A 71,310-nucleotide genomic window follows, 5' to 3' on the forward strand; every position below is an offset into this window, starting at 1 on the left:
TGCATCGATTATCGAGGTCTCAACGATATCACCATCAAATATAGATACCCACTCCCGCTCGTCCCCGCCTCCCTTGAACAGTTACGCAAGGCCAAGGTTTTCACAAAGCTGGACCTGCGATCCGCTTACAACCTCATTCGTATTCGTGCGGGGGATGAGTGGAAGACCGCCTTCTCCACAACCTCAGGCCACTATGAATATACGGTGATGCCCTTCGGGCTAGCCAATAGTCCGTCGATCTTCCAGGCTTTCGTTAATGAGGTGTTCAGAGACATGCTAAACCGCTGGGTGATCATCTACATAGACGACATCCTCATTTTTTCCAACAACTACTCGGAACATGTCACTCACGTCCGGGCGGTGCTGCAGCGTCTCATTGCTCATCAGCTCTACGCAAAGGAGGAAAAGTGCGAGTTCCACTTGGAAAAGATCTCCTTCCTCGGCTATGTCATCAGCCCCGAGGGGGTTTCTATGGACGAACGGAAGGTGAACGCGGTACTGAACTGGCCTCGCCCTGCCACGCTCAAGGAACTCCAACGCTTCCTGGGGTTCTCGAACTTCTACCGGCGTTTCATTCGCCATTTCAGTACCGTAGCCGCCCCACTCACGGCCATGGTAAAAAAGGGAACCACACGTCTCACCTGGTCCGAACCGGCACTCCAGGCCTTCAACGACCTCCGTCAGAGGTTCACCTCAGCACCCATTCTCCATCATCCGGACCCCGAAAGGCCTTTCCTCGTGGAGGTGGACGCCTCTAGCACGGGTGTTGGAGCTGTGCTCTCCCAGCGTCAAGGAGAACCTCCGAAAATGTTCCCCTGCGCCTATTTTTCGCACAAGTTGAGTCCAGCCGAGAGAAATTATGATGTGGGCAATCGAGAGCTTCTGGCAATCAAGCTGGCCCTCGAGGAGTGGCGGCACTGGCTAGAGGGCGCTAAGCACCCCTTCACGGTGCTAACCGACCATAAGAACTTAGAATACCTCCGCTCGGCCAGGCTGCTCAACCACCGCCAGGCTCGGTGGGCTCTGTTCTTCTCACGTTTCAACTTTCAAGTTACTTATCGTCCCGGCTCCTTGAACACCAAAGCAGACGCGCTCTCCCGACAGCAAGAGCCCGACCAGCCAGTCAAATCGTCGGAGACCATCCTACCCCCACCGTTCTCGTCGCACCGGTAACCTGGGATATCATGAGTGAGATAACAGAGGCCCAGGCTCTGGACCCTACACCAGCCGATTGTCCAGGCCACCTCGTTTATGTTCCACGCACCCTTCGACCCCGGATCCTTACGGAGGTACATACTACCCCCAGCTCAGGTCACCCAGGGATCGAGGCCACACTACAGCTGCTGTCCAACAAGTTCTGGTGGCCCACTCAACGTGCAGACACCGTAGAGTTCATCAGGAGATGCACGACTTGCAATGTTTCCAAGGTTCCCCGCCGCCTGCCCGCTGGGCTGCTCCAGCCCTTGCCCGTACCGCGACGCCCCTGGTCACACATCGCTGTGGACTTTATCACGGATCTGCCTCTCTCCAACGGTTACACCGCCATCCTCTCTGTTATTGACCGGTTCTCCAAAGGCTGCCGACTCATTCCCCTCGCTAAACTCCCCACCGCCATGGAAACAGCAGAAATTCTCTGTAACTGGGTGTTTAGACTCTACGGCCTGCCAGAGGACATAGTATCGGACCGGGGACCTCAGTTCTCTTCTCGTCTCTGGGCCTGCTTCTTCCGCTTCCTAGGAGTTAACGTGAGCCTCACCTCGGGCTACCACCCTCAGGCCAATGGCCAGGTCGAGAGGTTGAACCAGGAGTTGACTCGCTTCCTCCGTTCGTACTGCCACGACCAACAGGAGGACTGGAGCCGCTACCTCTTCTGGGCCGAATATGCCCAGAGAACTCACTACTCAAACCTGCCACTCAACTCACCCCGTTCCAATGTATCCTGGGCTACCAGCCGCCACTCTTCCCCTGGTCCGGCGAACCCGCAGATCTACCAGCAGTCAACTCCTGGTTCCAGCACAGCGAGCAGACGTGGGATCTCGCCCATGTACATCTACAAAGAGCCGTCCGCCGTACCCAGACCCAGGCCAACCGCAGGCGTCGGCCTAACCCCCCTTACGAACCGGGCCAATGGGTATGGCTATCTACCCGAGACCTACGTCTCCGCCTTCCCTGCAAGAAACTAAGTCCCAGGTACGTGGGTCCCTTCAAAATAACTAAACAAATTACACCCGTATCATTCAGATTAGACCTACCTCCTGAGTATCGTATCTCACCCACTTTCCATGTCTCTCTGTTGAAGCCTGCTGACGTGCCGGGAGGAGCGGAGGACCTAGACGAGACCGCACCACAGGGACCTCCCCCATAATCATCGACGGCGCGGAGGCCCTACCAGGTCAACGCAATCTTGGACTCCCGACGCCGCAGAGGTCACCTCCAGTATCTGGTAGACTGGGAGGGCTTCGGCCCCGAAGAGAGGTCCTGGGTCGCGGCTGAGGATATCCTCGACCCCTCTCTCACACTCGACTTCCACTCGGCGCACCCGGACCGACCTGCTCCCCGTAGGAGGGGTAGACCCCCGCGTCGGGCACCTCCTCGCGCCAGGAGTCGCTCGCAGGGGGGGGGCTCTGTTACGACAGCGGTCTCTGTGGCTCCCTCTAACCGCCGTCAGCGGGAACCGTCTCCGGACTATTGACTCACTACATTTCCCATAACCCCGTACCTGGGACCCCCCGCTTCCGGTTCCGGTTCACCCGGGTTCACTTCCCCTCTGGCGGCCATTTTAGGACCGTCAGTTCGGCGGGTTCCCTCGCGAAGTATTGTTTAGTTTGTCTAGCAATTCCGAGCGTTTTCCCTTGTATTTCTGATTGCCTGTTACCGACTGGACTGTTTGTTATCGTGTTTGATTCTTGCTGCCTGCCCCGACCTACTGCCTGGATTTACGGTTATTCTTGGATTACCTTTGTTGTTCCCGTTTGCTGGCTTTTGAACTCTGCCTGGTGTACCACTCTCATTGTTCATTAAAGATGTCGCACATGGATCTAACGTCTCCGGATCTGTCACTAGACCCGTCACAATAGGCATGCACATATACATTCTATTAAATGAGTAGGAAATCATAGAATTTTAATGAGATCCTTTTAATGAGTATGAAGTTTTACTTCATCGATATTCAACAGTCCAAAGTTTCTTCAAAGTGGGAGAGGCTGAATGTCAAAAACACCTTGTAGGAGCCATTTTGCTTAGGTTCCATAACAAATATGTTTAAATAAGTAGTGCATGTCAGCTTTGAATGTTTTGTTTTGGATTGTTTGTATTTGTAAACTTACTTTATTCATATGTGCAGTTTAGACAAATATCCTGTATTTACTTTAATGAAATAGTATTTTAAAATTGTGTACTGGCTCTTTAAGAATCGCGTCTGTTAAGTCTGGCGGCAGTGCGTTTCTGAAACACAGCACAACACAGTTTTCTTTTCCACATCCGTGATTTTTGAGATTTAGATTTATATTTTGTTTGTGTGAGATTATTTGTTTTATTTATCGCTCAGTTAAGATTATAATGGAATAAAGTAATAAAGATTACTTTACTGGATACGGAGAGAGTAAAACTAAAACCGAAACAAAAAAACATTCTAAACAAAACCTTCAGTGACTGTCTGTAACACAATGTAAACAACTGTTTACCTCACCTTGTTTTTCTGCTATTAAGAGCTATCTAGAATGGATGAACCGCAGTAATTAAAATAAATGTTTTTTGAGCATTTTTTAATCGTTTGGCTAAATAATTTCACAAATTTTGAAGTAATTCATGTGACAGTTGAGTCATGAACCAGTTTGCATATATGTAATATTATAATTAAATAGTAAGTGCAGTGCTTATAAAAATGTAGGCAAACAAAACACTTTAAGAGATTACAATATATTTCAGTAAGACTGTGTTTTCCTGTTACCTAAAATAGAGCCGCTGACACTGTAGATTTTGAAGTGAATGCAACAGATTAGATGTTGTGTTTTCTACATTAAGTTGACGTACTTTAACATATTTTATATTTGCATTACACTGAAACTTTAATACTGTAACAGACAATGCTAAGGAACATTATTCTTCAATTCCGTTTTTTAAGATTTGATTCACACCGAAAACAAGACTTTCTGGTGTCTTACTTGTTCATTCCAGTGAGGGTTTACCGGATTGTGAGATGATTTAACGGTGCTGTCATTAAATGTGAGGGCAAGCCCAATTCAGGATTTTTCTTTTGCAGTGACACTCGCTTTTCTTGACAATACGTCAGAGATGAACAGCCAATGAACAGCGAGCGCACGGTAGAGCACGTACTTGAAAAGTGTTTTACTGCTGCGTCTCTCCCACATAATCAAAACAGAGCCACAGGTTACAACACCTGCTCATGTGCGAGTGCGACATTCATCCAGTAAGTGAATTTATCGTGTAATCTCAGCTTTACTAGTAGGTATAGAGCAAATGAAATAATTGTGATTTGGAATAGTACTTATTAATAGCTTTTGTTTGTTTAGTTAGTTTAGCATTTTTATTTTGTCATTTTGAAGTCAGACATTTTCAACCTGGTTGCTGCTGTTAACATTGTGTGATAGGCCTAACACCCTAGTTCTGTGGAAGGTGGATTTGCTGCATACTTATTGTATTGTATTGTATTGTATTGTATTGTATTGTATTGTATTATTTTTAATTTTATTATTATTTATTTTATTTTATTTTATTTTTTTCAGAAATTGGTTTCTAGTAAAGGGCATGCAATCCATGGGGGTGGGGTTGTAAAAGAACAATAGAAACCATCACAGAATTTGTAATGGTTTTACTGGTTATAATGGGAATTGTTCTGGTTTTAATGGTAACTATATTGGTGCCTGTTGGTCTCTACTGGTAATTGGTCACCCTCTGTTGGTGGCTTGTTAAAACCACAAAATGCTAACGGAACATGTCCCAAAACACACTACAGTAAACCATTTTTTTAATGGTTTTATTGGTTAAAAGCTGATGGTTTGTAAATGGTTACTTGCAGCCTAGTGGAAACCATTAGGATTTCTGTGATGGTTTGTATTGTTTTTTCAGCAGGGAGGGTAGTTTATGATTTGGTCTTAGTGACTTAGGAGTCCTCTTCACTACTCCTAACGTTTCACAGATTTAAGAGCTCATTTTAGCGCTAAAATGGTTTGTGAAATACTCTTAGAGCAAAGTCCTAAATTTAGGGGCCCAGTGCATTTAACAAACTCACAAACATCAGTGTGTATTTAACAAATGTATTTTTACTAGTAATTAACTTTAATCTCCTAAACATTATTTTTATGTGGATAAACAGCCAGACAAGGTGCAAAAGCATATTTAAATTTAGCAGTGAAAGTTGTAAATACACCGGTGATCGTCCGCATCAAATGGTTAAAATCGACGAGTTAACGGGTGGTGATTTTAGGTCAGTGGTTTGGCTGTTAGTCAGGGTGTGTTCACACTTGTAGTTCGGTTTGTTTGGTTCATTTGGTCCTGGTCTGCTTAGCGTTCACACTGGCATTTTTGACAGCGAACCTAAAGATACCAAACCTAAAAGCATAGTGATATGTTTACAGCCTGATTGGTCATGTGTATATCTCGTGACAGAACTCACCAAACACCCCAGACAAAAAGATTAATTTAGCCTAAAGTGGTGCTGCGCAGGCCATAGCTGAATACACCTAATGCCATCTGCTAAACTAAGCAAGCTCATTGTTGCATGTAGGGTAGACTGGGTACAGTTGGTACAGGGGTATATTTGAAATGCATTAAATAACTTGCATGTGCAACAACTGTGATCTGTGATATTTGCTTTTTTTTCACTTCACCATGTCCCACATTGAATAACTTCTCATCCTTGCATGACTGTTAAAGTTAACTCACATTTTCATAAACCTTAATCTGGGCTCTAAAACTCACATATTGCATGACTTTTCTGTCATGCAAGGCCACCATAAAATCTAGAGCAGTGGTTCTCAATTCCAGTCCTCGGGGCCCACTGCTCTGCACATTTTGTATGTCTGAAATTAAGTATCCTATCGATGTTTTCCATTACTATACAATGTTTTACTAATTAACTACTTTTAACTAAACAAATAATCAAATAAAATACTGAATGGAGATAAAAACTGTTGAATTCTCATTTGCAATTAATTGGTTAGGCAGCTTTACAGTATTACGGATGGGTGTCTCAACTGTACTTGGGTACTGTTGGAACAAAAAAGCTGATTGTGTTTATGAGCTAATTGTTGCAAATATGAACTACTTATGGATGTTAATAATTATTAATATTTTAGTAGTATTTTAATTTAATATTTTAAAGGAAATGTCATATGAAAAATCACTTCTTTTCAGTCCCTACTTGGTGTGCGAGTCATTACTTCCTGTTTTTGGTTCGTTTGGAAGTATTTGGTCCTTGTTGCGTTAATATTTCATTCGAAGTTTCGAACCACACCAGAATACATTTGGAAGTGGCCCGAGACCCATCTTTTTTGCAGTCTCGGTCCACTTGCTTGGTGCGCACCAGGGTTAAGATGGCAGCTTAAACACTTTCAGTGGCTTCACATAAACCACAAGCCTGCAACCACTAGCCTAAAAAGCTTAACTGCGAATGCTGACGCTTTCGGTTTGGCAGTAGGTGAGAAAGGAAACGAAAGGCTGTTTTTTTGTTTTTGTTTTTGTTTTTTTTTAATGGATGACAATGAATAAATGAATAAAAAGCCTTTTAGAGGAAATGGCTTATTATTTTATGAATCGACAGAATATCTGCTAATCTTCAACATGTTTCACACTAAACAATACGTTTGGATTAACCTGACTTTTTGCGACAGGTGGAATTCAGCTTTCTGAATTTCTTTCATTCTTTCTTTCATTCCTATGGTATCCGTAAACGGCCAATAAGTGTCGCACGGGACAACGCTTTCTTCAATAGTAAGTAATACAGACTCTCTCATCTTCCTATAGTAAGACAGTCTCTGGCTTCACTGCCTAATGTCAGTTTAGACAAGATGGCAGATGTGTCTACATGCTTGGAGTGGTCAAATAGGGAATCTATACATATCTATGCTTAGAATGCAATGAGCAATCCAGTCGTTATATATAGATCATTGGACGGCTCTGACCACAACAAACACAGTTCAGAAAAAGGCTGCACAAGTCAATGCAATATTCCGTTTCAGTTGGAAATAACGTCACATACTGAAGTAAAGTTGCTAGTAGCTTTTGGTTTTGAAATAAATGAGGACTAAAGACTTGGACCCACATGGTCTTCAAACCGGGGGGAGCGAATTACCAGCGCTCTCTCCACCCTCAATACAACGACTGAGGTAAGACCCGTGAGCAAGGCACCGAACCACTGCCAGTTGCAGAGTCTTGATAGTACATGCAGGAATGCCCGCCAAGAGAGAATTAAAGAATAAAGAAGTCTTTCTTTCAAGTTTGATGGATTTTTATTAGGTTCAGTTTTTTTTTTCCTGAATGTGTATGAGTGAATTTTCTCATTCCGGCTAAAGTGGATAATCTTTAGAAAACCCATCTGTGTGTTCTTAACTGGATATAACCCAATTGTGGTAGATTAGGGCTAATGTCCCAGATGTTGTGGTTTAAAACCACACCTGCCCACCAACCCCAATTTTTCTTTAAGTACAGTATGTTTGTGGTTGTTGTTTTTTTAATAACTCCCTCAGTTTTTTGTTCCTGTGACGGGAACTATAGAAAACAGAAAAAGTGAAGATTCGGATAATATCACCCTCTCAGCCTCCGTATGACTGCTTGTGTGTGAGAGAGAGATATATCACACTGCAAAAAAGGCTTATCTTGGCCAGGCCAAAATACTCTTTACTCAAGAGTAAAATACTCTTGTTTCAAGAATATTTTATTTACTCCACAGACAGATAATTTTACTGTTATTTTTCTATTCTAGTAAATGCATCTTACTTTAAGAATATTTTGATATTTTTCTAGAAACAAGACAAAAATATGAAGTAAGATAAGCCTTTTTTTTGCAGTGCACACATTACATTTATTATGATACACATTACATTATGAGCATGTCCTGTACTTAACGTATATGTCAGAGCTTTACGGTTATGGTGTCTGTTATGGAAATTGCTGTTGTTTATTATATCAGAGGGAAATATGAGAAAGACTAATAGAACAAGCTTCATTTAGAAAGAGATGGACCTTCAAGAACCATTTGTTTGTTTATTTCTCTGCCTGTGTGAAATTTTCTACTTGGACTTTTAGTTAGTAACTATGTGGTCTGTCTGTAATTGTAAATCAAGAAGTAGTTTACTGCTGATTCATTGTGGTTCATGACATCAGTCACCAGACGGTTAGCCAAAACACACGCAAACGCTTTATAACTGGCTCAGTTTGGGCTTCAGATCAGGATTTGATTGTGATATCTGACTGATGTGTTGTGTTACCTGCAGGGGTCAATGAGGGGGACGCAGGTTGTAATATTTAAGGCTGTGCTGTGGCCTGTTGTCTAAACATCGGATATGACTGATACACAGTATTTTACACATACCGGAATGGCAAAAGAGCCAGACATCCAACCTACTGAAAAAGAGCATATGCTACATCTAACTGCTCCTGTGTGTAAGTATTGTTCCAGTAAACCTGACACCAAAATTTAAATGCTACAGGTTCAGACCAAGTTCAGCAAGTGTTATTGGCAGCATACACTGTGTGCAGAATTATTAGGCATGTTGATATTCTGGTCATATTTTTTTTCCAAACACATTTTACCAATTCCAAACCACATCAGTCTTAATAACTACTGTTAATTTTGTGTTTAATCATTTATATGTGATATATAATTGTCTGTGAAGGCTGGAAGTGAAAAACTCCTTATATTCAGGTGTGCAGAATTATTAGGCATGTTTTCGTTTACAGCTAAAATGAGCCAAAAAAGAGATTTAACCCAGACTGAAAAGTCCAAATTATTAAATGCCCATGAGAAGAATGCAATACTAATGCATTACAAGAATTTGCAAAGTTAAGGCTTGACCATTGGACAGTGAAATGCTTGTTGAGTCTGCATGGTCAGAAAAAACAGGTGGAGAAGAAAAGATGCATGTTAACTGCAAAAGAATTAGGAATTAAGGTGAAGAATTAGGTGTGACACCATCAGGAACCGTTTAGTCTCCAGCGCCACCATTTTCCAGAACTGCAACCTACCTGGAGTCTTCAGAAGTACAATGTGTCAGGTTCTCAGAGACTTTGCTTGGTAAAAAATCCTAAAAAATGCCCCTGACTTAATAAGAATAACAAGCTGACGAAGATTGATGAAGACAGTTTTTTTATATGCTTTAGAGACAGATAAGTTGAGAGTGACTCTTGAAGGACAAGCATCACATCCTCTTGTACCTCTGATTCAAGAATTTATCTTCCAAAATCTGGCAGTAAGTTTTGGGAGTTCATTTTAGTCCATCTCTGCAAGTCAGACTTTTCAGGATAAGAGACTAAACATGAACTCCCAAAACTTACTGCCAGATTTTGGAAGATAAATTCTTGAATCAGAGGCACAAGAGGATGTGATGCTTGTCCTTCAAGAGTCACTCTCAACTTATCTGTCTCTAAAGCATATAAAAAAACTGTCTTCATGTATTTCACAACACGTCAGCTTGTTATTCTTATTAAGTAAGGGGCATTTTTTAGGATTTTTTACCAAGCAAAGTCTCTGAGAACCTGACACATTGTACTTCTGAAGACTCCAGGTAGGTTGCAGTTCTGGAAAATGGTGGCGCTGGAGACTAAACGGTTCCTGATGGTGTCACACCTAATTCTTCACCTTAATTCCTAATTCTTTTGCAGTTAACATGCATCTTTTCTTCTCCACCTGTTTTTTCTGACCATGCAGACTCAACAAGCATTTCTCTGTCCAATGGTCAAGCCTTAACTTTGCAAATTCTTGTAATGCATTAGTATTGCATTCTTCTCATGGGCATTTAATAATTTGGACTTTTCAGTCTGGGTTAAATATCTTTTTTGGCTCATTTTATCTGTAAAGGAAAACATGCCTAATAATCCTGCACACCTGAATATAAGGAGTTTTTCACTTCCAGCCTTCACGGACAATTATACATCACATATAAATGATTAAATACAAAATTAACAGTAGTTACTAAGACTGATGTGGTTTGGATTGGTAAAATGTGTTTGGAAAAAAAATATGACCAGAATATCAACATGCCTAATAATTCTGCACACAGTGTATGTGGTGTAATTACCACAGGAAATATTTGAAAAATCATTCATTTACATTGTTTACTTACATTTCCAGTGCATTACTCTTTTGCTTTAGATTTGTTAAAATTTATGTATGATTAATGTATGATTTTCTGTAAAGCTGCTGTGAAAAAAAACATGGATTGTGAAAAGTGATATACAAATATTTTTATATTTTTATATTCATAACTTTTAAGGAATAGCTCAGCCAAAAAGGAAAATTTTCTCACCTGCTTACTTGCAGGTCAAAGTTAAATTAAAAGTTAAATTAAAAGACTTTTCACTGGAGGAAACGTTATTATAGATTTTGGACTATTTTTAATTGTTAAAATGCCTTAATGATGGGTTGTTGTTGTTGTTGTTTTTTTACAAAAACACAGCTTTTCACTTTACAGCATGTTAATTGATGGACTAAATGTTCATTTTTGGATGAACTATTCTTTTAACATGCATTTAATTGGAAATGTTGTTATTATTACAGCAGCACTTTTCTGAAGCATTCTGAGATTAGATTCCTTGGTAAAATGTACAGTGTTTCTTAATCAGACTCATGCATTTCTTATTTGTTTTTAGAGATATTTTCCAGCTCATTGATAACTTAATGGTGATATTGGTTTGTCCTACTGTATTCCTAGTGTCTGAAGAAAAATGGAGATCTCTGCATGAAAGAGAAGTTTCACGAGACAATGGAAAACATGTGAGACGCAACAGCTACCAATTAGAACCACCTAAAAGTAAGAACTCATTCAGTTTTGACAAAGAGAAAGTTTTTTTTTGTCAGGTTCGCTATTATTATATATATTACATTACATGCACTACATGAACAAATCGGTGGGTGGGACTAAACAGCCAGCGATGTAGAAATAGGCATTAATCTTCTTCTGTGTAGGTAGTGTTTAGTCACTCTATCATAGAGTAGTATAATATTCTGCAAACTGTCAAACTGTTTTTGGCAGACTGGCTTCAATATCAGCAGAAAGTTTTGAGTTTTAAAACTTACAGGGTGTTTTTATAGTACAGTGACCTCGTACGTGTCAAAAGATCAAGGAAATCTTTGGTTTCTTTATAATGAAAAAGGGAAAAAGGGTTCTTCACACCAAGAAAAATGGTTGCAAAAGCCACCTTCATTTTTAAAAGTAGATAGAATAGAATAGTATTGTACAATATTATAACATAAAGATGCATAAATTCACTTCATCACAAATGTTACAAACCTAATTGAACAGTTGGTGTGAGAGAGTTAATACACAACTGCACAATAACAAATTACATTCAATGTAATGAAAAAATTCTCATGTGCAATTCTAACCCAAATCATTATAGTACTTCTTTGTAATTGAGGTGATACATGTTCATAAGGATCATGTGTTTCAATAATAATAATAAAAAAAGAACTGCTTTAAACCTATGTATCTAAAATTGTGTCTGCCTCCTAGTGACTGGAAGTGAACATGGACTTCTAGACACACCCTGAATGGATAGACTTCAGTTGGAGGACTTTCGATTTCCACTGATGCCTCACTTTACTTCATCAATATTCAACAGATAGCTCAAAATGTAACAGGTCAAATATCAAGAATACATGCATGTGTAAAGCACAACAGACCATAACCTGGAGGAAACAGTGTGATTTCTGTGCAGCTGAACTTATGTTATCTGTAAATGACCATTAAATCCCCCAATCACTGTCATCTTTACCTCCGTCGATAGAGGGCGCTGTTGTCATGGAATTCATCACAATCCATCAAGTGAAGCGTCATTCTGAACTTTTGGGTAAACGCTTTGCAAATGTATGTTTAAAAGGTTTCTCCCTACCCCTTAGCCCGTGGCTGACGAAGGGCACAAGGTACCGTTTAAATTCAATCTGTGTGTTAAACTTTGAATTTATTTAGCGATCTTAGAGCGTTTTAGCAGGTCGTTAGCATGTATTATTCAGAGAGTGGGATTCATGTTTTATGTTTTTCTCTCTAAATTGAGATCGTTAGTTGTACCAAAATGAATTAGTTGTTAACTCATTTCGTATTGCACTCTAAAAGGAGATTGTTGTCATTTATAAAATCATATCAAGTTATTCAGGTAGTACTTTGAAAGAAGTTTGTCAGTTGTCAAAACTTGTGGTAATTTTATCTGCATTAAACATTGTTACTGTCGGTGATAATGTCAGAAATAACTGATATTAATCAAGCTAACTACAGTACTGTAAGACAAGGTTATCATTTATGCCTGTATACTGAGAATGTGATTGTTTTCACACTATTAATTTTGTAGTCCAAATAGATTCCAAATTTGTATTCATTAGTCTAAAGGTTTGTAATTTGCATAATTTGCATGCTAATGTCTAATGACTGTTTGTTTGTTTTATTCAGCTCTTACAGCTCTTTTTTTTTTTTTGGAATTTAAATCTTTCATAAACATCAGTTCCTGAGAGTAAAGTGCATCTGTTTAGCTGGGAATGCTACATTATCAGGAAAACGTGCTTATCATGATGCCATGCTGAGATACACATCTACAGTGTGAAAAAACAATTTGTTGTGTCAATTTAAAATAATTTGTAACTGGCTGCCTTAAAATTTTAAGTTCAGTCAACTAAAAAAAAAAAGTTTCTTCAACTTGAAATGTTAAGTTATACTAAGTGACAACTTAGATATTTGAGTGGAATCAACTTAACATTTTAAGACAGCTGGGTTACTTACCCATCTGTTAAGTTTAGCTACTTAGTACAACTTAACATTTCAAGTTGACTAAACTTATTTTAGCTGACTGAACTTAAAATTTAAAGGCAGCAGGGTAACAAATTATTTTAAGCTGACTCAACAAACTGTGTTTTTTATTTTTTACAGTGTAAATAATACAATGTATATTTCTGTATATATGTACATTTGTAAACTTTTCATCATTTCATTTTTTAAATTGTTGTATATGTACAAACTTTTAAGAATATTAAAATCTGCTATTACTGTAATGTTTCCATAATGTTGAAGAGCCAAGGAGAAGAGTAACCGAACACATTATAAATGTATTAGTATAAATACAATTCCCAACCACACTGATAAAAATCTGCTGATTTGTTGAGTGTTGTCTTTTTAACAATATCCAATTTGCATGCAATGCTCATATTTAGTTTTTATGTTGTACAAGTGCTACTAAAAACATTAAAATACGACACAATATTTATAGAGATCAGTATAATACTCCATTATAAAGATTAAGCATTTCATTCAAAATACTCTAATGAAAGCTGGTCCTGGAAGGTTAAAAACGGTCATGTAGTATTGCCATCTAGTGAAAAATATGCCATATTGGTCTAATGGTCTAACTGCACCATCTAGTGAAAAGGAGTAGTATGACATTGACACGCTGCATATTTAAAGGGATAGCTCACCCAAAAATGAAAGTTCCGTCATCATTTACTCACCCTAATGTTGTTACAAACCTGAGTTTTTTTTCTTCTTCTGCAGAGTACAAAAAATATATTTTGAGAAATATTGTTTGGGCCTCAATGTTCTTTAAAATAGATCTTGTTTCACTGAAGAAAGGTTTAGAATAGCATGAGGGGGAGTAAATAATGATTGGGTGAACTATCACTTTAACAAAATGTTTTTTAAAAAGGTACTTTTTATTACAAAATAAATAAATACATTAAAAACACACTTTGTCAATTTTCAATTTTCCTCTTTTGTTTTGCAGTTTCACTTCTCTAGTTGTGCACTATTCTGGCTTATTCTATAATGCATTGTGACACTGTTCAAATTGTTGGTTCCTTTAGGTTAAATTACTGCTGTTTTCCCTCATTTTCAAAACTTGTCCGTCAGAAGCATATCAAATGTTTTTGTTTTCCACTTCTTCTGTATCTTTCATTGTCTGCTACTTACCAAACTGTTCCTCAGAGTTATTTTTTTTACAAAGCACTCCATCTAGTGGTTGAAATGATGTGTAACCACTGTTAAGAAACTGATGAAAGAATGAGTCAACTGACCTCTGAGTTGACTGAAAACACAGAAAGAGAAATGATTATCAGTTACCATGTAAACTAAAACGCTTCATCAACAGGGTCAAATAACAGAGTCAAACAAACTTCAAACCAAACATCATGACTAAACTAACTTCACACAGCAGTCATTCAGTTCATCGAAACAGCTTCTCATGCTGTCTTTTTTAAGAGGGAGAATCTTCATTCTTAACAGTAAATCTTAGTCATCGCATCAGTGTAATATATAGAACTTCCTACTTCCAACTCTAAGAACCGGACACCAAAACCTCTCGTTAGGTTTCTCAGACCAGAACTGGCTTCACTGGACACTGGTGAAACCAAAGATTACAACATACGATTTGATCTGGAAATGACTTCATGCCATAAATGTATGTCTTTTCTCGTTTCATTCAATGGCAACTTTTAAATGCCCGTTACTTGTGTTTCTCATGTTTTGTTAAAATGTGTGTCCCAAGGTTTTTTCCCACATCACTCTGTAATCTACAGGTAGTAACATGATCCCACCAAACAGGTCTAGCCTAAAAAAAACCTACTAGACATTGGAATCTTCATCATATCAGCTGTCTTTCCGTGAAGGAAAAGAGGAAACCACAGTAAGAAAATCAAGAATAACATATATCAAATCAGAGTATGGCACCTCAGGTTCCTTGAGGAAATTCCATTATACCTGTAAATATGATCTGATCAAGTCCCGGGGATAAAAATGGGAAACCCAGAACATCTCAACAGTGATGATGCCATTTAATTGCTCTGATACCAGAAGGAAGAAGGTGATCAACCAAAATTTTCCATCTACACGACTTTCAGAATGCCCTGGGGTTACATGAGCATCTTCAGTGCTACTGAAATGACATGCTTTGTTATTTTTTCATCTCCAGTCTTATAAACAAAATCCCCTGATATTATTTACTGTCACAAAAAGCATATGTGCAGTAATGCACAATCCATAAGAAATAACTTTAAATGAATTAAATATCATAACTAACAGATTTTAATTTGTTTCTCACACAAAGGAAAACTTACAATATGAGTCTTATACTGTTATGATGTTTTAGAGATTTTTGCTCATTTTGAAGTCCCAATTCACTTTCAATGCATGAAAAGGGCGAAAGGAAGGAAGACATAAAATGTGAGTAAATGCTGACAGGGTTTTTGCTTCTATTCAAGGACAGGAAATGTTTTCAGATGTTTTATCTGAGGAGAACTCTTGAAAAATGATACCAAATTCCTCTAAATCCCTCTCAAGTCGTTGCTTGTCAAAATGAAACTGTTGAACGTCTTGTGAAACACCCAAATGAATAAAACTGGGAAGGAAGAATCGTGCTCATGAGAAAAGGACAAAACTTGGAACCTTTTTTGCACAAAGTAAGAATATTGCGCTATCTATCTATCTATCTATCTATCTGTCTGTCTGTCTGTCTGTAATGTAATTTTTGATCCCCTATCCTGTCGCGTTACTAAAAGCTCTTCTTTCTCACCTCGGTTCAGAGTTCATTATCCTTAAATTCCGTTTTTTTTAGATTTGATTCACACCGAAAACAAGACTTTCTTGTGTCAGCTGACTTGTTCATTCCAGTGATGGTTTACCGGATTGGGAGATGATTTAACGGTGCTGTCATTAAATGTGAGGGGAAGCTCAATTCAGGATTTTTCTTTTGTAACGAGACTCGCTTTTCTTGACAATACGTCAGAGACCGAACAGCCAATGAACTGCGAGCGCACGGAAGAGCAAGCGCTTGAAAAGTGTTTTACAGCTGCTCGTGTCTCGCATAATCAAAACAAAGAGCAACAGTTTACAGCACCTGCTCATGTGCGACATTCATCAATAAGTAAGTAATTATATATTGTGTATAATGTAAGCTTCACTAGTAGGTATAGAGCAAATGAAATAGGCTAATCATGATTTGGGAAGTAGTTTAACTATTTGTTTATTTTGTCATTTTAAAGTTTAACATTTTAAGCCTGGCTGCTTCTGTTGATAATGTGTGATAACACCCATGGTTTGACATGTTGTAACATCCTGTGTTTGCAGCATACTTTGATGTGTTTTTGCAATATGATGCAAAAATATTATTATTTTTTTTTTTTTTTTTTTTGCTGCGCAAAAAAATGGTCGCTGATAGAGCAAAGTGTGAAATGTCATAGATGTTAACAATAATGGGAACTTCAATAGTGAATGTAATGTTTTTTTAGTTATGCTGTATCTGGAGGTTCAGAAAGCCAAAATTCAGAGTTTTTTCCCCTGTTCTTGTATATATATGGGCTGATTTCTCTGTTGTCAGATAGCAAGATGTCACTTAGAAAAAGTACCATGGCATTAGATGTTATAACACAGTAACAGTTTATGTAGTATTTTACATTTAATTTATGTATTTATTTTTTTCATTCATTCATTCACTCACTCATTTATTTATTTGGGTTTTTACTATTATTTTAATTAATTTATTTATTTATTTATTTACTTATTTTTTATTTATTTTTTTTATGTACCATGGTAAAAATCATGTTGTTTGTCATGGTATTCTTGGTATTTCACTATGTACATCTTTAATTACCATATAATGCAGTTCAGATATACAGACATACAGTAACCTACACAGTATTAGTTAGGTGGTTCATAGTTCTAGTTAAGATCTACATCCTTAAACTGTCATAAAAGGTATTAATATGTACCTTCAAAGTGCCTTTAAGGTACTAATATGTGCATTGAAAGGTGAAAAGGTACAAAGGTGCCTCAGTGACAGCTTGGTACCTTGTTACTCTGTTACTGTGTTAAGTGTATTAGTATGACTTTTCTCATTCAGGAAGAATTAGAAAACCCTGATTTGTGTTCTTATCTGATATAACCTGTCTGTGGTAGATAGGGCGGATGCCCAGAGGTTGTTGGCTGAAACCTAAAAAAGATGACACAAGGTGACATACCTTAAGTGTGGTTTGCTTACCAACCACTTAACCCCGGGTTGCCCAAGGGTGTGCCATTTTTCTATGAGTGAGTTCATGTGAGAATGTCGGTGTTTTTTTTTACCTTAATAACTCCTTCAGTTTTTTCCTGTGAACTATAGTAACCTGGGGAAATCGACTTTCGTCACTAGTTTCCTGCTTTTGCAGTATGATAATATCATCCCTCTCATTCTCAGTATGATTGCTTGAATGAAGAGATAAATGTCTATTTATGATCCACACGTGCTGTCTGAAAGGTACTTTTGCATACTACTCAAAAATGCAGTGACTCAGTCACTTGTCATCTATTAGGGGTTATCGAACGCATTACATTATGAACATTTTCTGTACTTAACATATACGTCAGAGCTTTACGGTTATAATGTTCGTTATGGAAATTGCTGTTGGTTATTATAAAAGTAGGAAACATGAGTAAGACTAATAAGATGAGATAATAAGATGAATAAGGACCTTCTTGAGGAAGAACCGTTTGTTTATTTCTCTTCCATCTGTGAAATTTTCTACCTGGGGCTCTTCAGGTTTTATCCCCTGTGTGAATCACGTCATGAATCATTTATAACAATGCCTCAAATCTGACTCACGAACGACGATTAAACAGCAAAAGAAAAGCTGCTTTGTAACTGTTATTAATGTGGACTTTGTTGGTCTGGCTGTAATTGTAAATCAAGAAGTAGTTCACTGCTGATTCATTGTGGTTCATGACATCAGTCATCAGCTGAAACACATGCAAAAACTTCCTAACCGGCTCAGTTTGGGCTTCAGATCAGGAGTTTGGATGTGATATCTGACTGATGTGTTGTGTTTACCTGCAGGGGTCAATGAGGGGGACGCTGGTCATCATATTTCAGGCTCTGCTGTGGCCTGTCGTCTCAGCATCAGGTATGACTGATATACATTACACTGATCTTTCTGTTTTCTGTTTTAGATGATAGGATGGGTCTTGAAACTTGAAATCTTGAATCTTGAAATTGCTAATCAGTGGGTTATACTAGAGATTAATTAGGTTAAATTAAGCAAATGTGATCTTTTAACTGCTTTAGAGTTTCAGAATAGATCTCAGTGTTGTTTCAAAGTGATCTGAACTGCTCTCTACATTAATTTTATAGCTCTAGGCTCCTACTAGATGTTGACTAGTGACTCATTTGAGACAAATTTAACATATAAAACACAAACTGATAACTCTGAAAAGTCTCATGAGCTATGAAAGAGCAACATTTGAGCAATAAAAATTCCTTTGATCATTTCACTTCCAGTTTTGAATAAGTAATTCATACAATGACCCTGAGAAAATGTACAATGTAATCATGGTTTCAGACAAAATACACTGTTAAAATGATTTAAAATATAATTTATAAACATAACAATAGTAAGCTATATATTTTTTAAAATGTATTTTCGAAAAATATACGTTCCTTGCATATATATATATATATATATATATATTTTTTTTAATTAATTTATTATTTTAATTTTTTATATAACAATTATACAATTATACCATTATATAAAATGTAAACATAACAATATTAAGTCATATATTTATTTAAATGTATTTTCAATAAATATACTTTCCTCACATATATATATATAATTTTTACATTTAACATTTAATTTTTAATTCTTTGTAATAATTCTTGTATGTTTTAGTAGCAATTTCTGAGTGAAAACTGTTTCAAAGTAAATCCTACACCATATTTTTTTCACCTTACAACTCACACTATGTTATGAAGTTAGTGTAAAAAACATGTAAATGTATGAAGTTTTGTAAGAAGCCATTTTTTTAGTTACTGTAGTTTTTTAAAGCGATCATAGATGATGATTGTAGTTTTTGGGTGAGAACACTAAAGTTTTCTCATAAATCTCATGATGTATATCTAAAATATGATGATGATGATGATGATGTCTCATCTGTCTTCCTCCAGCCATGTTTACAGTCAGTTTAGAGAAGAGCGTTTATGAAGCAGAGCTACATGGAGACGTCAGACTAGTATGCTTGTTCTCCAAAGTTAAAAGTCTTTCCGACCTCGCTGTCATGTGGAGCCGCGTCGAGCCGAAGCCAGACGTGAACCTGTATTGGCTGGAGAGAGGCAAAGAGATTCACAATTACACCAATACTGCGTTCATAAAGCGCGCACATCTCATCCATGAACAGCTAAATCAAAACAGAGCAGTGCTGCACTTGAAAAAGCTCCGGGTAAAAGATTCCGGCACATACCGGTGTATTGTTAAAGAGGGAGATGATGGAGACTACAAGCAAGTCACGCTCAATGTTACAGGTACGTTTGATGCCTGGCAAAAATTTTTAAAATGTCATTTGATTGGTTTTGCGTAATTTAATTAACTGCAGCAATTCAAGTTTGTATTCAATACTAATCATACACTGTAAAAAATAAAAAAAAACACAATTTGTTGAGTCAGCTTAAAATAATTTGTTACCCTGCTGCCTTAAAATTTTAAGTTGAGTCAACTAAAAAAAGTTTAGTCAACTTGAAATGTTAAGTTGTACTAAGTAACAACTTAGATATTTGTGTTTGCTAAACTTAAATGGGTAAGTAACCCAGCTGCCTTAAAATTTTAAGTTGATGCAACTCAAATATCTAAGTTGTCACTTTTTTTGAGTTGACTGAACATAACATTTTAAGGCAGCCAGGTTACAAATTATTTTAAGTTACAGTGTAGGCAGTGTGTCATTAGGAGAAAGAGTCTCATAATGCATTGCAGTAGTTTATTAAAATCAATCAATAAAAGCCAATATTTCTGCAGAATATTGTTAAATTCCTGCATGCATGTACATACTGAAACACGGAAGACCAGTTAAGAGGCAGATGATAACAATAATTTACTTCAATAGAAGTAAAGCTGAGCATATTGTGTGTTTCACACAGCGTGCTTTGGTTGTATACTACACATTTTGGCAAATTGAACAGTTTTTTTTCTGGAATTGTACCTGATTGTCGTACTTAGCTCTATACTTAGGTATATATCTTGTTTGTGGTTTCCAGCTCCTTATACTCTCATCAAGAAAACCGTCATAAAGAAGGGTCAGGATGAGGTTGAGCTCTCCTGTGAGTCTCAGGGATTCCCGTCAGCACAGGTTATCTGGAGTGATGGTCAAAACGCAAACCTCACGGATATGTCCAACAGCACAACACAATCTACAGATGAAGATCTCATTCACATCATCAGCAAGCTGACAGTGAAACGAGACCTTGTGAACAACTACACCTGTTCTTTTCTCATGAAGGGTGAAATCCAGCAGACGGCCACATTTAGACTCCCAGGTGAGTCTGATTGATGTACGAAAGCTTTGCTGACTAATATCAGAACAGAAGTGTAGCATTCCATCACTTGCTCATCAATGGATCCTATGCAGTGAATGGGTGCCGTCAGAATGAGAGTCAAAACATTGTATCCCACACCACTCCAGTCCATCAGTTAACATTTTGAAAAGACAAAAGAAACAAATTCATCATTAAGACGTTTTTAACTTTAAACAGTTATTGCTTCCTCCTGTGAAAAAATGGTCTGATCTGAATCAGGAGAGAAATCTGCACTGCTTACAAACAGCTTTAAACAGGTGGATTTTTGATGTGAGAGACAACAAGAGATGGACTTTTTTACTGGAGGAAGCGTTATTATGGATGATGAACTGGTATTTTGGCCATAAAGTGTTGGCCATAAAGTGTTTGAAATTAAAAGTAATGTCTTAATAATGGATTTGTTTCTTACAAACACACTCCTTTTGCTTTTTAAGATGTAAATTGATGTACTGAAGTGGTGTGGGTTGCTTGTGCATTATTGTGATGTTTTTATCAGCAGTTTGGACTCTCATTCTGACGGCACCCATTCACTGTAGAGCATCCATTGGTGAGCAAGTGATGCAGTGTAACTCAAAACTGTCTGATCCACATTAACAGGCGTTTTATATGCAACTAATCTTAAACTTAGGCCTACGCGTTTTTCTGATTGTATGTAGCACTTTCGGGAAATAAGGTCTATCAGTTCATCTCTGTAGGAACAAGTTTCAGCCTACAGATTTGAACGTTGCCCCTGTTTTTCATCACTTATGGTTTGAGTGAGACCCATTTTTTTCCTTCATAATTCTTCCCGGATGTAGGGGCGGGTGATATGAAATGCGATCTGTTTCAGATGAATACGGAGGAGTTCCGTTGTTAGTGTCTTTTTCCAGCAGATATTAGTCTTGTAATGATTCAGATACTTCGATTATGGTGTTTCACCCTAAAGTGTAGGAGGATTTTTTTCCTATTACATTTAGCAGAGTTGCACAGTATGTGACATTTATTGTGTGTAAGCATTTATAAATGCAGTAATGCAATTAGTTTTAATTTCATTTTTGTTTATTGTTTCATAGCTCTAAAATAAGATAGGATAAGCCATGTTTGAAGCTTTTATTGTTAACTATAACTAAAACCATAAAAAATCATTCATTACTTATTTTATTTCAGCTTATTTCAAAGGCAATATTTCTAATTTCCATTTAGTTTAAGTAGAAGTACTAAAACAACTACAAATAAATAAACTGAACTAAAAAATAAAACTTAAAAAACTACATAGACATGTTTTAAAAAATAATAAAAGTAAAAAAACACAACAAAAGTACTAAAAATGTAACTAAAATAGGGCTGTCAAATGATTATTATTAATCGCATACAAAATAAAAGTTTGAGTTTGCCTAATATATGTGTGTGTACTATTTGTAATTATTATGTATATATAAATACAAACAAATTCATGTATATGTATTTATTATCATTTTTATATAAAATTAATAATTTTAATATTTAATTTAATTTATATTACATATAAATAAACATATTTTGTACTTAAATAACATATTTCTCTTAAATATATACATTAATTTGTGTGTATTTATATATACATAATAATTAAACACAGTACACACACATATATTAGGCAAACTCAAACTTTTATTTTGTATGCGATTAATCGCGATTAATCGTTTGATAGCCCTAAACTAAAATTCAAATGAAAGCATAATATTTAATAATATTTAATATTAAATCTAATTAAAAATATAAACAAAAACTGTAAAAGTATATCAACGATACTAAAATGATACTAACTTCAAACCAGTGTTTTATATATATATATATATATATATATACACACACACACACACACACACACAATATTTGACAGCAACATTTTTCTCTTTTACAGATGAAATCCTTCCTCACTGTTCGGCTCAGTATGTGTGGATTGTTGCTGTGGTCGTTGTGCTTTTAGCCATTGTCTTCATCTCGGTCATTCTGCATAGGAGAAAAAACGGTACTGACATTTACATCGCACCTTTATTTGAAAAGTACTATTATATAGCTAGTTTTGTGACATATACCATAGTGATACCTTGATTTCTGATCATTGTATTATTTGAAGTATCTTGGAGTACCATGCAATTGTGTCAGATCCCTGGTTTTTAACATGGTAACATGACATTTCCTGTTTACACTGGATCTTTAACATTTTGTCAGTTGTTTGCTGTTTGCTACAACCCATTAAATTACATCATGGTGTCTCAATCAGATATGGTGAGCTAGTTTTAGGTGTGACCAGTGTAGATTTGGTTGATTGATTTGTTTATTATTTTAGAAAGTAGTCATGTGAGTCAATATCATATGATATTAAGCAGCTTGTAAAGATGGAATCTCCAGTTTATTCAGTATCTGCAGGAAACAGAAACTGGGTTTTGTCAGCTGACACAGGTGAAAGCCTCATTAGTCATTCACATGTTATGTGTGACTAGGCACTTTTGAAAAGGTTTGAGCTTAAAAATTCATATGAAGCTGTTAGCTATCTTACACATGCGCAGATGATCTGGCATTATGAAACTAAAACATGCTGAAATGGGAATGACCCAATGAATTACCCCTGTATAACCAAATATAATCCAAATATAGCCACTGTTGCCATCTCTCATATTATCAAGGCCAAAGCTATGTTTATAAAACATACTAACATACTATTCTTACTGTTTCTGCATAAAGTATGTGTACCTGTAGGGTATGTGGTCATACGACAACAATGTAGCACTGTAACATTGTAACAACTGTATGCAAACAATGTAAACAACGTAACAATGTAGTGCTATTTTAAAACCATTTATGGTGGAATAATGCCTACTCTTTCACATGCTATTGATGATGTCACAGTTAAAAAATGTTCAGTTCTAAGTTTAACAGTGAGGAAAAAAATCTGATTATAAAATATAAACTGGCAGTAGTGAGAATAAAGTCTGAATTGTGATATATAAACTCACAGTAGTGAGAAAAAAGTAAGAACTGTAAACTTGAAATTTTGAGAAAAAAATCCTAATCATGAGATGTAAACTCACAACTGTCAAAAATTGTCTGAATTGTAAGACGTAAGCTCAAAAAAGATGTTATAACTTGCGACTGTAAGCCATAAACTCGCAATAGTGGGGGGGGGAAATCTGAGTTGTGAGATATAAATGTGCAATAGTCCGAAAAAAACTGAATTGTGAGTTTATAACTTGCAATTGCAAGATGCTCATAATTATGAGACAAATAAGCTTCTGTACAAAACTGCCTGTAATTGATTAACCAGCGGTTTCATGAGCCAGCGGCGGCACGTGTCAGTGCAAACCATATGTAAACACAGAGTCGCCTATTTGTTAATCTTCAATATCTGCAGTAAAAAAGAACCAGGTTATGTCACAGGTAAATACCGCATTACTCATTCACATGCGGAGTAACTTTAGTATCTGTTACTCAACTTCAAAAACAAAACATACATTAAAAATCCTTTCGTTTTAGTTTTGTTTTTGTGTTTTTGTCTTGAAATAAAATCTGTTTAGACGCTGGCATCATGTACACAGAACAGTTACAGTACTCTTCATACATGATCTGACCTTTAATAAGTAGCACATTTTTTTTAGGTTTCCTGACAACACGTATTTTACAGAAATAATTCTGACGATGGCAAAAACATTTCTCTATTGCATGATTATGAGCTAAATGCTTAGAAGGAGCTTTTAGAGTTTGTCAACAGCTGATGATCAGATAATAAATCATTACTATGCAAAAATTTTTGTTTCATATCCTCTTTTAATGTGCAACCATGGGTGAATTCCAATAAATAATCATAAAACATGTATACGTGAGCTCTATCTTTGTCACCTCAATCTTTATCTATTACAGGTCAGAAGAACAGACGAAATGAATCATCTAAATGTGCTTTCCTGTTCCCACACTCTGCCAAAACTGATTGTGAGTTTTTCACATTGACACCATTTCCAGTATAGGAAGTATTTATGCTTTTTATAATATCGAAGTCAAGATAAAGTTACTGTAAAGGCACCATAAAAACAATATAATTCCTGTGGACGCTGAGAGCATACACGCATGTAATACATGCTGCTGAGAGATTAACTTGTTTTTTATATTAGAGCTGCAAAACGATTAGTCGAGATTAATCGATTCAAAGTAAAAGTTTATGTTTGCATATTATATGTGTGTGTACTGTGTATATTTATGATGTATATATAAATACACACTATATGTATATATTCAGGAAAAGTATGCAAGATTTATTTGTAAAATGTGTATATTTATATATAATATAAATTATATACAAGTGTTTGCATGCAAGTACATACAATACATACATATATATGTGTGTGTGTGTGTGTGTGTGTGTGTTTATATATACATAATAAATATACACAGTGCACACACTTTTATTTTTATTATATTTATTTATTTATTTATTTATGGTTTAAACCTGCTTTATATTTTATTAATTTTTATTATATTTACAACAAAAAATGTATTTATTTATTTCTGTATGGTTTAAACCAGCAATAGCCTTATATTTTCATTTTATTGCCTTTTTTATTTTATTATTTTATTATCTCAGCCAGTGTTATTTTAGTATCACTGCAATACTGTTACAGTATTATAAATATTTTGAAGTAATTTGTAATTTTATATTTTCTGTTTTCATTTATGATTATTTTGTATATGTCTCTACAGTTTTTATTTCCATTATTTTAGTAAGTTACACTGAATAAAAATTAGAAATATATATATATATATATTTTATATAGTTTTATTTCAGTTAATGTTTATTTTATTCCAAGTAACTAAAACACAAATTTTTATGTGTATTTTTTGTTTTGTTTTGTTAATGATCACCCTGACCTCAACACAATAAACTTTATATCCATTACATTGTATTGATCATATTTCTCTTTCATTCACAGCTTTACTGAACGTGAACGAGAATGTGATGCAAACATGTGACATAAATTCTGAAGGTAAAGCATGTTCTGAAATACTTATGATGACGAGTTAATGATTATAAACTGCTGTTGTTCAGTTCAGTATAAACTGGAAATATGACTGTTACCCCTGAGGCTTGTAACCCAGACGGCAACAGCACTGTAATATACTGTAAGGTGTCTTATTTCCTGAATACCGAATAAAAAAAAGTGTCTATAGCACGCTTTGAAGCACATCTGGAGGTTTCATGTGACTGTGAGTCACTGAAGCCTGTGATGAATGTAGTTGATGTTAGCATTAGTCAAATGGAAAATGCCCTGCATGTTGCTGCTCTTGTGACTCTGTTTGCCATTCATTTATGCAGAAACCGCAGAAAAACCTCCATCTCTGAGGAACATGCTTATACAACAGTATTTACACCTCTGCACAAATACTGAGATAAATAGCAGACTTGCTTCATATGCACTTCTTAGCAAGTAAGTGCCTGTTTGATATGAGGGAATTTTGAATCTGACAGACACACTTAATAATGCAAAGAGTCACTCATGTGTTTAATCACACATACTGACACATGACAGGAAGCTTCCTTAGAAAAATAGACTAATTACTGTCTGTAAGAACAATGTAGACACACACACCCTGATTTGTGAGTTTACATGCTATGTATTTTTCTCATTTTCCAGTACAAATATCTAAACGTTCCTAAATCAAGGAACATTTACTTGAGGTTTAAGATATTAAGCCTTGCATTCTAAAAAACAACCAAAATAAAATAGTGGGGTTTTGCTTAATATATTAATATATTTATCAGCAAGATTCTCATGCTCACCAAGGCTGCGTTTACCTGATCAGAAACACAAACAAAATCTGTAATTTTGTGAAATATTATTGCAATTTAAAATAACAGTTCTCTATTTTAATATACTTTAAAATATAATTTATTCACGTGAAGCAACGCTGAATTTGCAGCAACGTTACTCCAATCTTCAGTGTCACTTGACTCTTCAGAAATCATTTTAATATGCTTAATTATAATGTTTGATATTTTGGGGGGCTTGTGATACTGTTTCAGGGTTTTTTTTTAATAAATAAAAAGTTAAAAAGAACAGTGTTTATTCAAAATCGAAATGTTGTATACACTACTATTTAGAAGTTTGGGGTCAGTGCATTTTTGTTTAAGAAACTGATACTTTTATTCAGCAAGGATGTGTTAAATGGGTGAGACGTGATAACTGTAATAATAAATCAGCATATTAGAATGATTTCTGAAGGATCATGTGACACATGCGCATATGCAAAGTAAGGCAGCAAAGGCATAACTGTTTCCAGTGAACTACTGTAAAACACAGCTCTGGCTGATTAGCAAACCACAATAAACACACATTGCTCTTTGATTTCCATGTTAAACCACATCATCTTTCCCTTTTGATTCCAGAGAAGGCCAATCTCTAAACATCAGCTCTATCCTGCCTGATAAGAAAGAAATTATCCTTCTGCTTGGAGAACCAGACAGCGGGAAAACCAGCCTGGCCCAAATCCTGTCATCTTGCTGGGCTGAAAGTACCACAACAGACCCCTTCAACATTCACCGACTCCATCTGGTTTTCCAGGTGGACTGTAGCCGAGCAAAAGGAGACTTTTTCCAGGTGATAAAGTCCAGTGTTTCTTATGAAAAACCACTTGACATGTCTGAGCTCAGAGAGGCGCTTCTGGGCACGACGGACTGTTTGCTCATCCTGGATGGATACCTGGAAGGAAACAAGGAACTGGACGAAACACTCGAATGGTTTCTAACGGAGCGGCAGACGTGCCGGGTGTTAGTCACGTCACATCCAGGAAAATGCCCAGCTCTGGAGAAAAGCGTCAGGACAGTATTGCACCTCACTCAAAAACCGGAAGAACCCGGATCATGAAATCGGATGCATTTCATATTTGCACAGACTATGATTTTGCAATTTCATGTTACAGCAATGTGCAAATTGCTGGTGGACCTGCCTTTCATTTCTTAGGAATTTTTTATAATCCGACTTTTGGTAAAGAGGACTCATCTGGCAGGAGATCAAACCATTTCGCAATACTTGAATTCAGTTGTATTTTTTTAAAGACCAAGTATAGGAAAAGAGAAATGAGATCATGGTTAATAAACCATATTTCTGCCAACACTGAAAAAAAACTGTTTGCGCTCTGAAATCGATAGCAAGAAACTGTGAGCAAAAGCTGAAATAGCATATTCTTGCAAAATGTTTTGTATGCAGAATAACGTGTACTTCTTATCAGTCGACAATGCATGTGGTTTAACTGTTACAGGAATAAACGCAGGTCTGATTTATTTGTTTTCAGCGAAATAGTTACAAACTAACCATAACTGCTGTTTTATCTGACAGATCATTAACGTAAAGACTGACTGTGTGAAAAGCAACTTCTCTTTTTACAGTGACTTCGAACTTTTTGTAACAACGGATGCACTTTCGTTTTGTTTATTGGTGTATAATGTGATGATTTTGATAAAAGAACAAAAAAATGAAAGTGAAAACTTTTGTTTGGTCATTTTAGACTCTCTCAGAAGCATTCGGGCAGCTCGTTTTGACGTGTTTGATGGATGCGCAAGTCCACTGCGCAAAGTATTGTTTGTTTCACTTTCATTTTGTTTCAGTTCTGAACAGGACTGACTTCCATTTCTGAGAAAGTACATGCTGCTTTAACTGGCAGTGAGGGGAAAAAAAGGAAGTGCATGTTTCCCGCAAAGGGAAGCCAAAAAAAAAAAAAAGCCTGAGCGTCTTATGAATGCACTTGTGCAGGATGCTTTTTTCATTGTTACGGAAGCATTAAAACTGCAAACTGATAAAATGTTTGCCAGGTTTAAAGCTTTAACAGATAACTGTCTCTTGGGGAAATGAAGTAACCAAAAATGAAACATTAAATATTGAATGTGAAAGTCAACAATGCATATGCATTGCTTTAACCCTTTCATGCATGCAGTGTTGATTCGCAAAGTAACAAGATTTCTTTTTAGCTTGCATGGATACAATTCATTTTATCCCTAAATGACAAGTTCATCTCTGTCCACTGATATAGCAGATAATACATTAAAAATACAATAATAAGATTATAATAATGTCAGAGGTCATTCCCTATGATAGTTTGGATGTTATATCACATGCAGAATAAATAAAATGTTTTTTAAAAATGTGTTCACTATAGAACACACCAGCATCGGAGGATTACACAGTAATTTCTGCCTAATCTGACTCTTAAAAAGAACTTTTTTGCACCAAAAAAAAGTAATTCTTATGTGTATCATGTAAACTTTATATATGATTTTTGTATTCCTATAATGGTGCCACATCCAGATCAAAGTATGATTGTTCGAAGTAATTTATTTTATTTAGTCATATAAAATAATATTTTGACTCCAATGAAACTTTTAGATGTTACTAACTGAAGCGCACTCAGGTTACTTGTCAAACAGTGCAGCAGTGCAACCAGACTCGATTGATTAGGACAGAAGTGTGTGGGCATGAAGGGATTCCCCATGTCTCCGAGCCACTGATATTTCCTAATTCCTTCCTCGACGAGGCTTAAAAACAAACCACTATAAAAAAGGAACAAAAGGCGCTTTTGTTGTCCTTTCTGATTCGAGCTGTGGTACTGAAACCACAAATATGGTGCAAAGTTTTGGAATGGATAAACCCCTTCAAACTCCCGGTATTATTTTGTTAACTAAATAAAATTTTCAGCAGTAACTGAAAAGTAAGTATCTAAATTCAACTGTCAATTGCATAAGAAATCACCCTCAGGCCATCCAGCACTCTTAAAAACAAAGGTGCTTTAAAAGGTTCTTCACAGTGATGCCATAGAAGATCCATTTTTGGTTTCACAAAGAACTGTTCAAAGGTTCTTTAAAGAAAATCTCTTTCATACCTTTTTATAATCTAAAGAACCTTCTTTCCCCAAAAAGAACCTTTTGTTAAACAGATGTTAAAGGTTCTTCATGAACCCACATGTTTATTTAGAGCTGTTTTGGACTGTTTTAGCTTGTAAACAGTTCTTGATCTGTGCATATTTCTCTCCTGATAGAGGACTTGTATTTTGGCCAGAAGCAACAACAAACCAAGTTAAAATGTCTTAATTATGAATTGGTTTCTTACAAACACAGTTTTTGGCTTTTTGACTAATGGACTGGAATGATGTGGATTACTTGTGGAGTTTTTTTATCAGCTGTTTTGGTCTCTGACGGCACCCATTCGCTGCAAAGGATCCATTGATGAGCAAGTGATGCACTGCTACATTTCTCAAAATCTACTGAAGAAGAATTTAATCTACATCTTAGATTGAGTTCTGGTGAACTATTCTTTTAATAGATGTGTTAAATTTAAAGCTTTCACTTTCATATGAAATGTTACTGAGTAAAATGATTCATTGTTGTTGATATATTTGCAGATATGAATATTCTATAATGCTATTTGTGTACCATTTCCTTCTTTCTTGACCCTTCACATCTACACCTTTATTTAGATTTTTTATTTTTTTTTGTCACCACCAACGTGACACTATAATCAGAATTAGGCAGAAGTTCGTTCCTCCTTCCCAAGTGCCTGTTTTAGTTACAACACATAATATATCAGTTATTTTGTAATCCAGTGTTGTTCAGGAATTCCTAAACTTGGAGTGAAATTGAATTCCCCATTTGAAATTATGCTTTAGATTCAGCCAGCTGATTGTGTTGTCTAAAGTCCGGGTTTGTGTGTTAAAAGTGCATAGTGGTCAACACATATAACCTCAAGCCTGTTTACGGTCAAAAGGGACTCAGTGGTGCTTTCCAGTCAACTCATTTCTCTATTAGCCTCTGGTGGACATAATGAAACAAAGGCACTTTCAGCAGGAGGAATAAAAGACATTAATAATTGTTGTTGTTTTATTTAAAACATGTAACATGTACATATAGTCCAGAGAAAAAAATAGTTTTCCCCCGTTCAAAAGTTCACATCCCCTTGATTCTTAATACTGTGCTGTTACCTGAATGATCCACAGCTGTGTTGTTTTGTTTAGTGATAGTTGTTCATGAGTCCCTTGTTTGTCCTGAACAGTCAAACGCCTGCTGTTTCTCAGAAAAAATCTTTCAGGTCCCACAAATTCTTTGGTTTTCCAGCATTTTTGTGCATTTGAACCCTTTCTAACTATGACTGTATTATTTTGAATCCATCTTTTCACACTGAGGACAACTGAGGGACTCATATGCAACTATTACAGAAGGTTCAAACGCTCACTGAAGCTCCAGAAGGAAAAACCATGCATTAAGAGCCGGGGGGTGAAAATCTTTTGAATTTGAAGGCCAGGGTAAATTGAACTTATTTTCTGAAGAGCAGTACTAAAGGAAAAATGTACACATCTACATTCTGTTCAAAAGTTTTCACCCCCTGGCTCGTAATGCATTTAAAAACAAACAAATAAAAAAAAAACTTTAAAATTGTTTTTGTGCTTTTAGAAAATCTACTAGTTTACTATAACACTAGCCAAAGGATGGCAGGAAAAACAGATGCTGCATTAAAAAAAAAAAAGAATGGTAAAATTGTCAGCTCATAAAATTCTGTGCAAACAGGCAAATATGTAAGTAAATAAATACACAAACAATAGGCCAAAAATGGTTTAACATTTACTTTTAATGGTGTGCATTTTACCATTTATCAAGAATATTGCACAAATACTGCAGATAAAGTCACTTAGCACAGAGTAGACTTCCCTTTTTCTTTGAATGTTGAACTGGATAACCTTTGCAAACAGCTTTTTTACAAGAATAAGAGTCTGTAATGTTCAACTCAATACTGATTGCTTCAAACAGCTCAGGAGTAGTTGAAAAATGTCTCCTAGTTAGTCGGAGTTTAACCAAATATTCTTTATAGAGTTCAAATCTAGACTCTGACCAGAGCAAAACATCAGAATCAGAATCAGAAAGAGCTATTATTGCCAAGTATGCTTGCGCATACTAGGAATTTGTTTTAGTGTCATTAGCTTCCGGTACACAGAGACAGCAACAACATACAGACAATAAACATAAGACGAAAATAAAATACACATATGTAAATATAAATAGACAAAACTTTGAAAAATTGAGAAATAAATAAATGAGTGGTATGTACAGTTGTGCTATAGATGACAGAATAGAATAGAAAGAGGTAGAGATACAGGGATGTGCTAGGATGGGGGTGGTAACTAATAAATAAAAAGTTATTGCACATTATATTGCACAATGGGGGGAACATTTAACTGTTCATAAGGAGAATTGCCTGGGGGAAAAAACTGTTCTTGTGCCTGGCTGTCCTGGTGTTTGGGGCTCTGTAGCGCCGGCCAGATGGTAAAAGTTCAAAGAGATGATGACTTGGATGTGAGGGATCCAGAGTGATTTTCTGAGCTCTTTTCCTCACTCTGGATGAATACAGTTCTTGAAAGGTGGGCAGGGGAGCACCAATAATCCTCTCGGCAGTCCGAACTATTCTCTGTAATCTTCTGATGTCTGATTTTGTAGCTGAGCCAAACCACACAGTTACTGATGTGCAGAGAGCAGATGTGTTTTCATTTGTGGGAAGCAAGCCAATCTTTATGCAAACACACGCACAAATATATGTCGAACGTGGTTGCAAACAAAGACACACCTGCCTCATGCTTTGATAATAAAAGTAAATGTACCCAGCAGTGCTTACTTTCTCTAAAAGGATTTCAAAACGCATCGTCTTTACGAGGAAGACTAATGTCCTGTTTATGAGAAAGGCGTCCATCCCAGCCCTTCTCATATGACTGCAGTCAAATATGATCCTTAGAATAAAACAGCTGCTGAAGAGCCTGAGCCTTTGTATTAATAAATAAGGAACAAGGAAACTAAATACAAATACAACATGAAGCATACAAGATTTCATAACAGTGCTGGAAACTTCCTGATTCTTTTTATCAGTGACTCCCTCCTGTTTGCTTGTTACTTCCTGGTGACCTTTGAGAAGTTTGCAAATATGTTTCGGGAAACGTTTCATTCTGTTCATTGTTCTGTAGTTTTTATTCAATATTCAATAAGTTCTCTTCCGTTCTCTTGTTCGAATCTGTTCAGCTATTGTGAGTCCCAAAATGCAAAGTTTTGTTTTGCATGTAAAGAGGAAAACATGCAAAATTATCAAAAGTTCACTAAATGCATATTGTTGTTGTTAAAAAAAAAAAATGTGTGTTTTTCGACTAGTGGTCTCAGACTTTTGGACCCCGCTACATGTCTTTCCAATTAAAATAACTGAAATCCCCAATCTCTGATGCTGGACTGGTTTACCATGTTCCTCCTTATACTGTATAATTATTAACAGGTTTGCAAAGCAGGAGAGTCAGAGAAGGAAGTGAATAAACAACCAGCAGAATATTAGATTCACATTAACGAGATTTTTTATTCATTAAAAACCTAGATGCACAGAACAATTCAAAGAACATAGAATTTAGGCTATATCCTAAAATAAGAACTGCGATTCATACAGACAGTGACTTGAATATCAGCTACAACCCTTATGTGAATAACACTCACCATTTTCCAAACTGAAACACTATTTCGAGTTTTAAGAAATGGAATAAAGCTAAAGTGAAAGTAACCTGCGTGGCGCTCGATCCGCTGCCGCCACCTTGTGGTTAAAACGGTCACCTACACCTAAGATCCCATCCTCTTTGAACAGAGCTTACATATCTTGTTTTATGCCCATTCATATTTTTCGAGCATTTCAAATTATATATATTTCTAATTTTCTTTTTTTTTTTTTTTTTTTTTACATAAGTAGATGTCTGTTGATAAACACAGAACGATGTGATTTAATAATAATTTTCGATAAACCTCCCTGTATTTGTCATATCGTTAATACACATTCCAAAAATAATATAAAATAGGCAGTGCTGGGCAACGATTAATCGGAATTAGTCGCTTCCAAAATAAATGTTTTTGTGTACATAATATATGTGTGTGTACTGTGTATATTCATTATGTATATATAAATACACACACATGCATGTATATATTTAAGAAAATATATTTATGTTTACATATTAAATATATTTAAGTATAATAAAAATTTTATGAATATAAATATATACATGTAAATACATGTAAATATTTTCTAAATATGTGTGAGTGTTTATACATAATAAATATACTATTATATAAACAAAAACGTTTATTTTGGATGCGATTAATCGTTCGAACAGTACTAAAAATAGGGTAACTGCAATAAAAATTAGATGCCAGTAAATTTTTGTAAAATAATAATTGCTGTTACTGCCATATCATACAAATGAAAGCCCACTTCACATTCCAGCCCATTAGATGGCAGAAATGCACTGTCATTACATTAGAAATCAAAGCAGAAGAAGAGCAATCGCTGAACAGCAGCTGTAAATGTTGGAAAGAAACAAACGAGGGTTTTCTGCAGGAACACCTGACATCTTCAAGACATGTTAGTATGAGGACATGAGTGATACAGAAACCTGCAGAATGAATGAAGATGATCCCAAGCAACAAACAGGTTGGTGCTTGTCTTGGTTCTCAAGTCACATTCACAAACCTTCAGCAGATCTGGAACATTTTAAGAGCTGTAAAATAATCAATAACATTAGGTAAGAGTGAAAAGCTGACAATGCATCTAAATAATAATAATAATAATAATAATAATAATAGCCTAATGCTTAATGCATAACACAAAAAAGACAACAAAAACTAGAAATGTTATACAAGATAGATTTTTTGGTTTTGTTTTTTGTTTTCATCATATTTTGATGTGTCATTTCAGATCTGTTGGGAGTTATTGAATTGGAGGATATACCTAATCATTTTTTAACTGGAGAAAAATCTTCACAGACTGAAGATAATTTTTCTCAGAAAAGTGCTTCTAGAGCCAGATCCATCCGTTTTCTCCCCTGCCCTCACTGTGAAAAGAGTTTCACACGTAAAGGAGATCTCGACAGACACTTGCGAATCCACACGGGAGAAAAGCCGTTCACCTGCGTTCAGTGCGGGAAGAGCTTCACTCTGGCGGACGGGCTGAGAAAACACCTGCGCTCTCACTCCGGAGTCAGATCCTTTCACTGCCACCAGTGTGGAAAGGCGTTTATTTTACCGTCGCACCTGAAAAGACACATGATCATTCATGCAGATTTCAAACCGTACTTGTGTTCTCTCTGCGGAAAGACTTTTTCTCAGCTGGACTGTTTGAAGAAGCATCAGAGGACGCACAGCGGCGCCAGACCTCACGTCTGCTTCGAATGCGGGAACGCTTTTAATTCAGCCGACACTTTGAAACGGCACCAGAGGATTCACACCGGAGAGAGACCGTACACCTGCTCCGACTGTGGGAAGAGCTTCACTCAATCCGGACACCTGAAACAACACGAAAGGGTTCATACGGGACAGAAGCCGTACTACTGCTCGTTTTGCGGAAGGAGTTTCAGCACATCGAGGAATCTGCCGGCTCATATGAAAAAACATCGGCCAGACGCTTATCAAATAAACCAAGATGATGAAAACTGATGCAGCGAGATCTGGAAAAAAAGAGACTTTATTGCACTGAAATCACACTGGATTTTTCTTATGCATGTCTGTAAATTAAGAGAGTTAGACATTTACTGAAATATATTATCATATTAAATAAGACAAGTTCGGTCATTTTAGAGAGAGAGAGACAAAATAATTTAGCTTTATTTTCACTTCTAAAATACAGGGGGAAAGACTCATCATATGGCGGTATTTTTCATTTATAATTTAATTTATTTAAATTAAAAACGCTTTATGATCATTACAGAAGTTTTATTACAGTATATACAGTAATATTTATTTATAGTTATATTATTGGAAGTAAAATTATTATAAGTTTTTTCTTACACATATACTAACTGTGAATAATTTGTTGTGTTGTTATGATATTTTCCATTTTTTTAGCGCGTGATATTAAAATGTTTTTCCTGAAAATGTAAATAAACTCAATTTGTAAATAAACTGTTTAAAACAAAAAATGCAGCTTTTAACAATATTTTAAAACATTACATAATCGTTTATTATTGTTATTTATATAAAATATTATTTTCCAAATATTCTCTTTACAAAAAAAATACATTTAATTTACTTTTGCCACATGCTTTTATCCAAAGCAGTGTTATTTTTTATTTATTTAGATTTTATTTATTTACCATCTTCATCTTACATGTTTTACATTTTAGTAATTTTGTTGTGTCATTTTTATTAGTTGTTTTTTAATATGTGCATATGGTTGCTTTTTATTTTCTGTTATTTAAATACATCCAGGCAAACTAAATAAAAATTAGAAATTTTGGTTTGGCAACAAGGTAAAATAAAATAAGTTCAAGATTGTAAGGTCATTATTAGAATTTATTTTTATTAGAAATACTTAACTCCATACATTTTTTCCCCCTGCAAATATCCCTCAAACAATTTGTAAGTAAACTATTAAAAAAACTATTTAACATATAACATTTTATTTTCTAAATATTCTGTTTACAAAAAAAAATTTTTAATTTACATTTAGCACACACTTTTATCAAACAGTGTTATTTTATTATCACTGAGTTGTTTCTATATTTTGAATGTTTTTATTTTCATATTTTCCAGGGTTTTTTTTTTTTTTTTTTTTTTTTTTTTTAGATTTTAGTAATTTTGTTGTGGTTTTGTCGTTTTTATTAGTTTTTTTTTTTTTAATGTGTACTTGCTTTTTTTTTACATTTCTGTTTTATTTTCTGTCGTAGCACATCAAGCTGAAATTAAATAAGTGCAAGCTTTTTGTTTTGAATTTATTAGGTGTTTCTGTACTGGGATCTTAAGATCAAAGCTGTAATGCTTTTGTCCAGAGAGCTTGAAACAGTCACGTGGTTTTCAGCTGACTGAGACGTCGAGCGTGATAGATCACGTGATCATGGCTTCGAATCTTCGGCGTCGAATGTAAACATCAATTCTTTTGAATCTTTTCAAAGCGCATTCCGATCACCGAACAGACGCAACGGAGTCGTTCCCGAACGTCTGCGATGTTGGTCAATGGAGTGTAGATACGGAGGAGCACAGCAAGGGTGTAAGGAGGCGTTTGAGACAGGCCCTTAGTTTAAGTGCTGGAAAACATTCACCTCCTCCCTTCATGTGAAGAAGACACGTCTCAAGCAGGAGGAATTACTTCAGCTGAGTTCCTAATGACAAAGATGGAGTTTATTAAAGAGGAGAATGAAAACATGTGTGATCCAGAACCATGCAGAATTAAACAAGAAGATACTGAGGAACAAATAGGTTGGAGTCTGATATTTATTCTTTATTAATGACTGCTGAGGAACATTGAAGTCACAAACATTCAGCAGACTTTCAGGGTATTTTATAAATACCCTGGTTAAAATAATAATAAATACAAATATATTATAAATTAATAAAAATAAGTAAAAAACATTATTGAAAATAATAATAATTATTATTATTATTAATAACTACTATTGCATATAACATTTTGTTTTATTATATAATTTATTGACATCTAATAATAATAGTTCTTATATTAATTGTGTATATAATTATATTTTTGTTATTGTTGTTATTATTATTAATTACTACGTTATGAAATTTGACAGCCAGTATTTTTGTAAATATATGCTTTTATATATTAGCTGTTAAATGATAAATTATTTATATTATTATATAATGTATTAAAATAAGTTAAATATTCATATATAATTATTTAGATAATAATTTTATCATTTAACAGCTAATATTAATAATTTAGCAGAGGACAAGTTTTATATAACATTAATATTATTATATTATTTGACAATTTCCAGTGTTTTTGTAATTACATAGTAAGAAGGCCTAAAATTTTGATGTTGTAATTTTGGTATTATGTAATTACTTAATTGTTAGTAATTACATAATACCAAAATTATAACATAAAAAATTTTAGGCCTTCTTACCATTGAATATTGTTATTTTTATCTAATTTATAATTTCACAACTAATATTATTAGTTAAGAAAAAATTATATATAACAGTAATATTATTAATATTATCTAACCTGACATTTTCTGGTGTTTTTGTAGATACACATTATATAATTGTACTATACTACAAACATAACATAAGAATAATTCTTTTAAAAGCATTCATGCCATTAAATCATGTTTTTATTATGTAATTCAGAATTTGACATCTAATATTAATAATTAAGAGGAGAAGAAAAATTCTATGTAACGTTATTATTATTATTACGGTTTGGTGTTTTTGTAAATATGCGAAATAAATATTTAAATAGTCTTCCTGCCATTACATTACAAACATACGTTCGTCTTGTTTGCAATTAAATTTTAACAGTCTCTTGTGTTAATTTTAGACCTGATGGAAGCGAATGAAGTGGAGGATAAACATCATCAGCATCACTTCACAACTGGAGACAAATCAGGAGGCAAAAATTATTTCATCTGCCCGCAGTGTGGAAAGAGTTTCCCACATAAAGGAGACCTTAATAAACACTTACGAATCCACACGGGAGAGAGACCGTTCACATGCATCCAGTGTGAAAAGAGCTTCACGCAGAAAGCAAACCTGAACAGACACCTGCGCGTTCACTCTGGAGAAAGACCGTTCACGTGTCCTCAATGCGGACGGAGCTTCACGTCCACCAGCATCCTTAAACACCACCTGCGCTCTCACTCCGGAGTGAAGTCGTTCAGCTGCGATCAGTGCGATAAGAATTTTATTTTAGCCAAACTGCTAAAAAGACACCTGAAGATGCACGCAAACCAAAAGCCGCACTTGTGCTCTTTCTGCGGGAAGAGTTTTTCGCAATTGGACTATTTTAACGAGCACCAGAAAATGCATATCGGTGGTAGGCCGCATAAATGCTCTGAGTGCGGAAATGCCTTTAATACGGCCGATTCCTTGAGACGACACCAGAGGATTCACACCGGAGAGAAACCGTACATTTGCTCACATTGTGGAAAGGGCTTCATTCAGTCGGGACATTTGAGAGCACATGAGAGACTGCATACGGGAGAGAAGCCGTACCAGTGCTCTTCATGTGAGAGGAGCTTCACACACTCAAGTAAACTACTGACTCATGTGAGAAAACGTTGCCCGAAGATGTAGATGAGTTTGTTTCTTCATCAGATTTGGAGAAATGTAGCATTGCATCACTTGCTCACCGATGGATCTTGAATGGGTGCCATCAGAATGAGTCCAAACAGCTGATAAAAACATCACGATAATCCACAATTAATCCATACCACTCCAGGCCTTCAATTAATGTCTTGTCAAGCCAAAAGCTGCATGTATATAAAAAAAAAAAAAATCCATCAAGATGTTTTTACCACTGCTTCTGACTAAAATATTAGTCCATAATCCATTATAACGATTCCTCCAGTCACAGTGAAAAAGTCCATCTCCGGTTGTTTCATACATAAAAATCCACCTACATATTTGTTTTGGTCTGTTTTGGCTTGTAAACAATACTTGATCTGTACAGATTTCTCTCCTGATTCAGACCAGATGACTTTTTCACTGGAGGAAGCAATATTTTGGATAGAAGACTTGCATTTTAACAACCGTTTGAAGTTAAAAATGTTTAAATGATAAATTTGTTTCTTACAAAAAGCTTTTGGCTTGTCAAGATGTTAACTGATGGACTGGAGTGGTGTGGATTGCTTGTGAATTATTGTGATATTTTTATCAGCTGTTTGGACTCTCATTCTGACGGCACCCATTCACTGCAGAGGATCCATGGGAGAGCAAATGATGGAATGCTTTTTCTGGGTTTATGGAGAAGCTTTTCATCCTATTTGTCAATCAAAAACAGCTAAATTAACAGCTTAATTTATTTAGTCTGTTTGCTGAAAGCTGTTGCATTGAGATCTGTATATTTGCGTTGACCTTCATGTGTCTTCTCTTGCACTAAAACCAGGTCCGTTTTGTATCACAGCATGTGAAAATGTAAGCAAGGTGTTTTGTCGTTGCTGTAAATGTTCATTTTTATGTCACTTACAGATGTAAATATAGCATAATGCTTTTCTAAAGATGTCAATTTACATCTAAAATTTATATTTTTGTGCAGACATTTATATTTACAATGCATACAAAATACACCGTTTTTGGTTTAAGGCAAATTGCATTTCTGACCCCGCATCGCAAAACCAGTCATAAGGGTCGGTTTTTTGAAACTGAGATTTATACATAATCTGAAAGCTGAATAAAGAAGCTTTCCATTGTTGTGATGTATGGTTTGTTAGGATAGGACAATATTTGAGTACAACTGGAATCTGAGGGTGCAAAACAATCGTAATATTGAGAAAATCGCCTTTAAAGTTATCCAAATTAAGTTCTTAGCAATGCATATTACTAAATTAAGTTTTTATATATTATAGTAGGAAATGTACAAAATATCTTTGTGGAACATGATCTATACTTAATATCCTAATGATCGGATAATAGAAAAACCGATCATTTTGACCCATACATTGTATTGTTGGCTATTACTACAAATATACCTGTGATACTTAAGACTGGTTTTGTGGTCCAGGGTCACATTTACATTTATGTATTTGGCAGATGCTTTTTACATTAATAATGTATGATGTCTTTGTGCAAACATTTTGAGAATGTTATAAAACACCAGCTTTGAAAAAATAAGGCTCCATTAATGTTACTTTTTTAAATGAATTTTATAGAAGCTTTGGAATCTGACTGTATCTGCGGAAGTGCATTGGAAAATACGTGTTTCACAGCTGTCATCTAGTGGTGAAAATATGAACTAACATGTGCGCTAATAATTACATACAATATGATAAAATAAATAATAATTATTTTTCTAAATAACTCTCATAAGTACAAAGAAGCAGCCATTATATTGAAAAGTCAGTGTTCAGATCAGCTGTGATTTTTAAAAAATAATACAACGTGCAAACCTCCCTCACACTTTTTTATTTTTGTCTTTGTACACATTGGACAGGCATTATAATTCATTACAGGCACCCAAATGATATATATGTAACTGTTCCTCCTTTATAATTAACTAACATTTCGAATTTTAAATATCCATTTGCAACAACATTGCAGATTTGGATTTATTGAAAATAGTACAAATAGAAACCAACTACAGCAATAACAGCTGTAGTTGATTTTTAGACCGCTTGGAATACAGAACTTTAATGCACTTAATTTTATAATGGAAGAGAAAAGAAATCGCACCTGGTTAATAATGACACACTTTACTCTCTTTATGCTCCAGTACAGTAGATGGCGCACTGTTTAGTTAATTCACATCTCGTCTGTGATTCCACAATAGAAGAAAAGAATGGCTCCTCAACAACAGCAGATGTTTGTGAAATCTTCAGCTGGAGTCTAACGTGAGTTGGTTTTTATGGTTTTACAATTTAAGACTATAATGATGCTGGTGTGCGTAGTTGGTAAGTTTTTTACAACAGAATCACTGCAGTTCAAACCGGTTTTGCTGTCCGTTGTTATGAATAGGTATTAAAGTCAAATTAACTTATTTTTATAATTAGAGTACATTATATTATACATTATATATATTTTATTGTATTATATTATAAAATTTGATTATATTATATTAGTTATAATATATCATAGTTGTTTATTGTTATATTTTTAATTGTGTTCCGAAATTAAATTAAATTAAAAATTAAAATTAAATTAAATTAAATAATAAAAAAAACAAATAAATTAAAAATTTAAGGTATCTGAATTTAATAAGAATTTTATAAGAATGTTTATATCTTGCCGTTCTCTTGGGGAAAAGCTAAAAAAAAAAATTACAATTATTATTTTAAAAAATCACTTATTTTATTTTTAATTTAAAAAATGTGAAAAAGAGAATTAGGAGAAATGTAAACACGCTATTACAAGTTTATAACTTGAAATTGCGACATGTTAATCACAATTATGACGAAAAAAGTATTGCAACTGCAAGAAAAAAGTAAGAAATGTGAAATAAAAAAAGTTTTGATTTAAATAATGCACTGATATTGTGTTTTGTTTTGTTTATTAATCAGGGTATTATTTTAGAAAGTGGCTGGCATCACTCTTTTTAGTGCATGAGGCATTGTGTTTAAAGTACAATAATGCAAAATTCAGCAGTCATGTGAGTTAAAATAAGCTGAATGTTCCTACAGGTAAAGAAGTAGAAATGCTGTCAAACAAGCAAGAAGAAATAACTAAATTTCCATTAAAAGCAATGGAATTTACTAGAGGATAATGAGAACACAAGTGATCCAAAACCTAAAGAACAAAGTGGTTGGTGTCTGTGCATTCAAAATCAATATCTAATAATGTTACTTACTAATTTTATTACACATTTGTCCATTTTGCATTGAATAATGACAGTATAATGTGTTTAAATTAGAAGCCATGGAACTAAATGAAACGGAGGAGAAATGCCAAAAGAAACCAAGACAAGAATCTTTCAGTTCCTCACAAAAAAAATCTCACAGGACCAAAAAATCTCGCACATGCCCTCAGTGTGGAAAGATTTTTATGCGTAACGAACACCTCAAAATGCACCTGCTCATTCACACCGGAGAGAAGCCCTTCACGTGCCTTCAGTGCGGACGAAGCTTCAGATGTAAAGGAGACCTGACGAAACACACGAGGATTCACACCGGAGAACGTCCGTATGCATGTCCTCAGTGTGGAAAAACCTTCCCGAGTGCATACGTCCTCAAATCTCATCAGCTCCTTCACTCTGGAGTGAGATCTTTTAGCTGTGATCAGTGTGAGAAAACATTCATCCTGGCCACGCACCTACAGAGACACTTGAAAATCCACAGCGATAGGAAGCCCTGCTTATGTTCGTTCTGCGGAAAGAGATTTTTTCATTTAAAGGAGCATCAGAAGATGCACGCCGTTGTGAGAGATCACCTGTGCTTTGAGTGTGAGAAGAGTTTCACCTCGGCCAAATCATTAAAACAGCATCAAATGATTCATACTGGGGAGAAACCGTATAAATGCACACGCTGCCAAAAGAGATTCACTCAGTCAGGAACGCTGAAAGATCACGAGAGAGTTCATACTGGAGAAAAACCATATCAGTGCTCTTCATGCAGGAAGAACTTTAGCAGATCAAGTAATTTACAGACTCACATGAGAAAGTGTTGCCAAAATTCATCTTCATATCATAAAGAGTTTTAGTCAAAGATGAAATGATGTGTTGGGGCGAAAAAAAGAGGAAATGTTTAGATGCTTTAGAAAGTAATGTGTTTGTAACACATTTTATTTCAGTGTGTAAGCTTTCTGACATGCAATATGTTAAAATAATGATCCTCTTACAATTAATGTATTTTAGAAAGTACTGAAGCCAGTATGCATTAAATGAGTTTTAATATTGTATTTAAATGTGTATTTTAGCAAACAGAAAAATGTTTTTTTCTGTGCTGACTATAAAAACATGAATAATGTGATTATATGCCATCATATCAGTAGTTCTTGTTAAAAAACAAACTTTTTTCATTATGCACCAGTTCGTCTAAATCTAAGTTGACCATATTTTGGCAGTGCCACAAATGTTCCACCAGGTGGCGCTTTTGGTTGCGCTTCAGCGTAGTGGGAGGAGCTTGACCTATTAGCTCCACCTCCTGTGACATAATGGGCGGGGCCATGTTTAGCGATAGGGTTGTGGTTGAGTCGTCTAGTTCCACTTATTGGCTTTGCAGTGAGCTGCCTCTCTTTTTGAATCCATCTTGATTCCCAACTGCTTTAAAACTGCTGTTTAACAGACCGTAAGTATATTTATTATATTAAATGTAAATGTGGCAATTTACGTATGTATATATGCGTTGCGCTCGAACAGTATACAGTACGATTCTCGAAAGAATGAGTCTTAAAAGTCGATTGATTGTAGTGAATCAGAAACTATTAGCTGTACTCATCTTCACATCATAAAGAATTTTAGTGAAAGATGAAATGATGTGTTAGGGGAAAAAATGGGAAATGTTTAGATGCTTTAGAAAGTAATGTGTTTGTAACATTTTATTTCAGTGTGTACACTTTCTAGCTCGCAATATGTTAAAATAACAATCTTCTACCAATTAATGTAATGTAGAAACTACTAAAACCAGCATGTATCAAATGAGTTTTAATATTGTATTTAAATGTGTATTTTAGCAAACAGATTTATAACAGATGATTTCTGCCACAACATTGTTTTTTCTCTGTTGACTATTAAAACATGAATAATGTGATTATATGCTATCATATCAGTAAAGTTCCTGTTAAAAATCTTTTTGCACCAGTTCGTCTAAATCTAAGTTGACCATAGTTTGGCAGTGCCACAAATGTTCCACCAGGTGGCGCTTTTTGTTGCGCTTGAGCGTGGGAGGAGCTTGACCTGTTAGCTCCACCTCTTGTGACCTAGTGGGCGGGGTCATGTTTAGCGATAGGGTTATGGTTAGGGTTGGGTTAGTTCCACTCATTGGCTCTGCAGTGAGCTGCCTCTCTGTTTGAATCCATCTTGATTCCCGACTGCTTTAAAACTGCTGTTTATCAGACTGTGAGTATATTTGTTTCATTATATATCGGGAGAAATGTAAATCTGACAGTTTATGCATGCACATATGCGTTGAACTCGAACAGTGTACGATTCCTGAAAGAATGAGTCTTAAGAGTCGATTCATTTTAGTGAATCAAAAACTATTAGCTGCAGAGATTACTGAAACAATCTGACTCTCTTATTGAATCCTAAGCATTTACTTTCCTCGTGACCAACTAAAAATTAACCAATATTTTCAACTAGTTGTTTACAAGATAATGTGTAAAAATTTAATTGTTTCTAAATTACTGTTTGAACCAAAAACTTAATAATTGAGAACTTTGTTCAACACTGGAAATTTGAGTAGGAAAGCTTTTATATTGGGACTAAATAAAAGTATATGAATCCATATGATGAATAAATTAATTTTGTTATATTTTAACAAACGTGGTGTTCAGTGCATCTTCAGGTAGAGTTTATAACGTTAGTTTTAACATTGTTTTAACAATATGACATTAGGACAATCTCATTTAGAATGCAGAGCTCAGAAGCGCACATGTACTGTACAGAGGTTTTGGTTACAGAATCTTAAATTACTTTGCTTACATATCCAGACCAGGACAAAGAAATCTTAAAATTAGTTTTGAAAATCTTAAAAACATTTTATTGGTGAGGATCCATGACCTAAGGGTCACATCTGGCCGGAAACCAGTAACCAGATCCTGAGCAGCAAAACAGAATCCTTCAAATATTTTTAGTCTTTCTCATAATATAAGTGACTGCTGTGAAATTGCCAAACATAAAAAGGGAAAAAACACAATAGATTCAAAAGATAAATCATATGTGGTATATATATAACTTCTTATATATATATACCATATGTGGTATATATATAACTTGTTGGGGAGAAGAGTGAGAGAGGGGGAAGGGAGCAAGGAGAGAAGTTTTGGCAAAGTAGTGTGCATTGTTTTGTCTTCAAGATTGCAAGGCATGTTTTGTGAGGATTCATTAAGTTTGGTTTCAAGGGGAGATCAGGCTGGCCTTACAATTTGTGTTTGCACCTCATGAGTTCAGTGTAGTTTTTATATTTGATCATTTCTTCTGAGAACTTTCTATCTCCTCATATTTTAAGCAGATTTTGTGTGGTCTCAATGCTCAGATTTGTTTTTGACCTAAAAGTCAAAAACAATCAGCCGTAGTGCTTACAGAATCAAATTTGCTATAACCGGCTCTCATTTTCACACATTCATGTCTAATCGATATCTGACTACAGCAACCAGCCCTTAATTATCAATTATTTTAAATAATTTTCTGTGGTGGAAAATTGTTAAAAACGGAATTAGGAGAAATGTAAACACGCAATTATGAGTTTATAACTTGAAATTGTGACATATGAACACAGTTATGTATTGTAAATATTGCAACTGCAAGGAAATGTCAGAAATGCGAGATAAAAAATTGCAGTTAGCCTACCTTTTTATTTCAAGGCGAAAACAAGCTTCTGAATTGCTAAGTTTTGATTTAAAGAATGCATTGATATTATATTGTGTTTTGTTTATTGATCAGGGTATTTGCTCATTCTTTTAGAAAGTGGCTTGCATTACTCTTTTTGTTTTCCAAAAGCATTGTGTTTAAAGTACAATAATGCAAAGCCACTCCCACATTCGTCATCAGAGTTTAAATGCTGGGGAATATTCCTGTCTTTCCACAGCTGAAGAAAAAGCAAGCAGGAGGAATTACTCCAGGAGAAACAACTGACATACAATTGGAAAGATGGATTTTGAGGAAGAACCCTGCAGAATGAGCAATGAAGGTACAGAGGAACAAACAGGTTGGTGTTTTCCTTCATTCTCTTTAATGCACTTGCCTTTTTGCTTCACATTTGTTCTTTTTTAAATGAATATTTAAAAATTTCAAGATTAGAATTTCAAAAATCTCATATTTCCACAGACGAAGCTGGAAACACAGTCATTTCACAGACTAAAAAGGATGTCCGAAGAAAACAAGCTAGAAAAACTGGAGTCAAAAAGCCTTTCACCTGCTCCGACTGCAGAAAGAGTTACTCACATAAACCAGACCTTACAAGACACATGAGATTTCACACTGGAGAAGGACTGTTCACATGCACTCAGTGTGGAAAGGATTTCACAGAGAAAGGAAAGCTGGATGTACACTTGAGAGTTCACACTGGAGAAAGACCGTTCACCTGCACTCAGTGTGGACAGAGTTATGTACATAAACCAGACCTTAACAGACACATTAGAATTCACACTGGAGAGAGGCCTTATACGTGCACTCAGTGCGGAATAAGTTTCATCGACACACAATGCTTAAAATCACACATGAGAAGTCACACTGGAGAAAAACCATTTACATGCACTCAGTGTGGAAAGGGTTTTACATCTAAAAGTTTTCTGAAAAAACATCAGCTTTCTCACTCTGGAGTGAGATCATTCAGCTGCGATCAGTGTGATAAAACATTTGTTTTGGCAACTTATTTAAGAAGACACCTTAAAGTTCATAGTGGTGTGAAGCCTCACGTTTGTTCTTTTTGTGACAGGAGTTATATAACTCTGCAAAAGCTAAAAGAGCATGAGCGTACTCATACTGGCTTGAAACCTTACGCGTGTCTTGATTGTGTAAAGAGCTACACTACATCAGATACTTTAAAAATACACCAGAGGATTCACACTGGAGAGAAACCATACATGTGCTCGCACTGTGGAAAGTGTTTCTCTCATTTATCATCCCAGCAAGCTCATGAGAGAGCTCATACTGGAGAGAAGCTGTACCAGTGCTCTTCATGTGGGAAGAATTTTTCTCACTCGTCTAGTTTGCAAGCTCATATTAAAAAAAAGCGTTGCCCAAAGTTGCCCAAGTGAGAAATGTTTCACTTTTTAGATTCATCACATCACTTTTGGTGAACAAGATGAAAAGATATTAAATCAGTCAATTTTGGCTATGGGTTATTAATGATGTCTTTTATTGCATATACACCCTTTTAAATGTATTCTGATTGCATGTTTTGAAACAGTGAAAAATAAAAAGGATCAAAAATTGCATGACTCGATTAATGACGTTTTAACATTGTATTTAACATTGCTCAGCACTACCATTTTCAATTTATGTTTAAACATAATGAAAAAAGATGAATTTGAAATTGGTTATGATGCTGAATGAAATGCATGTGTTCTGTGTCTAATTCAGCAATGAAATACTAGTCTATCTGCTATCTAGTGTCAAAAAGATGAAATATCATTCAAGATCATTTATGCTTTTACTTTATATGTGACCCTGGACCAAAACCATTCATAAGGGGAAATTTTATACATCATCTAAAAACAAAATTGCAAGATATAAACAACTGGGACTCGCACATAAACTCACTATTCTGACTTTTTCTCAGAATTGCATGGTTATTAAATGTATATAGAGTTATAAAGTCAGAATATTGGGGAATTGCAAGATATAAACACAGTTGTGAATTGTGTGAATTGTAAACTTTTATACATCACCTGCTGAATAAATAAGCTTTCCATTGGTGTATGCTTTGTTAGGATAGGACAATATTTGGCTGAGATACAACTATTTTAAAATCTGGAATCTTAGGGTTCAAAGAAATCTAAATACTGAGCAAATCACCTTTAAAGTTGTCCAAATTAATTTCTCAGCAATGCATATTACTAATCAAAAATTGTTTTGATATATTTATGGTAGGACATTCACAAAATATCTTCATGGAACATGATCTTAATATCCTTTGAAAAAATTTGACACATACAATGTATTGTTGGCTATTGCTACAAACATACCCATGCTACTTGTGGTCCAGGGTCACATATGGTTATACTTTTGGCAAACTATCTTGAAAAAAAGAATAACTAAACCTCAGAATAACTACATGAGTTTCTCAATAAATCTGACAAAAATTTGGCAGTGCCACACATTTGACTGTAGATGGCGCAATTTGTTTGCATTTTACCAATGCAATGCAGTTGTAATTGGTAGTGTTGCCATATAAACACACAATTCCAGATAGAGTAGAATGTCACGTGTTTTCATCTCAGAATTACGAGATGTCGTGGATGCAGCATCAGTTTATAAAACTAGTGATGTGTTCATCAGCTGTTTATTAGAAATTATATATATTTTTAATATTATTAATATATGAATTATATAGTTAATATTTATAAATTAGAATATGCACTAAATTCCATTTCACTGGGGTGCTTTTCTTTTGTTTTTCAATGTAAACACCTAGGAAGATGGGCGTGTTTTTTGCGTCATCTCGCTAATGACACGAGGTTATAAAAACGCAAGATCTTGCGTTTTCTCCACTTTCCCCAGCTGCATATGTGAAAGCGATTGTAAGTGTTTTGAGCATCTGCTAAATGAGGTTAATTGACGCCTTTAATGAAGCCGCTCCCACAGAGTTTACATGTTGGGAAATATTCCATCTTCCCACAGCTGAAGAAGCAGCAAACAGGAGGAATTACTCCAGGAGAACCAACTGAAATACTATTGGAAAGATGGAGTTTGAGGAAGAACACTGCAGAGTGAGAGATGAAGATACAGAGGAACAAACAGGTTGGTGTTCTCAATCATTCTCTTTAATGACTGATGAAAACTGACATAAATACTTGCACACTTTAAACTGAGGCTAAACTAAATTATAACTTCTAACTTTTTAATTTTAGACTCAGTAGAAGTGATTGAAGCCAAACACCAGCGGTTTCAAAAAGCTAATTTCACAAATGAAGATGGAAACATTGTTTCGCAGACAGAACTGAGCTTCACATCAAAAAGTGCTCGAAAAACTGCTGGAAAAGGATCTTTCGTCTGCACCGAGTGTGGAAGAGGTTTCAATAATAAACCAAACCTTATGAGACACATGAAATTTCATGCTGGAGAAAAACCGTTTACATGCACTCAGTGTGGAAAGGGTTTTGTTCTGAAAGCAGGCTTGAATAGACACTTGCAAATTCACACTGGAGAAAGACCATTTCCATGCACTCAATGTGGAAAGAGTTTCACATCCAAAAGCTTTCTGAGGGATCATCTGCGCTCTCATGCTGGAGTGAGATCATTTAGTTGTGATCAGTGTGATAAAACATTTGTTTTTGAAGCAAACTTAAGAGAGCACCTTAAAATTCATGCTGGTGTGAAGCCTTACATTTGCAGTTTTTGTGGAAAGAGGTTTTCGCTACTGAAAAACTTACAGCATCACCAGAGTATTCATACTGGTGTGAAACATTACATGTGCTTTGACTGCGGGAAGACCTTTTGTACATCCGGCAACTTAAAAAGACACCAGAGGATTCACACTGGAGAGAAACCGTACAAGTGCTCACACTGCGGAAAGAGTTTTTCTCATTCGCCAACCTTGAAAGATCATGAGAGAATTCACACTGGAGAGAAGCCGTACCAGTGCTCTTTATGCGGGAAGAGTTTCACCCGCTCCTCTAATCTACAGGTTCATAAGAAAAAGCGTTGTCTGAGTGAGCAGAAGCATTTGTGAAATCAGTCCAGTTTTGGCTTGGGGTAGTTTATGGTTAAATGGGTTTTATTAATAGTGATGCCAGTTATTATTTATGTAGCCAAAAATGTTGTGTGTCATGTACTGATTTCTATAAGACACAAAAGGGAAGGAAAGGCATAGTAACTGAATAAATGTATCTTTGTTTGCATTTGATTAAATGATTTTGTTAAATAATAGTGTTGTTTTGAACAAAAAAAACTGCACTTGATGTTTCTCAATTTAAACAAGATGTGAAAAATGAAAACTGAATGAAATGTCTGGCAATGCAGCATGGAAATATCGATTTTACAGCTGTCAGTTGTAAAGAGATGAATTTATGTTTTAAGAAATTAGTTTTAAGCTTCTTTAAGCTTTCTTTGATGATGATCAGGTTAAAAATGAATTCTTGGTGCACAGTTACTTCACTGAAGAGTTATTTAGTTGCTTTGATTCTTATTGAGTCTTATTTTCATGCAGATGATGTGCCTTATCTTCAGAATGATAATAAAAAAATACAATTAAAAAGATACAAAAAATACAGATATAAATAAATTAAAAATACAGTTGCCAGTATTAAAAATTTGAGTCTTGATGGCACCAATTTATTGTCAACAATTTCAGCTTACTGACTTAATAACATGGATCACAAAACCTCTTTAAATCTTCTGTTTTATTACGTTGTGACTGCATTTATTGCAGTTTGTGTATGGAATTTGTGAGGAGGCAAAGTTTAAGACATGAGAAGCACATAAATCTGTTACATTTCCTCATATTAAATGACATACTGCTCTAGAATAGATTTAATAACACATTTACTTGTGTAAAAATATGGTTTATAAATGCTGCTTCATCCGACAAGCTTCAAATGATTTATTGCTCTCATATGCATTAAAAGCAAATTTTAATTTCAGTTATGTTAAATTGAAACTAAAACAATTTTGTAAAGTTTGAACAATGATGAATGTGTACTTTTGTTTGGATAAGTAATGCACCACATGGATTAACAAAGGTGAAAGAGTGGTAAGGTGAGCTTGTATTTTTCCTAAAAGTCATTATCACAGAACATATAACCTTAATATTTTATTCCATTATATTTTGTATTTTTATTTGTATTTCACAAAGCTGGGACTAATTATGGGACTGCATTTATTCTGCATCTAAAAAGGTGGAGTAAACACCTGAAAATTATTTTTATTTTGTTCATTTTGCGACAGCCTGCCAACTGAAATACATACTTTTTTTGATGCAAATATTGTATCATCTAATGAAACTTGCTAGCCTCATATATTTTAAAGAGTATTTTAATTACAGCCACACTAATAAAGAACTGTTCTAGATTCTGTTTTGTTTAGAAAACAGTTTTTAAGTTAAATGCTCTTATCTGTGATTTGCAAACTATATCTTTGTCTTTACTTCTCACACATTCACACGTTTAATAGATCTGATTACAGCAATCGACCCTCATCAATAATCTTTCAGTTTCACTCTGAACTGCTGAGAATTGAAGAGTTGAGCCTTGATGACTCATAAAACTATTTTAAAAAAATATTTTTTTTCAGTATAAGGTTCAATAAGCTGTTACTTTACAAAAGACTGTTATTTAATATGTCCGACTATTATAAAAAATATGTTCGTGTAGTATTCTCAAAACAATGTTTCTAGGTTTAGTATTTAATTATTCCACAGATGTTCCTCTAGACGTCCCTATTTGTTTTCGTTTCAACCACGTGTTTGTTTCATCGTCGTCGAAAGGACTCTAAATCAGCTGTTTATCAGGGTGAATACATATATTTCTTTGTTTATTGGCAGAAATCTAAATCTGAACCAGTGTCTGATTCCAGAATGAATGACTCTTAAGACTCGGTTTGTTTTAGTGAATCAAATGTACAGTGAATGTATAATGTAACTTGGTCGTCTTAGGTGTAAAGATTATTTAAGTAGCATAGAAGGCTATTGAGTCAATATCTTTTTAATGCAGAGTAATGAATGTAAACAACAGTTTACGATTTAAGAATTCACTTTCTATATTTTTATTTAGATTTAAAACATTATTTTTTCTTCTATCTGGGTTTACATATATATATATATATATATATATAAGCTTATTTAAAGCTTTATTTTTGGTATTTATTGTGATAGGACAGATCATACAGGATAGGAAGCGAAGTTGGAGAGAGAGAAGGAAGCGGGATCAGGAAAGGTCCTCCAGCCAGGATTCGAACTCGTGACGCCTGTAGCGCAACGGCGCTGCCTGTTGGTGCACTGCCCACAAAGTCATCGGCCCTGACTAGTTCTCTAACTGTTTTTAACCTTTTAATCTATTGTCTCACACAGAAGTTTCAGAAAACTGGAGTTTTTAGTTAAATGCTCATATCTGTGATTTGCAAACTATTTCTTTGTCTTTACTTTTCACACATTCACATGTGTAATGGGTGTCTGATTACAGCAATCATCCCTCATCAAGAATCTTTCAACTTCACTCTGAACTGCTGAGAATTGAAGAATTGAGCCATAACGACTCAGATATTTTGGTTCAGTATAAGGTTCAATAAGCTGTTAATTACAAAAAAAACAAAAGTGTATTTCTGACTGTTATTTATCCGGATTTACAGGGTTAAAGACATTTTGTGTAGTATTCTCAAAACAATGAGTTTCTAGTTTAATAATTCCACAGATGTTCCTCTAGATGTCGCTATTTGTTTTCGTTTCAACCACGTGTTTGTTTCATCGTCGTTCACGAAACGACTCTAAATCAGCTGTTTATCAGGGTGAATACATTTATTTTTTTGTTTATTGGCAGAAATCTAAATCTGAACCAGTGTCTGATTCCTGAATAAATGATTCTTAAGACTCGGTTTATTTTAGTGAATCAAATGTACAGTGAATGTATAATGAAACTTGGTCGCCTTAGGTGTAAAGATGATATCTGTGATTTGCAGACTATTCCTTTTTTTACACATTCACACGTTTAATGGATGTCTGATTACAGCAATCAACCCTCATTAGTATTCTCGCAGCGCTGTGGGAATTGAAGAATTAAAAGAAGTTTTATTTCAGAGTGATTGTGTGAATGTGTGTGAAATGAGCTCCATAAACACGTTCAGTGAAGCCGCTCCCACAGCCGTTCATGAGAGCTTAAATGCTGGGGAATATTCCCATCTTCCCACAGCTGAAGAAGCAGCAAGCAGGAGGAATTACTCCAGGAGAAACAACTGACATACGATTGGAAAGATGGAGTTTGAGGAAGAACCCTGCAGAATGAGAGATGAAGAGACAAAGGGACAAATAGGTTGGTGTTTTCCATCATTCTCTTTAATGACTACAATACATATAGAGCTATTAGTGGACTCAGCAGTAAACTTGATTTTTGCTAAACTGAGGCTCAATCATGCTTGTAATCCATTACAGGAGTATTGATCAAATAATGTTTTGATTTTAGACTCAGTGGAAGTGAATAAGGACAAGCAGCATCGGTTTCAAAAACCCCAAAAAATGAATTTCACACAGAAGCAAGCTGTAAAAACTGAAGCCAAAGGATCTTTTGCCTGCACCGAGAGTGGAATGAGTTTCTTCCGGAAAGGAAACCTTACTGTGCACATGAAATCTCACACTGGAGACAAACCGTTCACATGCACTCAGTGTGGACAGAGTTACACACATAAATCAAAACTCAAAAGACACATGAGAGTTCACACTGGAGAGAAGCCGTATACATGCAATCAGTGTGGAAACAGTTTCGCTTATAAAGATCACCTAACTAATCACATGAGACTTCACACTGGAGAAAAACCGTTTGCATGTACTCAATGTGGAAAGAGTTTCAGGTGCAAAAATGTCCTCAAAGAACATCTGCTGTATCACGCTGGAGTGAGATCATTCAGCTGTGATCAGTGTGACAAAACACTTATCGTGGCATCAAGCTTAAGAACACATCTTAAAATTCATGCTGCTGTGAAGCCTTACTTTTGCGGTGTTTGTGGAAAGGGTTTTTCACGGTCGTACGCTTTAAAAGATCATGAAAGTGTTCATACTGGTGTGAAACCTTATATGTGCTTTGACTGTGGAAAGACGTACGCTACATTAAGCATCTTAAAAACCCACCAGAGGATTCACACTGGAGAGAGACCTTACAAGTGCTCAGATTGTGGGAAGAATTTCACTACCTCATCCTCCTTGAAAAATCATGTGCGAGTTCACACTGGAGAGAAGCCGTACCAGTGCTCTTCATGTGGGAAGAGTTTCACCAAATCAGGTAATCTACAGCGTCATGAGAAAAAGCATTGCAAAAAGGCATCTAAGTGAGCAATGGATAAAAGAACTGTATATTAAATCAATTTAGTATTAGCAAATGCTCATTCTTTTGTCTAAAAATGATAGGGTTTTTAGTATTAATATTTAGAGAGGTGAATCTTCTCATAATATGAGAATAAATGAAATTACTCAGGAAAAGTGAATGTTCTGTGCAGTTTAGCAGTGAAATACTACAGCTTCTAGTAGTTAAAATGTGTATAAGACTTCAGATCACACATTATGCCTTATATTTTTACAAACTGTTTGGTAAAAATGTAATAAAAATGAAATTATAAACAGAGGATCATTATCATTGCTTTTCACAATTTTTGAAATTACATGAATTCTGTACTCTCTCAGGCACAATAACCACCAAAATTTTACAGAACTATTTGCACATTTACATAATCTCTTTTAAAAACTTTATGTTGGAACCTAACATTATAAGAATTCTAAAATTTGCTACATTTCTACAGTAATTCCATCAATTTATATACCAAATGTTATCAAAACAATGTAGTTGAACATCTGCAGAATGGGAATAATTTTGTATTGTAATGTAAACACGTAAACTACTGCAGTGAATTACAGAGAGTAGCTCTTATTTTGTAGACGCTTTACACAAGAAAACATTATGCAATGTTACTGTTGTTAGAGTTTTTAGGTGATTGTTTTATGAGTGACTAAGAGAACACTGTGTTGGAGGACAATCTTTGCTAGTGTTATGAAGAATAAGCAGACTTGAGACATGTATGACGTGTTTTAGTACATTTTGAATGTGAAATTAACTGCTGTGCTAAGCTGGTTAGGAGAACTGTGTGAAAAGTATTAAAGAGGTGACCTAAATACTGATATAGGGATGTCTGCCATCAGGGAGATACGAACCTTTTTGAAGCTTCGAATCAACTGAACCAATTGCTTGGCAAAATGATTCACTTTTTCGCTCGAGACACCACAGACTAGCAGCGTCTGCAGGTCAAAAGGCAATTGCAACTAAAAAAAACAAAACATGCACAAAAACATTTTACAAAACCCACTGCAAATTTTATATTGAAAGTATAATACAAAAATTAAAATAATTAAATATCATTAAATAAGTCTCTATGTGTTTTTATTTATTATTATTATTATTATTATTAATTAGTAAGGCTTGTTTTGTCTAAACATTCTAATAAGAACCTAGGCCTATTAACTACTACTCGTCCTTTTAAAAATTTTAAATGTCTCATTAAAATTGATAAAACTGATTCGACATCAGGTAAAAACCATATGGTTCGCAGCTGGGGGGCAACTCAATGAACTGTAGTGATGTGTCGCTCACGAACGATTTGTTCAATTTGAATGAATCTTTAATATGACTTGTGAACATCGAGTCGTCTGAGCGAGGGATTCATTCATTTCGTGTTGACCGGTTGTTGTTGGTTTCAATAATTCAATTCTCGGATGAAGCAAAAATTGGAATTAGCTGAAATAATTCAAACCAAATTTTAAAAACCTGAGAAATACAAAACCACGAAAGTGATCATTTTAAGGGCATTCTTTTACCTAAATGGCACCAGATGTTTTCAATTTATATTTCAAAAGTGATTGTATTTTTTTTAACTGGTATTGTTGAGATGTTTTGTTGTTGTTGTTTCTTTCTGGAGTTCATTTGTTTTCATTAATTGTACAAACTAGCACAAATAGAAATTATGCATTGAAAGCATGTTGTATTACATACTGAACATAGAATATTAAAATTGATCTTTTTTGCATTTAATGAAATCATTTGTACATTTTTAGACTAAGAGAAATAAAAAGGAACAAAAAAAAAACATAAAAAGAAGGGGTTACATCTACAGAAGAATCACATGCAATTACATGTTTAATCACATGCATCATACTCTACTGTTTGAGATATAGTTAAAAAAATTTAAAATATGACTGAAGATGAAATTGTTTATGAAAGCTGAATAAAGTAATAAGTGAGCAGTCTCTGTAGCAAATCAGCTCAAGAGATGAACTAACCTAGTAAACCCTAATTTTTTTTTTTTTTTTGGCTTAATTCTTCATCTTCTTTTGAAGCAGAGTCTGTGTAGTATCATCATCAGAATATTTATGTAGATGGCATCATTTCTATGGGATTATTTTTGTGCCAATAAGAATGAACGTAACTTTATAAAACTCAACGTAACTTTCCAAGAAACGATCAAAAATATGCCACTGCAAAAGAAGAAAAACACAATGAAAATGAAAAAATGAACTCAGTCGCACGAATTTAACATGCTCTTCAAATATGCTTCATTCTTTGTTAATGATTTTCAAAGAATCGTTTTCGCGAATCATGGATTCTGAATGCGTTGCCACAACTTTCGCTTACGCTTCGCAAATTTTCGTTTGCTGTTTTGGCACAAACCTCTCGTGGGGGCGGGCTTAACAGCGATCTACTCTGATTGGCTAATGAGCTTTTGATGGACAGTTGCTCTCTGACCTGGAAGCACGGACGGTGACGTCAGTGGCGCGCATATTGGAAAGTTGTTGCGGTGTGCAATACGTCGTGCTTTGTTTATATTAAGTATTAATGTTATTAGTATTTCACCTACGGTCCTCTCTTAGTTTCTGAAGATGAGCTCCCAGGAGAGACACGGAGCAGCATCATCTTCCACCTCAGCTTGTCCCTCAGGGCAGCTTGAAGTAAGTTCGTGTTGCTAAAGTAACGTTAATCAATAACATCGATAAAAGTTTTATTCATGTACAGTGTGCAACAGTTCTGATAGTTTCTATAAACAAAGCACGACGTATTGCGCCACTGACGTCACCGTCCGTGCTTCCAGGTCAGAGAGCAACTGTCCATCAAAAGCTCATTAGCCAATCAGAGTAGATCGCTGTTAAGCCCGCCCCCACGAGAGGTTTGTGCCAAAACAGCAAACGAAAATTTGCGAAGCGTAAGCGAAAGCTGTGGCAACGCATTCAGAATCCATGATTCGCGAAAACGATTCTTTGAAAATCATTAACAAAGAATGAAGCATTTTTGAAGAGCATGTTAAATTCGTGCGACTGAGTTCATTTTTTCATTTTCATTGTGTTTTTCTTCTTTTGCCGTGGCATATTTTTGATCGTTTCTTGGAAAGTTACATTCAGTTTTATAAAGTTACGTTCATTCTTATTGGCACAAAAATAATCCCATACATTTCAAGGTTTCATTGATGAAGAATCAGCTCAAAATCTGCTGTGAGTATCTGAAATATAAACTAAATCTGAAATCTGAGTGAAAAACATTTAACCCAGCATTTGTTCTGTCCAATATTTACAACATTCACTGGGTTGCCAAATAACCCAAATTGGGTTGTTTTTAACACAACATTTTTTAGAGTAACAACAAGCAACAACACTTTTATAAATAAGCCCCAAAAAAACGCTCACAGTCGCGTAGAATATGCGGATTTGGCAACTAAACCCGATTGGGCTAGCTATTTAGTGTGGGTTTTTGTAGTGAAAACCTGGCAACCCTGCGAGCATGCACCTCTCCGTGATCAGTTTTGCAGAGATTTGGCTCATGTCAAACGGACTTATTGTTTAATGGCTAACAAGTAAAAAAAAAAATAGTAGCTAGCCTGATGATTCATTAATTAATCAACTGTTTCCTATCAAAAGTTGTTTATTCGGCGTAGTGAAGCCTTCAGTGACATCCATTCAGAAAACATTTTCTGGTGGCATTCCCTGCGTACAGCCAAAGCTTTAGCATTAGCCATAACGCTTTTTTTAACTGAAAGTTGCCGGCTAGTCTTCCAGTGGCTTTAGTACAGAGAGCCACACTTCATCCCTGCATTTCAGAACTCGTTCACGGAAAGTCGGTTTGTATGTGTTCAGCCAGGATCACCGAAAAGGCATAAGGTGTGTATATCTTTGTCTACTGTTCGTTGTGAAATTCACCGAGTATTTTATAATGGAGAGAGTGTTTATGGATTAGACTTTAACACCGTTTATACCGGACGCGAGCGGCGCGGTAGAATACAGTAGTAACCATTTAAATTAGAGCCCAAGTAAAACAATGTTGCGACATGCTTTGATCTCGCCGCCGGGCGGTCACGTGGTTCACGGAGTTCTTAATAATTTCAAACAACTCCGCGCTGTCGACATGTTTCAATGGGTTCAGTTAGGATAGACAGCAGTTTCACTATTTCTGCAACAATTTCGAATAATAACCTTAATAACTAGTGACTACGCTTTACAATAACATTTTATTCTGGGGAGTGATAAAGAGACAGCAGTAATATGTTCTCATACTCGTTGTCACCTTAAATGTAACTTTTAGTCAAATAAACAATTTGCTGTCGAACAATTAAGTGCATCCAAAATAACAGTTTTTGTTTACATATGTGTGTGTACTGTGTATATTTAGGCATGTATAAAAACACACGTATACAGTATATGAAGAGTTCAGATGCAAAACCAGCTAAATCCATCTGACGTCTTTCTTTAAAAAATGCACTTTTATCAGGCTCAGATGTATATGTTTCTATGTAAGTTCTGGTACTTCTGATTGGGCTGAGGCTGGTATTTTAGCGAGTTTTTGATGGACGTATAATATGTGTCGAGAGCATTTACTCAGTATCATTATCTCATTTTTGACCGAGATGGCTTTTAGCTGGTTTTGCATCTGAACTCTTCATATATGTTTGAAATGATTTACATGTATTTATATAATTTATATTATATATATAAATATACTTAATAAATGTGACTCTGGACCACAAAACCAGTCTATTTAGTTAATATTTTGAGATTGTGTGCAATAATAATGAGCCACGAATGACCATTTAAAATATAGTGTAGTGCATACATTTGTGTATTTCAACATGATCAAACGCTCGATTTTTATAGGTTTCGATTTAACGATTTATTGTTAAATTTAATAATGTTTACCTTTACTCACATGTGCTTTTTTTAAAAATTCTATTCATGTAAGCATACAGCATAAGTGAGTATTACAAAGGCAAGCAAATATGGCGTTTAACCCAATTGAAAATGTTAAAAATAATTTTTAAAAAACACACAAGGGAAACAACTGTATTCAGCGAAACTCGAAACAATTTTTTCCTTGAATTAAAAAATTAATTCAACCTTCTACAGGGGATTGCAGAAAAAAACTAAAAACTTACAACCAAAAATATGGCAATTAGCATCTAGTTATGGTCGCTGTTAAGGTTTTTCCCCTGTTATCTAACTGCATTTATAGTTTAACTGCACAGGTATAAATTCATTGTAAATTGATTATGAAATTGTTTACCGGGTTTATGCATAATTTCAATGACCGAGTTGAAGAAAAACCTGGAGCTGCCCGTTTGCCAGTTTCAAATGATTATTAAACTATGCAAATGCGGCAGTCCTTCCAGTGCACTCAGTGCTCGAATTCACTCAATTGTTTTTATTCACTTCTTCAAATGCACTGTATTAATGTAGGGAATAGTCAATGAGGGTATAGGGGGAGATTTCAGACACAGCCACAGTGTAATGTGCATTTTTGCTCTGTTTTATTCAGCTTTTGGTGAAGAACCCTGCAGAATGAAAGACGAAGATACAGAGGAACAAATAGGTTGGTGTTACTTAAAACTAGTAGAAAAACTAGATTTGTACTAGGGGGTTAATATATTTTTCTTTTATGTTACTAATCTGTCCTTGTTTAATTGATGTATGAGAAATAAATATGCTGATTTTAGATTCAATTGGACTTAAGGAAGACGAGCAGCATCAGTTTAAAACTGAAGATGGAAATGCAGTCATTTCACAGACTGAACAAAATTTCACACAAAAACAAGCTGGAAAAAGTTTCAGACAGAAATCAAACCGTGACAGACACATGAGAGTTCACATTGGAGAGGCCACATGCACTCAGTGCGGAAAGTGTTTCTTTGTTAAAGAAGAACTAAATGTGCACATAAGAATTCACACTGGGGAAAGACCATTCACATGCACTCGGTGTGGAAAGGGTTTCAGTGAGAAATCAAAGTTTGAGAGACACATGAGATGTCACATTGGAGAGAAGCCTTTTACATGCACTCAATGTGGAAAAAGATTCAATCAGAAATCAAACCGTGATAGACACATGAGTTATCACACTGGAGAAAAGCCTTATACATGCACTCAGTTTGGAAAGGGTGACTTTGTTGAAGAAGAACTAAATGTGCACATGCAAATTCAACAAACAGGTTGGTGTTTTTCTTCATTTTCTATAATGACAGCTAAGGAACTTTCAGATAAAAACTGATATGTATATATTAGGGATGCACAATATTTATCGGACAGATACATTTTCAGGTGATATGGGTAAAGATGACATAATTTTTATTGCTCTGATAAATGAAATCTGATATCTACGATCCTTAAAAGTACACTTGCTGGTAAATCAATCAATCAGTCTGATTTATCCAAAATTCATCCGCTTTCCAAGTGACTGCAGTAGGGCTGTCAAAATGGCTAAAAAACTAAATTTGAGTTTCGAACTTAAATATTAGCAATATTCAAATTATATTTACATTTAAAATGCATAATTTCCAGTTAGGGTGAAAAAAAGCTTTTGGCTTCTCTCCTGAGGCCACAAGAGGGCACATCGAGCAAAATATTACAAATGCAATAAAATAACATGACTGTGAAAAAAGTGCAAAAATGTTTTGAATAATGTTTATAAACCAAATTGAAGTAAGTTGCTTAAACAGCATCATGTATGCATGTATGAATTTAATACAAAAGACTGAAAGCCAATCCCAAAACATGAGATGCAGCGGGATGGGGGGAAAAAAACCCGCCATAAAGTCTCAACATATGTTTTTTCAAAGTTGAACTTTAATTTTAATTTTACATGGTTTTCTTAACATGCGTCTCTGTTGTATAGGTGATAGATGTCTCTCTAGAAAATGTACAAAACAAGTGACTTAAAGTCTGTATACTTTCATCCTCATACACTACAGGTTGAATAGATGCATTTCTTTGCAATGCATGGAATATTTGAATATAAATTTGTTAATGTATTGTTAATAGGGGATAAACCATAGTACTGTCAAACCCTTTCGGTTACTAGATATTGTGGTGCCTTACACAAAAAATAAAAAAATTTGAAGAGTCAGGACTGATGTTTGCTATTATAGTTAGGCCAGAGCTACTAAAATATCAGTTTTATCAGTGCATCTTAGATTTTCTATTCTCTTGTGTGCACAAACTGGAGATTATATTAAAAATATAAAAATTATAATATAAACATATAAACTCGGTGGGTATCTGTATCGATGTCTATATGGAAATCAGCCATGAGAAGGACTTAATTATTGGTTAAAATTTTTCATATTGTGCATCCCTAATATATATATATATATATATATAACTAGATATTAGTAGACAAACTAGATATGTACTAAGGGTTAATTTATTTATATTTTCAGTTTCTAATCTGTCCTGATTTTTAGATTCAGTGGGACTGGAGGAAGACAAGCAGCGTCAGTTTGAAAAACCTCATCATTTTAAAAATGAAGATGAAAATGCAGTCATTGCACAGACTGAAGAGAATTTCACACCAAAACAAGCTGGAAAAACTGGAGCCAAAAGATCTTTCACATGCACTCTGTGTGGAAGGAGTTTTAACCGTGCATCAAACCTTAAAAGGCACATGAAAGTCCACATTGGAGAGAAGCCTTATGCATGCACTCAGTGTGGAGAGCGTTTCTTTGGCAAAGAAGAACTAAATGTGCACATGAGAATTCATACTAGGGAAAAAACGTTCACATGTACTCGGTGTGGGAGGAGTTTCAACCGTGCATCAAACCTTAAAAGACACATGAAAGTCCACATTCGAGAGAAGCCCTGTGCATGCACTCAGTGTGGAAAGAGTTTCTTTGTCAAAGAAGAACTAAATGTGCACATGAGAATTCATACTGGGGGAAGATCTTTCACATGCTCTCGGTGTGGGAGGAGTTTTAACCATGCATCAAGCCTTAAAAGGCACATGAAAGTTCACATTGGAGAGAAGCCTTATACATGCACTCAGTGTGGAGAGGGTTTCTTTGGCAAAGAAGAACTAAATGTGCACATAAGAATTCATACTAGGGAAAAAACGTTCACATGCACTCAGTGTGGGAGGACTTTCAACCGTGCATCAAACCTTAAAAGGCACATGAAAGTTCACATTGGAGAGAAGCCTTATACATGCACTCAGTGTGGAGAGGGTTTCTTTGTCAAAGAAGAACTAAATGTGCACATGAGAATTCATACTAGGAAAAAAACATTCACATGCACTCAGTGTGGGAGGAGTTTCAACCGTGCATCAGACCTTAAAAGGCACATGAAAGTTCACATTCGAGAGAAGCCTTATACATGTACTCAGTGTGGAGAGGGTTTCTTTGGCAAAGAAGAACTAAATGTGCACATGAGAATTCATACTGGGGGAAGATCTTTCACATGCACTCGGTGTGGGAGGAGTTTCAACCGTGCATCAAACCTCAAAAGACACATGAAAGTCCACATTAGAGAGAAGCCTTATACACGCACTCAGTTTGGAAGGGGTGTCTTTGTAAAAGAACTACTAAATGTGCACATGAGAATTCAACAAAGAGGTTGGTGTTTTCCTTTATTCTTTATAATGACTGCTGAGTAACGTTCAGATGAAAATACAGTCAGGTCCGTATATATTTGGACACTGACACAATTTTTGTAATTTTGCCACCAGAATAGAAATTTAACAAGATGAAACTGATTTCATCTTAAACAAGGGTTAAACAAAAATATAACATAAAATGCTTAGGAATTACAACCATTTTTATACACATTTTTATGCCATTTTCAGGGGCTCAAGTCCCTGATAGCACACGTAAATCTCGGAGACGTATATTTCACGTCAACATTTACATCTGCAAGTCATCTGCAAGACGTCTATATCAGATATCGAATAGACATCTATTAGATGTCTTTAAGATGTTTATGATTTAGAATGTATGTGAAACTGACATCTTACAGACATCTGCCAGACGTTTGTACACAGCAGATGCTTTCTAGATCAAGAGATCTTTAACAGACATCTTGCAGACGTACATGTGCTAAGGCAACGACTGCCTTAAGTCTAGAACTCGTGGACATCACCAGAGACTGGGTTTCCTCCTTTGTGATGCTTTGCCAGGCCTTTATTGCAGCTGACTTGTTTGTGGGTCTTTCTTGTCTGTTTCTTGTCTGTTTGTTTGTGGGTCTTTCTGCCTTTAGTTTTCTCTCCCGCAAGTGAAATTCATGCTTAATCGGGTTGAGATCAGGAGATTGACTTGTCCATTGCAGAATATTCCACTTTTTTACCTTCAAAAACTCCTGGGTTGCTTTTGCTTTTTTATGTTTTGGGTCATTGAGCGTCCATCATCCATCACTCTTGTCCTCTGTTGACGTCCTGGCTTTTCATGTTGTTGAGCTTTCTTTTATGTTGTGTTCTTTCTTCTCAGAATGTACCAGACACATGAAATGTCACACTGGAGAGAAGCCTTATACATGCACTCAGTGTGGAAAGAGTTTCAGTCAGAAAACAAACCTTAACAGACACTTGAGCTATCACACTAGACAGAAGCCTTATACATGCACTGAGTATGGAAAGCATGTTTTTGTCAAAGAAGAACAAACAGGTTGGTGTTTTCCTTTATTTTCTCTTTTTCCTCTTTCTCTTTCTCTCTCTCTCTCTCTATATATATCAGAGATGCACCAGTCGATTGGCCAGGGACCAGAATTAGCCGATTTTTCGCATGAATTCTGAACCGGTTCGTTTTGACGTCACACTTACACCGGCAACCGCATGTAAACGTATACAATAAAAAAATACACAATAGTAGTTCAATAAACAGGACGTTTAAAATAAGTGACTTACATTTTAGACACAATATTGACTGTTTTTTCTCAATTTCACTGATGAAAACAGTTTCAGTCACAGCAAAACTGCATCGATTTCATTACTGAATGAATCCATGTTTTTGAACGAATCAAATGAGTTGATTCAGTAACTCATTCATGAAGACAGTCACTTGCCACGTTTCCAAATAATTTGGCCTTTTGAACGAATAAGTTAAAAGAAATGACTAAATGACTCCCTTATTAAAACGGTCATTTGCAGACTCCTACTGATGGTTTGGTTAAATATTTCTTATTTGTATGTTCAGAAATTATTTAAAACATTAAATTATTTATGCATTTGAAATTTTTTAAACAGTTTGTGCAAATACAGTAAATTTAATGCCACGTGCAGCTTCTGTGTTTCCTCTGCAGTGGAAAGATGGAGTTTGTTGTTACTGATTTAAATAAATAAATCTGTGTCAGCAGGTCACACTTACAAAACAATTGGAATCAGCCAAGAAAATTGCAATCAGTGCATCTCTAAAAAAAAAAAAAATTATATATATATATAATATATGTATATGTATATGATATATATATATGTATATGTTTCTAACCTGTCCATGTTTAATTAAAGTATGGCAAATTAATATACTGATTTTTTTTAGATTCCATGGGACTGAAAGAAGCCGAGCAGCATCAGTTTGAAAAACCTCATCATTTTAAAAATGAAAATGGAAATGCAATCAGTGCACAGACTGAACAAAATTGCCCACAAAAACAAGCTGGAAAAACTGGAGTTAAAAGATCTTTAACATGCACTCAGTGTGGGAAGAATTTCAACCATGCATCAAACCTTAAGAGACACATGAGATCTCACACTGGAGAGAAGCCTTATACATGCACCCAGTGTGGAAAGAGTTTCAGTGTTAAAGGAGAACTTACAAAGCACATGAGAATTCATACTGGAGAAAGACCGTTCACATGCACTCAGTGTGGGAAGAGTTTTACATCTAGAAGTGTCCTGAAAAAACATCAGCTTTCTCACTCTGGAGTGAGATCATTCAGCTGCGATCAGTGTGATAAATCATTTGTTTTGGAAACATACTTAAAAAAACATCTTAAACTTCATACCGGTGTAAAGCGTCACCTTTGCACTATTTGTGGAAAGAGTTTTACACAACTGAACAGTTTACGAGTTCATAAGATTATTCATACTGGTGTGAGACCTCATGTGTGCGCTGAATGTGGAAAGACCTTTCTTACGTCTAGTGACATAAAAAAACACCTGAGGATTCACACTGGAGAGAAACCGTACAAGTGCTCACGCTGTGGAAGGAGTTTTGCTGAGTCATCATCCTTGAAAAATCATGAGAGAAGTCATACTGGAGAAAAGCAGTACCGGTGCTCTTCATGCGGGAGGGGTTTCACCCGCTCACATACTCTCATAAAACATAAGATAATGCATTGCCCACAGTTGTCTAAGCCACATTCAAAGCCTTCACTTTCAAGTAAATAATTCAATATTCAGATGAAGCAAACATTGGTTGAAATAATCTAATACAAAATCTGAGAAATACAAAACTGAATTTTACATTTTTAAGGGCATTCCTTTATCTAAAAATGGCAGCAGATGTTTTTCTATTTATATTTCAAAAGTGATTCTTTTCATATTATGAACTCTTAAATCCACACTGTGGACCACACACACTGAGAGAAGATCAGAATTCTTGGGAAAAGTGAATTCTGTGTTTTGACAAGGACATGGTATGTTTTTGAAAGTTGTATTGAAAAGTGTAGTGCTGCAAAAAAGAAAAGATTTTTTTTTTCTTTATGGAGTTTTTGTTTTCATTAACTGTGTACTCGAACAAATCGAAAATATGCCTTGAAAGCATGTTGAATCACACTTTTTCTTTTGCATTTAAAGAAATAGCCTGTTCATTTTTAGACCAAGAGAAATAAGGAGGAAAAAATGTATGTGACTTAAAACGTACTTGTTTACAGGAAACCAAGGGGTTACCCTTATAGAAGAACCACATGTAATCATGTGCGTCATCTCCTGTTTGAAATACAGTGCTAATAAAACTAAAACTGCACTATGTTTTTCAGTTCAAATTTGTTTACCACGAGAGATGAAAAAACTGGTTATGAAAGCTGGATGCGATGAACATGCAGTGTCTGTGGCAATGCAGTTAAAGATAACTTTTTTTTTGTCTTGATTCTACATCATCATCTGAAGCAGATTCTGTGTAGTCTCATCATCAGAATAATTCAGCATACTTGTATTAAGTGAACATTGACAGTACCACAGATTTAACTATAGATGGCAAGTTGAGAGCCTATCATTTGTTATTATATAACCGTTTAATTAATTGTGCAGTGTGTTTTGTTAGCAAATGGTAAAATCATGTTAAAATATGAGTATCAGTTATGATCATCAGGCTTTTAAGGACTGTTAATAGTTCATCTCTCAATCATCATTGTATTGCAATGCACTGTGTTTTACAGAGCTTTGTTTGTAAAACATTAATTCATTCATTATCATTGCTGGTATTCATTAGTAATGTTTTTAACTTATTAAATATTTCTCAAATGGTGAGAAAGAGGAAGTAATATTAAGTCTTTTTCAATTATTATTGAATACGCTGAACATTTAACAACAATCATATCATAACCATATATTACAAACCGGGTGTTTACATTTTCTAAAAGACAAAATTAAAGAAAAAAATAGATGATCAAAACAAACTTTGATAAACTTGGGCGATTTTAAGTGTGTTGAATTCCACAGGTGTTCCTCTAGATGTCGCTATTTGTTTTCATTTCAACCACGTGTTTGTGATTCCCACGTGTTTTATGAAACTACTCAAAATCTGCTGTTATCAGGGTTAGTGCATTTATTTCACTATTTATTAGCAAATATCGAAATTTGACCAATTAACATGCATTGAGTTCGATTCCCGAATGAATGAGAGTCGATTTAAGAGTCGATTCACTGTAGTGAATCAAATACACGTATCCTTGATTCGACTTAGAAATTGAATCGTAAATTAGAACTTTCATCATGTCCGATTTGAAATGAATCAATGTTGCACATATAGTGAAGCTACACGCGTTCCTGGATAGTTTAATGAAAACGTGTGAAGGTAATTTGAGTTTTGAGTCATAATTTAATGTGGCCTAATGTGAACAACTGGTTTATTATTGTACATAGTTTGCATTATTTTTCTAACAGTGCTTTTAACCCTGTAATTTATAGTCAACTGATTTTTTAGTTCTATCTTGATGTCTGTTATTTGCTAACCATTCATTTGTCTTGGTTCAGCACACATTCACACCTTTAATGCATGATTGCTGCAAAAGGTCCTAATCAATATTCTTTTAGCTTGTGTGGAACTGAAAAAAAAGCTTTAACTCAGAGTGACTGCAAGTGTGAAATGAGCACAATTGACACTTTAATTGAAGGCGTTCATGAGCGTTTAAATGCTGGGGAATATTCCCATTTTCTCACAGCTGAAGAAGCAAACAGGAGGAATTACTCCAGGAGAAACAACTGACATACGATTGGATAGATGGGGTTTGATGAAATTCATTCACAGAGTATCTTGTTTATAGTTTATGCCGCAGCAATAAAAAGTAAACAAAACCTTGTCGTTCTTTTAAACTAAAAAGTATACCAGATTTTCAGTTTATATTAGCTCCCAAATATATGAATTGAAGCAGTGATTTTTGATTGCACAATTTTTTTTGTCAATGATATGCTGCATCTTAATTCAAGTAACTTGTCATGCCTTCTTGTCTTGTATAGTAACTTTAATTTCGACTTTATTCTCGAAGCATTTCCACTTTATTCTCGTAATATTTAGACTTCATTCTCATAATATTTCGACTTCATTCTTGAAACATTTCAACTTTATTCTCATCATATTTCAACTTCATTCTTGTAGTATTTTAACTTTTTTCTCATAACATTTTGACTTTATTCTAGTAATATTTCAACTTTATTCTCGTAATTTTGACTTTATTCTTGAAACATTTCAACTTTATTGTCATATGTCAACTTTATTCTCGTAGTATTTCAATTTTATTCTCATAACATTTCAACTTTTATTCTCGTAATTTTGAAATTATTCTTGAAACATTTCGACTTTATTCTCGAAATATTTCAACTTTATTCTTGTAATTTTGATATTATTCTCTAAACTTTTTGACTTTATTCTTGAAACTTTTCGACTTTATTCTCAGAATATTTCAACTTTAATCTTGTAATATTTCGACTTTATTCTCGTAGTTTTTCAGCTTTATTCTCAAAATATTTTAACTTTATTCTTGTAATTTTGACATTATTCTCTAAACATTTTGACTTTATTCTTGTCTTATTTCAACTTTATTCTCAAAACATTCCGACCTTATTCTCAAAATATTTCAACTGTATTCTCATAACGTTTTAACTTTATTCTCATAACTTTTGACTTTATTCTCGTAATTTTGACTTTATTCTCAAAATATTTTGACTTTATTCTCATCATTTTGACATTATTTTCTAAACAATGTGACTTTATTGTCGTAATATTTTAACTTTATTCTCGTAGTATTTTGACTTTATTCTCATAACATTTTGACTTTATTCTTGTAATTTTAAATTTATTCTTGAAATATTTTGACTTTATTCTCATATTTCGACTGTATCGTCGTAATTTTGACTTTATTCTCATATTTCAACTTCATTCTTCAAATCTAAACACAAAGTTAACCACTACTGAATATTTGCACTGTTATTGCCCAAAAATACAGTTCATGTAACACACATTAATATTTTAGAGACATATGGAGTAAGTTGTTTTATTTTCACAATATACATACAAATTATAAATATGTTTATGTACAGAGATCAAGCATGTTTTTCAAGCATGATCAGAATTCTTCAGGAATCTGAAGAATGTCCATTAAGAATACATCTAGCTTCATATTCTTATGTAGCTGCTTTTTACTTCAGAAAGTTATTTTCAAAAAGTTTTTTTTTTTTTCCTTTTTTTCAAATTTTTGAACGGATTTTTCAGATTCATTAAGACATTTCTGATTTTCTGATAGAGAAGCTGTCAGGACAGGTCCAGGTAGTTTTAATGTGCTGTAATCGCTAAAGAAAAAAAAATGATTAACATTGTTCAGAAACGCTTTCATTGTTATTTCCAAATATTAATTCATATTAATGAACAGAATGAGATATATTATCATGTCTCCTGTTCTCTTTGTGGTGAATATCTCACCTCATGTTATTTGCTTTCTCTGACACATCAGAATGACACTTCACAGGTCTGTCTGCGTCATGAGACACTGGAAATGAAAACAACCGAAATCTTTTTAGCTTATGTGTAGCTTATGTAAAGTATAAATATGAAACCATTTCTGATCTATATTTGTAAAAGAAACAATCACAGCTATAATATGGAACATTAAAGTTGATAATACTTACAAGAGGGTCTCATTCCATCAATGCTGCTTCTCCTTTTAAGCTCCATTCACTTCTCTGTTTTTCTCTCTACTTTATTTTACTCATTTTCCTTCAGACTTTCAGTTGACACAATGTTGCAGTTCATAAGAACTATGAGCAAACTTACAGGATAGCGCATAAAATGCATAAAACCCTGCCTTTCTGGCATCAGTTTGAGTGTCCCTAGTTTACCTCTCTATGTTCCCTCCCTTGTGATTTTGTGCACCAGGTCTGACATCATGCAATGAGTTTGAACATGACTTGATGATTTCTGAATTCTCTGAATAACTGCAGGTGTCATCAGAAATACTATTGTTTAACCCACTTATTTACATGCATGTATTTACATTGCATTTAAGCTGTATATTTTTACAGTTCATGCATTCCCTGAGAATCAAACTTGTTCTGCACTGTGGTAAACAGTGAAGATATATATTGCTATATTATATATATTGCACTTAAAAAAATACTTTAATTATGTTCCTGCACTCTAACAAATGCTTGGTTGTTTCAACCCAACTTTAAGTCAAATATGGATTATTTTAAGTTTTAATTTTTTGTTTTTGTATAAATAATCTCTCTCTCTCTCTCTCTCTCTGTCTCTCTCTATACACTGTATATGTGTGTGGGTGTGTGTGTGTTTTGATGGATATTGGGTGTGATTCACATTTCAAAATATTTCCCCACATAACACTGGAACAATTTCATGTTCAAGCATATGGACTTTACTCAATATTGGGCTGGTAGGCATGTTCCAGTGCAGTATCCAGATTTGTTTGCTTCAGGGGGATTTTTCTCATTTTTACTGAATTGTTGTTGTTCACTTTCCTTCTTTCCATGTCTCTTTGCTAAATGTTTTTCATGTACACATAGTGAGGCAGGCGTTGGCAGTTCTTAGAGGAGCAGAGCAAGTTCCAGAAAAAGTTGAGAAATATGCTTTAGTTGAAAACATTCAGGTCTTATTGTGCACAATAACATTTGGAAAGTTGCATAGCATTCTTATAACAGTCCATTTTTGATGCTGAACTGATTCTAAAATATAAACAGGCCTATAAACAATGAACAATGATAATGTAAATCTTATAAACTGAGCAAATCTGAAACCTTTCAAAATCCCCCACGTATTTAAATTTATATATTTATGAATTAATAAATGTGGCGGGTAAAATGTGTCTGTACTTTGTACCAATTTCGGAATCAAACATGGCAGTTTGCACTTTCACATTCAAATAGATGAATCTAAAAAAAAATAAATAAATATCTGAATTGCAATCTTAAATTGTGTTACATGAATAAGTTATTTAATGTGAATTTTATCATCTGAATTCTTCCTAAATGTGACAGCTTTAATTCAAATCCAAAACTACACATAAAAATTACTTTAGAATTGCTTTAAAATGACTGCCACAAAAAAAAATAATTCAATATAGGCTCCTAAAGCAAAGATGGCAACAAGATTTGAGTTTGCACTGAAAATGAAAATTAAAAGTGATATGCACATATCTTTTTTCATATAGGCCTATCTTGCTAGTAAATTACTTTACTAGTAAAAAAACTATGCCTTAAAAGTGCAGCCTTATGTAGGCTGCCTATGTAATATTGACAGCTAGTGGTAGAAATGTGTACTCAGACTCAACACTTATGTGGGTTGCCAGATTGAGGACACACAGCATGATAGGTTGATATATATTGATTTCTCCACATTTTAATATTGCACTGACAATGGAGCTTTTTACATGGGTGCCGAGGCTTTATAGGTCAGGTAGAATATGATTTCTCATTTGCTAGTTTCCATGGCTGTTGCATGCTGTGTTATTTGCAAACTGGCAACCCGTCCTGCAAGTGATTTTTTGACAAGTTGTATCATCTTAGGTTGTTCCAGATATAGAACATTTAAAATATTTGTGTAGCCTACTTATTATAGGCCAATCACTGACAAAGAAAAATCTACTAAGCTTTACAGCCTATTTCTGAGAATGTTGTATGTTCCATTAAAACAGACATGAGTTTCTCTGAAAGGAACTTCTGCCATCTAGTGTTTGAATCAGTTTGTTCAAGTCTTTTTTTTGATGTTCTTATCTTTGCTTATTTACTTCATTACAACACTTGTAAATAATTTAGACAACTAGCTCTTATCTGTATTTTTTATTGTTTGAACAGCCACATTGTGA

General features: G+C 35.0%; 5 protein-coding genes and 3 long non-coding RNA genes across 18 annotated transcripts in view; 6 read left to right on the plus strand and 2 right to left on the minus strand.

Annotated features, from left to right (window-relative positions):
- The first annotated feature begins 5,884 nt into the window (after positions 1-5,884).
- On the plus strand, positions 5,885-13,742 carry LOC127152032 (uncharacterized). Its single transcript, XR_007825022.1, has 4 exons — positions 5,885-6,951; positions 8,454-8,622; positions 10,890-10,988; positions 11,691-13,742. It is a non-coding gene; the product is annotated as an uncharacterized LOC127152032 (long non-coding RNA).
- Positions 13,743-15,537: 1,795 nt separating this feature from the next.
- LOC127151934 (programmed cell death 1 ligand 1) lies at positions 15,538-28,093 on the plus strand. Of its 3 annotated transcripts, none has more exons than XM_051092275.1 (9): positions 15,538-15,610; positions 18,019-18,085; positions 19,129-19,482; positions 20,209-20,487; positions 22,409-22,516; positions 24,406-24,474; positions 25,470-25,523; positions 25,853-25,964; positions 26,924-28,093. In XM_051092275.1, exons 1-9 carry the CDS (start codon positions 15,572-15,574, stop codon positions 27,399-27,401), a joined length of 1,560 nt encoding a protein of 519 aa, XP_050948232.1. In that variant the 5' UTR covers positions 15,538-15,571; the 3' UTR covers positions 27,402-28,093. The 3 variants fall into 3 exon arrangements, with proteins under 3 accessions (XP_050948232.1, XP_050948233.1, XP_050948234.1); XM_051092276.1 differs by lacking the exon at positions 15,538-15,610 and adding an exon at positions 15,953-16,074 and having other exon boundaries at positions 26,924-28,092; XM_051092277.1 differs by lacking the exon at positions 15,538-15,610 and adding an exon at positions 17,405-17,442.
- Positions 28,094-33,873: 5,780 nt separating this feature from the next.
- On the plus strand, positions 33,874-35,482 carry LOC127153043 (gastrula zinc finger protein XlCGF7.1-like). The gene is made up of 2 exons (XM_051093998.1): positions 33,874-34,025; positions 34,290-35,482. Exons 1-2 carry the CDS (start codon positions 33,971-33,973, stop codon positions 35,024-35,026), a joined length of 792 nt encoding a protein of 263 aa, XP_050949955.1. The 5' UTR covers positions 33,874-33,970; the 3' UTR covers positions 35,027-35,482.
- Positions 35,483-36,207: 725 nt separating this feature from the next.
- Positions 36,208-38,837, plus strand: LOC127153041 (gastrula zinc finger protein XlCGF52.1-like). Its single transcript, XM_051093996.1, has 2 exons — positions 36,208-36,784; positions 37,869-38,837. Exons 1-2 carry the CDS (start codon positions 36,691-36,693, stop codon positions 38,621-38,623), a joined length of 849 nt encoding a protein of 282 aa, XP_050949953.1. The 5' UTR covers positions 36,208-36,690; the 3' UTR covers positions 38,624-38,837.
- A 1,968-nt stretch (positions 38,838-40,805) lies between these two features.
- Positions 40,806-47,053, plus strand: LOC127153039 (gastrula zinc finger protein XlCGF7.1-like). Of its 8 annotated transcripts, none has more exons than XM_051093986.1 (5): positions 40,806-40,875; positions 41,662-41,782; positions 41,892-43,263; positions 45,724-45,843; positions 45,963-47,053. In XM_051093986.1, the coding sequence occupies exons 4-5, from the start codon at positions 45,786-45,788 to the stop codon at positions 46,892-46,894; spliced, it is 990 nt and encodes a 329-aa protein (XP_050949943.1). In that variant the 5' UTR covers positions 40,806-40,875; positions 41,662-41,782; positions 41,892-43,263; positions 45,724-45,785; the 3' UTR covers positions 46,895-47,053. The 8 variants fall into 8 exon arrangements, 7 of the variants coding, with proteins under 7 accessions (XP_050949943.1, XP_050949947.1, XP_050949946.1 ...); XM_051093990.1 differs by having other exon boundaries at positions 41,895-43,263; XM_051093987.1 differs by having other exon boundaries at positions 40,864-40,935.
- A 1,240-nt stretch (positions 47,054-48,293) lies between these two features.
- Positions 48,294-66,174, plus strand: LOC127153040 (gastrula zinc finger protein XlCGF7.1-like). 2 transcript variants are annotated; one of them, XM_051093995.1, is made up of 8 exons: positions 48,352-48,599; positions 48,710-49,498; positions 53,135-53,782; positions 59,342-59,395; positions 59,520-60,008; positions 61,260-62,402; positions 63,270-63,446; positions 64,317-66,174. In XM_051093995.1, exons 1-8 carry the CDS (start codon positions 48,542-48,544, stop codon positions 65,165-65,167), a joined length of 4,209 nt encoding a protein of 1,402 aa, XP_050949952.1. In that variant the 5' UTR covers positions 48,352-48,541; the 3' UTR covers positions 65,168-66,174. The 2 variants fall into 2 exon arrangements, with proteins under 2 accessions (XP_050949951.1, XP_050949952.1); XM_051093994.1 differs by lacking the exons at positions 53,135-53,782; positions 59,342-59,395; positions 59,520-60,008; ... (1 more) ...; positions 63,270-63,446; positions 64,317-66,174 and having other exon boundaries at positions 48,294-48,379; positions 48,480-48,599; positions 48,710-49,795.
- A 2,319-nt stretch (positions 66,175-68,493) lies between these two features.
- On the minus strand, positions 68,494-69,311 carry LOC127153048 (uncharacterized). Its single transcript, XR_007825170.1, has 3 exons — positions 69,122-69,311; positions 68,916-68,982; positions 68,494-68,785 (listed from the first exon to the last, which is right to left on the minus strand). It is a non-coding gene; the product is annotated as an uncharacterized LOC127153048 (long non-coding RNA).
- Positions 69,312-71,274: 1,963 nt separating this feature from the next.
- The window catches only part of LOC127153045 (uncharacterized), a 1,614-nt gene continuing 1,578 nt past the window's right edge, over positions 71,275-71,310 (minus strand). Inside the window, exon 4 of the long non-coding RNA XR_007825168.1 lies at positions 71,275-71,310. This exon is cut by the window's right edge and continues 443 nt beyond it. This is a non-coding gene — a long non-coding RNA (uncharacterized LOC127153045).

Source organism: Labeo rohita, chromosome 21 (assembly GCF_022985175.1).
Source record: "Labeo rohita strain BAU-BD-2019 chromosome 21, IGBB_LRoh.1.0, whole genome shotgun sequence".
In the NCBI taxonomy this organism is placed as follows: domain Eukaryota; kingdom Metazoa; phylum Chordata; class Actinopteri; order Cypriniformes; family Cyprinidae; genus Labeo; species Labeo rohita.

Bases quoted from the DNA above. Each gene is read 5' to 3' on its own strand.
- LOC127153043 (XM_051093998.1), top strand. From the start codon at position 33,971: ATGAGTGATACAGAAACCTGCAGAATGAATGAAGATGATCCCAAGCAA. The intron at 34,026-34,289 runs GTTGGTGCTTGT...GTGTCATTTCAG, and splicing joins TGATCCCAAGCAACAAACAG to ATCTGTTGGGAGTTATTGAA.
- LOC127153040 (XM_051093995.1), top strand. From the start codon at position 48,542: ATGGAGTTTGAGGAAGAACACTGCAGAGTGAGAGATGAAGATACAGAG. The intron at 48,600-48,709 runs GTTGGTGTTCTC...TTTTAATTTTAG, and splicing joins AGATACAGAGGAACAAACAG to ACTCAGTAGAAGTGATTGAA. The intron at 59,396-59,519 runs GTTGGTGTTACT...TGCTGATTTTAG, and splicing joins AGATACAGAGGAACAAATAG to ATTCAATTGGACTTAAGGAA.
- LOC127153041 (XM_051093996.1), top strand. From the start codon at position 36,691: ATGACAAAGATGGAGTTTATTAAAGAGGAGAATGAAAACATGTGTGAT. The intron at 36,785-37,868 runs GTTGGAGTCTGA...TGTTAATTTTAG, and splicing joins AGATACTGAGGAACAAATAG to ACCTGATGGAAGCGAATGAA.
- LOC127153039 (XM_051093986.1), top strand. From the start codon at position 45,786: ATGGATTTTGAGGAAGAACCCTGCAGAATGAGCAATGAAGGTACAGAG. The intron at 45,844-45,962 runs GTTGGTGTTTTC...ATATTTCCACAG, and splicing joins AGGTACAGAGGAACAAACAG to ACGAAGCTGGAAACACAGTC.
- LOC127151934 (XM_051092275.1), top strand. From the start codon at position 15,572: ATGAGAAAAGGACAAAACTTGGAACCTTTTTTGCACAAA. The intron at 22,517-24,405 runs GTACTGACATTT...TATCTATTACAG, and splicing joins TCTGCATAGGAGAAAAAACG to GTCAGAAGAACAGACGAAAT. The intron at 25,965-26,923 runs GTAAGTGCCTGT...TTTTGATTCCAG, and splicing joins TCATATGCACTTCTTAGCAA to AGAAGGCCAATCTCTAAACA.